This window comes from Coenobita brevimanus, chromosome 33, assembly GCF_032717465.1.
Source record: "Coenobita brevimanus isolate Jiangsu-jjx chromosome 33, ASM3271746v2, whole genome shotgun sequence".
NCBI lineage: Eukaryota > Metazoa > Arthropoda > Malacostraca > Decapoda > Coenobitidae > Coenobita > Coenobita brevimanus.
This window is the reverse complement of record NC_136986.1, coordinates 30,829,827-30,901,915: the sequence shown is the minus strand read 5'-3', so window position 1 is coordinate 30,901,915 and position 72,089 is coordinate 30,829,827.

The window sequence follows — 72,089 nt, the reverse complement described above, 5'->3', positions numbered from 1 at the left end:
TCACTTTTGTTGCCCATTATGCCTTACTAATTGCAATGGAAGTTGTAGATTCTTGTAGAAGATTCTGGCAATGTTTGTGTGCTAAAAATGTACTTAAAGTGACTGTGGAGAAGAGCAGTGTGATTATAACTGGAAGCGGGAGACACAAATCACAGCGAATTAACACGGAATGGTACACAAATAGAGAAAATGCAAATGCTCATATATTTTGATTGTGTCATGAACAAGAATGATATTATGGAGGACGAAACCAAAGAAAAGATGCATTACGGAAAGCAGGTGGCAGGGACTTTAAGACAAGTGAATAGAGATGGGAATATTATCATAACAGCGAAGAAAACATTGCATTTTGGTATAATAATCCCAACTATAAAGTAGTGATGTGTATGAACATTCCTTTAGGGTCATACAGTAAGTTATGAGTGAAAACTGTTGGAGAATGTTCTTAGAGAAGTGACTGCGGAAAATACAGACGGACAAAATTCATGAAAAACAAAGAACACCCAATGAAGACGTGGAAAACAATCACTACAATGGCTCTGCCAAATGAAGGGAATGGACAATTGGAGACTGATTAGGAGACCATATGAGAATTTGGTGTTAGAGGGTGACGAGTCATCCGGGATGGGGCCCCGTACAGGAGGGGTTAAGGGAAGAAATTTCTCCCACACACACAGGGACGGCCAAATATAATGTTTGTCTCTGTCTCTGACTCCCTCCCTCCCTCACTCACTTTCTGAGTTATTGAACTGTCTTGAAAAATGGGGAACGGGCCTAATGGAAGGAGTGTTAGGAAAATGAAGCTTTACCCAGTGGCAGACCTCCCCCTGGGGCAGGTTTCAGGCAAGGTCCGACCACCTAGGGCCGCCCCCACAGAAAGATATCCATCTCAAAACCCTGAGGTATAACCAGTTTTTCACTAAGGAACAACAGTTCTTGCACAGTGGCAGAACTTCATGTCATCTATCTATCTATCTGTCTATAGCCCGACGCCCTAATCCCACAAAGGGTGACCGCAGACAAAACGCCTCCAAGTCGCTCTGTCACCCACCATTTGACTACCCTCCCCCCAACTCATCCCCCCCTCTCTCATATACCTCTCTATTCCATCCCTCCACCCCATCCTCGGTCTACCCCTCCCTCTCCCTCCTTCCACCTAACCTACATACACCCTCTTAGACAGTCTTTCATTCTCCATTCTCTCCACATGTCCAAACCACCTCAGTGTATTTCTCCTAATCTTCTCAACCACATCCACATCCACCCCACAACGTTCCATCACTTCTTCATTCGTCAACCTGTCCCTCCACGTCACTCCACATGCTCCTCTCAAGTAACTCATTTCCACTGCTCTCACTCTTGACTTGTTCCCCCTCTTGCAAGGTCCACGCCTCGCTTCCATACGTCAGGGTAGGGATCACAATACTATCATGCAGTGACTTCTTAACTTCCATACACACCTCCCTATTTCTCATCACTGCTTTCAGTGTACCAACAACCTTCCTTCCCTGCTGTACCCTTTCACGCACTTCATCCCCCAAGGTTCCATCCTTACTCATCACACTACCCAAGTACTTGAATGCACTCACATTCCCCGTATCCTCACCATCCAACCTCACTGCACAATCTGTGACTTCATTCCTCTCAGACACCATAACTTTACTTTTGTTTACATTAATTTTCAGATTCCTCCTCCTACACACTGTCCCCAATTCATTCACCAAACCTTGCAACTCCCATTCATCTTCACTCAACAATACTGTATCATCAGCAAACAGCAACACCGGAATCTTCCAAATCTCACCCTCATTCATCAGAGCCACCCCCACATCCACAGCCCTACCTTGCACCTCCTTTACAACCCCATCCATGTATATATTAAACAGCCATGGAGACATCACACAACCCTGTTTCAGTCCCACATTGAGATCAAAGAACTCACTAAGCTCACCATCCACTCGCACCGTAGCCCTAGCTCCTTCATACATACTCTTCACAGCACTCAACAATTTCCCCTCCACTCCATATATTCTTAATACCTTCCACATACCTTGCCTATCTATTCTGTCATAAGCTTTCTCCAAGTCCATGAAGGCAGCATACACTTTCCTTCCCTTCTCTAGACACTTCTCCACTAAACATCTTAGAACAAATATCTTATCTACACACCCTTTTCCCTTCCTAAATCCCCCTTGTTCTTCTCCAACTAGCTCCTCTGTCATATGCCTAACCCTATCAATGAGTATTCTACCATATATTTTTCCAGTCACACTAAGAAGGCAAATACCCCTATGGTTACCACATACTTCTCTCTCCCCTTTTCCTTTGTATAAAGGAACAATTATACCTGATTTCCCGTCCTCTGGAACCCTTCCCTCTTCCCAAGCCAATCTACACAACTTCCATATCCACTCCACAACAATCTCACCCCCACACCTAAGCATTTCACCACACACTTCATCAATTCCTGGGGCCTTTCCCAGCTTAATCTTCTTCATCGCTTCCACTGCTTCCACCCTACTGATCTCTTCCTCCCTCCTCTCATCTCTTCTTCTCCCGGCCATTCCCCAACCACTTATACTCGCACTGCTCTCACTCTCTACATTCAACAAATCCTCAAAGTGCTCCTTCCATCTCCTCAATTTTTCTCTCTTCTCCACCAACAATCTATTATTCCTATCTTTCACTCCCCTACTATTTCCCCTTTCACACTTCCTTACTTTCTTTACCTCCTTCCAAAACAATTTCTTACTTTCCCTCCATTTCACACTCAGATTCCTCCCAAACTCTTCATCCACTTTCTTCTTACTCTTCTTCACCAGCCTCTTAACCTCCCTTCTCCTGCTCACATATACCTCTCTCTTCTCTCTCTCATCTCCCCTACCTCTACTCGCTAACCATTCACTATATGCCTTCTTCTTTTGTTCCACAGCTCGTTTCACCACATCATTCCACCATGCTGTCCCTTGCACACCCTTGCATCTCCTCCTCACTCCACAAACCGCCTCACACGCTGCGCCTATCTCTTCCGTGAATATCTTACATACGTCTTTCACGACTTCCATCTGCTCTAGCTCATACCTTCCCAATCTTTCTTCTACTATGCTCTTATACTGTGTCATTTTCTCACTATCTTGCAATTTCTCCACTCTTCTCACAGGAGCTGCTTCCTCCTGTCTTCCCCTTCGTCTCCTCAACCACTTTCTTTGCAGTTCTACCTTGGCCATCACTAAGTGATGGTCTGAGACTCCATTCCCCCACCCTCTCCACACTCTTGCATCCAACACTTGTCTTCTCATTCGTTCATCCACACACACGTAGTCTATCATTGCCTTTCGTTCAACAAGTTCACCATCCATAGGAAAATGAAGCTTTACCCAATGGCAGACCTCTCCCTGGGGCAGGTTTCAGGCAAGGTCCGACCACCTAGGGCTGCCCCCACAGAAAGATATCCATCTAAAAACCCTGAGGTATGACCAGTTTTTCACTAAGGAACAACAGTTCTTGCACAGTGGCAGAGCTTCATGTCATGCTATAAACATATGGGATCCCTTATGTCCACCTCCCACAATGGGATGCCCCCAGGTGTCTCGGGCAAAATCATTATACATGGCCATTTAAGTTTTAAATGAAGAATGTAAAATGTTGGTTGCTGGAAGAGGTTTACGTAAGTGATGTTTTGGGACCACCTAGGTTTGCCCTTCATACGGAATGGACAGCCGCAAACGTCTCAACAAAGGAATTAGCCTATGCACAGCTGAAACAAAATTTTCCATTGTGGTAGGCATTTACTTCGGCCACGTTTTAGGCAGAGTAGAGTCTTCGATGGCCACTTCCTCCATCCCCCCCCTCCCAAGGATGAGGGACTGCCCCTTGGATGGGACAATGCCATTGGTTTTACGTAGTTCTTTCCAAGACCTAGTGAGATACACTCGATCGTGGTTCTTTTATGCAGGACATTACGATATTTCAGACACCCCACTTTTCAACATTTTTCAATTCCTCTTTCATACATGACAAAAATTAATAAATTAATGAAGCACTTCTTAGCCCAAGGAGTTTTCTCTGGTACTGGACCAGGTCTGTGTAGTTCTTGGTGGCAGTTTGACTAACGGGTCATAATATGTAATAACTAGAAAACTGTAACTGTCTCTGAGAGTTACAGTCTTCTAGTTATTATTATTGACAATCATCATCATCATCATCATCATTTATATAATTTTTTTTGGTTTTTACCCTTGGAATGACAAGGCAGGTTAAAAGAACCTACCTCTCATCCCACCAACCCCTACCCCGCCCACCCCAGCCTCACCATCAAAATACTGCTGGTGGTCATGCCCTTGAAGCCTGTTCTGATCCGGCGCTCTCCCTATGCCAACCTCGTCCTGGTGATCCAGGCCCAGCCATTCCCCACCCTGCCACACCAGCGATGCCTTGTACACCTCACCCTCACCTTCGTCCGCAGACAGCAACGTTGAGCACCCAAACCTATGGTGGAGATAAACAGACAGACAGAGAGACAGATAATAGATATGGACAGACAGAATAATACAGGTGGATAATTATAGATATAGATAGACAGATAGAAAGATAGATATAGACATAGGTAGATACCGTAGATATATAGATAAATATAGATAGATAGACATTGATAGTTAGATAGATAGACAGATAGACAGATATAGATAAACAGATCGATACATAGATAGATAGACAGATACAATAAATAGACTGATAGAGTTATACAGATACATAACAATAGATAGATAGACAGATCTGACTGATAGATAGATAGACAGAAAGATATACTCATAGATATTATGGTACACACAAAACATTGAAAGAGGGAGAGAGAGAGAGAGAGAGAGAGAGAGAGAGAGAGAGAGAGAGAGAGAGAGAGAGAGAGAGAGAGAGAGAGAGAGAGAGAGAGAAGTGGGAATGGACACACTACTTTGAAAGACTGGAGGTAATATGTAATGGGAACATAGAAGGATGAAGACAGTTCCAGAAGTTGTCAGTTGTATACATAAAGAAAAAATAAATTTGGAAAGTTTTTGCGAGAAACAGTTTAACAAACAAGAAATGAGAGAGTGTTGCAAGATAGTTGCTGCATGCCTACTCTGAAGGAAGAGGTTAGCAAGCAGAAGTCAGAACACTGTCCAGTGAAGTACTCACAGTTGCTGTTGTTGAGTAACCCCGGTTGGACAGAGCTTCGTTGTGATGAAGAGTGTGAAGGTTTGGCTCCAGGATGGACACATTTACGTCTCTCCACCCAGTTAACAGGGACAACATGGCAGGCTCCACATCATTCCGTTTTCTGGTTATAAAAGTTACAGATGTTTTCCTGAGTTACTGTAAATTACTAGGCTTGTAACTCAGTATAGAGCCACCTGGAATGGAGAGAAAGCAATAACAAGTGACATGTAGGATGGGGAAAATAGGAAGAGAGGAGGGCAAACGCAGAAAAGGAATGATAAAGGTGAAGGAAGCAGCATTACATCAAGTGAGTGGATGATGGTCCCCACCACCTACCACCAACATTGACAGTAATCAGGTATTAGCAAGTTTACTTGAATGACACAGTCTGCTAGAAATAATTTGGTTCATTGTGCTTTTATTTTTTTTGGCAAACTTGGGTCAAATGTACGGCTTAGAGTTTGTCCAACTAGTGGTTCACAAACCAGCCACATCATGCTATTAGCTTGTGCCTAAACCCAGACCAAAACTTGATGTGGCATTAAAGAAGTCTGTTTCAAATGTCTTATCCTCAGCAAGGAACATTAGGACACATAATGATCCCCATTTTGTATGAAATACGTCATATTAATCTCTTTTTCCTTCTGCTTGTTATACCCACTCTCTTCTCCCCCCTCCTTCCATGTGCAACACTGTTTCCACTTACCCGTTACCTCATACCGTACCCTCCTCCTACTCCATTATGACTTGCTCTTATATAGGTATATACGGGATGCTCCAGGGGAGGTGGAAGACACATGATTTTTACTGAACACATCCATATATCTATGAAAGTAATCTTAATATCAGTCGCAGAAAAGTACAAAAGTAACAGATAGATGTGGGATTATCAGGGCCTTAATATGGGACGATGCTAAAGTCTACGGGAGAATAGCACCATGCGTCCGATTACCTTTAGGGCGTGACTGACTAAACAGGCCCCTCCAGGAGATGCTACTGAATCTAGAAATAGAGCGTAGGAAGTGTAATACCGTTACAGATGTCTCACCATTGCTAGGACCAAAGGCCATTACCACCGCAGTTGTATGGGCAACCACACCAACATGTAGAAGGTTGAGCATGCAGATGGTCAAATAGGAGAGCAGTAAACAGACTGACCTGGCGGCCATGATGGAATGCCAGCTGCCGTCTGCAAGAGGCCGGTCCAGACAGATAGTGGTGGTGTTGCCTGTGATGTGGGTGTGATGGGTCAGGGTCTTGTGGGCAAGGGAGAGACAGAGTCGACCCTCCAGCAGGCTGAGAAGTAAGTCGTCTCTACCCTTCCTTGACCTCACCCACGCCACCTCACCTGACTTGACTCGGGACCGAAACCTATGGGAGAGTTACACGGATACTCAGGCCAAGTAGACATTGTGGTTTTTCTTTAAAAGTCCGACTTTGACATAAATAGATAGTCCTTACTCATCCATGATCTTTCCTACGCCGCTTCAACTGACCTCACACAGGAGCAGAAGCAGTGGAAGAGAGTTAGATAGATCACACAGATATCACAATTTTTTTTATTTAAGTCCAGCTTAGATATAAAACAGTTTTACAGTCTCACTCATATGAAACCGAAACCTACAAGAGAAAAAATGTTACATGAATACAATAACCACATAACATTCTTTCATGGAGGTCCAGCTTCAACCCTGCTCCAACCCTGGCACGACCTCGCTCATGTCACCACACCCGATTGAAATCTGTTGATGGGAAAATGAATAATACAGATCACAGAGATCTTACGGTTCGCCCACGGGGGCCCAACCTCGACCTCACAAGACCATCGCTACCCTGCCGTGACGTCACCCAAGCCATCTTATCAAAGTCTAAGGGAGAAAGTTACAAAGACCGTACACGTCTTATGGTTCGTATGAGTCTGGCTTCAGCGTTAGCAAACCTTCTCTATTCTGCCTTGCCCTCGCCCATATAACGTCGTCTGATTGCATCCGGGATCGAAAACATTGAAAGTTACATAGGCCACACAGATCTTATAGCTCCTTCTAGAACTCTGGAATAAATATTCACCCTTTCACTACAGTGACATCTTTTCTATGTTAATCAGGTTAACTCCTTGCGGTCGTGCCCAACTTAGGAATCTTGGCTATACAAAACATCTCGAAGTTTGAAAAAGATTACTAAATTCAATGAAATCGTCAGGCATTGTTAAGAAAGAATAAAACATGGGAGAGAGAGAGAGAGAGAGAGGGGGGGGAGGGTCAACATTGTGGAATTGTGTTTACATCTTTACAAAATCATTTTCAATGACAAAAAATTGCAGTACAAAGAATTAATTCTTTCAACACGTTTATCTTTGGCGAAATTTTTATCAAAGGATTGTATTCATATCTGGGAGGCTATCGCAGCTAAATATAATTACTTGGGAATTAACTCTGCAGAGATACAAAAAACAGTTAATATTTTTTAACGTTTCAGTGAGATGTCGCATTTTATTTATACTCTTGCTATCGCTAAAGAGATTCATTTTACTTGATACTTCTTCTGGTCAAAGGGTACGAAACATTACTGATCACCCAAGCTGAATATCACTGCTGTAAAACTACTTAACACAACTTTTTATATGTACTACAGGCTGAAATGATGACGATGTTGGAGATGAGGATCGTGATGATGATGATTGTGATGAGAATGATGGCGACGATGACAACGGGGAGGATGGTGGTGATAATGGAATTCCACCACACACACACACACACACACACACACACACACACACACACACACACACACACCAATACATGAAGGAAAAATGATTGCGGGGTGTTTGCCTAATGAGAAAAGCCGAATGATTTGACTGGATGATTTTGTGTTTGTATGTGAAGTTGTGGTTGTGGAAGGATAAGAATGAGAGAGAGAGAGAGAGAGAGAGAGAGAGAGAGCAGACAGCTCACCATACACTGCTCATCTGACACCCCCCCCCCATCTCTCTAACATAGATAATTACACACATTCTGCAGGCAACTCACCATACACTGCTGATCTGACCCCCCCCCCTTCGCTATCATCCCCGGTGCAGCTCCGCCACCCCCTCCCACCCCGTGGCGCCTAATTCAGCTAAAGATGTCACAGGGGCACAAAGCCACACTGTAATAGATCGCCCCAAGGGAATATCCGGATACCCACCCGCCAAATGGTGTACAGTGTGTGGCTTGACAGCAGTAAAAAACCAAGTAATTAACTGCCTCTCCCCTAACTGCCCCAACGTTTGCCACACACAGTGTCTAGACAACTCCCAGCCTGACTTTGACTGCACCACAGTAGGAGATCTGAGGCAGCACCTGAACATCACTGATCCTGTTGTGCACCTAACCACACCCACCAAGGACACATCACCTAGCAACACTGCTTCCCCGTCCACCTCTGAGGAAGTAGACGAGGTATTCCAGCTAGATGCCACTGCGCTGGTGGACATCATCCTAAACCTAAGAAAGGAAAACAGGAGATATAAGCTCATCCTCAATTACTTTGACAGGATCTCCAAGGACTTGGCTGAGAAACGCGATGCTGTGGTAACAATCCTCAACTTTATAGATAACATCGCCGCCACACAGACCAGCCTCAACAACTTGACTGTCAACAATATCTCCAGCTCTGCCCGTGGCTACAACATTGACAAGGACTGGCAGAAACAAATAACAACTCACAAAATGGGATTGGTGGGCCTCAGGGAAACCACATGCTTTACAAAGAAGCTCCACCAGCAGCGTCACCACAGGTACACAAGTACACCTGCCTGACCCCCTGTCCACCTCAACACAGGTGCACATACCCAACCCAGAGGCTTCTTTACCAAAAGTGCACATACCTAACCCCCTGTCCACCTCAACACAGGTGCATATACCCAACCCACAGGCTTCTTTACCACCAGTGCACATACCTAACCCCCTGTCCACCTCAACACAGGTGAACAAACCCAACCCACAGGCTTCCCTACAACAAGTGCACATACCTGACCCCTGGGCTCCCTCACCCCAACCAAGTAATCCATATCCACTGCCTCCATCTATCAAGACTGGAGGTACACCGGCAACGTCACCCATTACTCAATCCACCAATTCCATCAACTCAACTGAAACAAACATCAGTAATACCAGCAACAACACTAGCAACAACAACATTAGCAGTGACACCAACAACACCAGCAGAATCACCAACACCACCAGCAACAACTCCAATAATACCAGCAGAATCACAAACAACACTAGCAGAAAGACAAATAACAACAGCAGATACACCAACAACAACAGCAGATACACCAACAACAACAGCAGATACACCAACAACAGCGTTGGCAACAGCAACAGCACCAGCAGCAACTCCAATAACACCAGCAGCAGCACCAACAATATCAGTGGCAACACCAACAACACTTTAGAAAATCATCCAACTAAGAGTACCTTCACAATCTGCACCCACAACCCAAAAGGCAAAGCAAGTTGTTGCATCAACGACAACAACAACAGCGAGAGTTGCCCATCACAGCCTTCTTGGACCTCCCAGGATCATACGCACCCAGCTGCACCCCGGACCCGAAAACCAGGAGGACCTGAATCACAACCGGCCAACTCATTGCCCCCTCCCGCAGTCCACAGACGTGACAACCTACCTGGTAAGAAAGCCAGGACTCGCACCTACACATCAATCAACAAGACGGACCGGCCAGACCCACACTACAGCACTACACTTTCACACAACCCTCGTGCAGTGACTCCTCACCAACCAGCTCCACTACTGCCCTTATTAGCTACCCGAGGCTCATCAAAGACTTACTGCTACCACTGCAAAAGAAGTGGACTTTCTGACAAAAATTGTCGCTGGCTTAGCTGGTGTGACCACTGTCACCAAGTAGGTCACACCATTGAAAACTGTCGCACCCTTCAAGCTCAGGAAAGGGAAGAGACGATCTCCTGCCAGCTGTCACTGCTGGTTGACACCCTCAACAGGCACTTCTTGAGGCTTGCACCCATCAGCGGCTCACCAACCCCTCTCTCAAAACCCCATAACACACAATTCCCCCAATCACCCCGGAACTATGCCAGCCGCTAATAATACAGTGAAATTGACAATCATTTCAGCAAATGTCAGGGGCCTCCAAACCAACATAGGAGACCTGAAGCACTCTTTTATTATACCACACAATCCGGATATCATTGCCACTGTTGAGACCTTTCTCAATCCTTCAGTACCTGCTAACTCCGGCCAAATAAAAAGATACTCAGCATGGCACCGAAGGGATCGTGCCCACGGCACCTTTGGGGGCATCGCTGTTTGCTTCCGAGATGGCCTCGCTGTGATGGCCCTTGATGTCGACATGGAGGAGCACCTGGAGACGTCATTCTTCAAGCTGTGGACAAACAGCAATGACACATTCTTACTCTGTGTCTGCTACCAGCCTCAGTGGCAGGGAAGTGTCCCCATCCAATTCATTCATGCCAAGTTAGACTCACTGCTCCTCCAACACTCCTGCAAACACCTTATTATTGTTGGTGACCTGAACCAACACCTTGTGGCAAGACCATTTCAGGAGCTATTAACAGATTATGGACTCACCAATCATGTCACTTTTCCCACCCACATCTCAGGCTCATCCCTGGACCCAGTCATCTCCGACCTTACAGAGAACGCGATCACTTGTGGCCCCATGGGAATGGTGGGATCATCAGACCACTCAGTGATCCTCACCACTATCAGGACCTCAGTTGAGCGGGACGTGTCTGCGCCCCGCACCAACTGGCTGTGGGCTTGAGGAGACTGGGACAGCCTCATAGGGGAGCTGGACTCAATGGAGTGGACGTTATTACTCCATAGTGACATCGACTCACAAGTAGACATCTTCAACAACGTCCTACTATCCTTACAGAGGAAATTTATACCAAGCCAAAAGTACAAAACCAAACCACAGGATCAGCCATGGTTTGGCTTTCAGTGTCAGACTGCTGCTGATGCCAAGAGCAGGGCGTGGACGAGGTACAAGTCTCACTCCTCACAGCAGAGCAAAAATGCCCACAAAGAAGCCTGCAAGAACATGAGACGGGTCCAAAAACAAGCCATACAACGCTGGAGAGAGGATGTAAAAACCAAACTCAGTGGTCGGAATGTAAGCAGGAAAGAGTGGTGGAATGGGGTTCAACAGCATCAGGGCCTGGTTGCTGACAACACCATCCCACCGCTCACCAGGCCTGATGGAAGCATAGCCACCCGTGCCACCAACAAGGCCCAACTATTAGCTGCTCACTTCTCCTCCAAAATGTCTGTACCGGATCCAACACTGCCTCCCCCTGAGATTCCTCCTCTCATCAATGCCTCACTGGAGAATTTTATTATCACCACTGAGTAGGTCACGAAACAGCTGCTCCTGCTGGATCCCAAAAAGGCACTCGGGCCTGACAACATCAGTCCTCACGTCCTCAAGAGATGTGCTGCACAGCTGACCCCACCCCTCACCATCATCTTCGGCAACTGCCTCTCCTCTTGTAAGTGGCCAACGCAGTGGAAAGAAGCTAGGGTGGTGGCAGTACACAAGAAAAATAGCAAAAGTGACCCAAAGATCTACAGACCAATATCCCTTCTATCCATCGTTGGAAAGATAAGGGAGTCACTCATGGCCAGCAAGATCACCAGCTTCCTGGATTCCCACCATCTCCTCAACACCAAGCAGTTTGGCTTCAGGAAGGGGAAGTCGGCTGCGGACCTCCTCCTTCAGTCTGATGCTTGGAATCACTCCTCGACAGAGGATTGGACACCTTCGTTGTGGCTCTAGACATAGCTGAAGCCTTTGACAGGGTGTGGCACCAGGGCATCATCGCCAAACTGGGGAGCCTGGGTGTGCGCGGTGCCCTCCTGAACCTCATCCAGGATTACCTCAGTTGTAGGACCCTCAGAACGGTAGTAAACGGCCACACATCCAACCAATTCCCCATAATGGCTAGTGTTCCCCAAGGCAGTAAACTCGGGCCTCTCCTCTGGAATGTATACTTCAGTGACATCCTCCAACTCATCCCAGAGGCTAAAGCATACGTGGATGATTGCTCTCTGTCATTTTCCTGTGACAGAAGTGAGTGGCAGGACACAGTCTTCCGCATCAACCAAGCACTAGAGAACATTGTGTCTTGGAGCAAGCGATGGCAAGTCACCCTGGCCCCTGACAAGACACAGCTCATGCTTATTTCCCGCAGGCAGGACCTAGCTTACTTGCCCCCACCGGATGTACAGCTAGAGGGAAGAAAGCTTCCCCTACAGGACTCCATCAACATCCTCAGAGTTGGGTATGATGCGGGCCTTTCATTCACCAGCCATGCCAGGAAAGTGGCCAAGAATGCAGCCTGGAGACTGAACTGTGTCTGCCGAATATCTCACCTGCTGGACGCCAAGGGAGTGGAGGTGCTTTACAAGGCACAAGTTCACTCTGTCATGGAGTATTCTCCACTTGCCTGGTCTTCATGCCCTCCTTCTTACCTGGCCACCCTAGACAGTGTCCAGGCCAGAGCTCAACGACTAGTGCAACTCAAAGCAGCCCCACACGAGCCTGCCCCCTTCCAACCCCTCCAGGAGCACAGGGATGTGGCAGGTCTGTGCATGATGCACAAGGCTCACATCCTACATACCCGCCACCTAGTAACCCTTTAACTTCCTATGCCCCCACCGGCCACACACTCCACCAGAGCAGCCCCATTCAGACAGCAACAAGTGGACGTCCCCTACTCCAGGACGGAACACCACTTCCGCTCCTTCCTACCCCGATATGGCCGCCTGTGGAACAAGCTGGTGTGCAACACTGACATCTGCCACAGCGACTCACTACAAGCATTCAAGCGAGAGGTCAACAGATGGTGGCGTTGGCAAGAGACTAAATAATTATTAGCTATATGTAGCACTAGTGTCGATAACAATAATCATAAGCAATATGTATGTCAGTATGCAAATTTTCTACTACCAATTAGCTATAGATAGCACTAGATTCAAACCTAGTTGCTTTAGCTTAGATTTCGAAAGTAACTCTTAAGTCCTTGACAACACCAAATGTAACTCTGCAATAAACCATGTTTAAAAGAGAGAGAGAGAGAGAGAGAGAGAGAGAGAGAGAGAGAGAGAGAGAGAGAGAGAGAGAGAGAGAGAGAGAGAGAGAGAGAGAGAGAGAGAGAGAGTCTTGAAAGTGTCGTTTTTCGTCTATGAACTCTGTTAGATAATAGACAGACAGGCAGGCACAAAGATGCAGATAGATAAAGAACGATACATGCATAGATAGAGAGAAATTAGAAGGTTAGAAGGATGTCTGAATGATGATTTTGACGACAAAAGTTAACACTAACATCCAGGTTCAGACCCTTCCAGTTAAAAATAGGATAAAGGGAACTTGAATGTGCTGAAGAATACACATACCTCGGGCAGACAGTCCAGATAGCTTCAGTTCCTGACAACGAAATAAAGCGAAGAACAGGAATGGGATGGAGGGCTTACGGTAAAGTAGGCAACTACATAAAGGATGAGATATTCCTGTTATGTTAAATGAGACGGTAATATAATAAGTGCATCTTTCCACTTCTATGTTATGGATCAGACAGGAGTCTAACGAAATCCTTGAAATGTAAACTTGGAACTTTAAAGTGCTTAGCTTAGAGAGTTATCAAGTGTTATTTAGGTATCACATGGAGAGATAAAAAGAGCTTCCTGGAAAGGAATCCCTAACTAAAAAAGAGTATGTTGTTGTTATTGTTTAACCCCGGTCTGTCTGGCCAAGCAGACCCATCGACCAAGCGAGCAACTAAATCTGTGGGACCATACCAGTGGCACAGTTCCGTGCATACAAACCGTGCAGGAAACCTGCGTCCTCGTGACAAACAGCGCTTCTCACCAGAGTCGGACCAGAGACCCTCCCCATGGCGAGGTGCAGGGAAACATGAGGAGCTTAGCTTCTGGGTGGACGCTGCAGCTGCTTCACTTAATCCAGGGTACCCAGTGCAGCACATATAGGCTCCACGTCATCACCGGTAAAGAAGGTAATCAGACCAAACAAACAGCTTAAGTTGATGCTGGCAGATCACGTTCATAATGTAACAGATAACAGATGAACAACCAGGGTAAATGAGTGACAGTCAAAGATATGAAATGAGAGGAAGAGGCAGGCAACCAACCAGGTGGAGAGATGATAATTGGAAAATTGCTGGGACTGCATGGAGCAGGGTAACAGCCAATTGGTCAGAGTGCGGATAGATAGGACAGACTTTGGTGCTCACTGAATTGTCCTAGGCTGATGCCAGTGAACCAGAAGGGTACACACATATGCCGCTGTATGAATGGTCATATTTTTCCTAGCCATTTTAAGCAACCACCAAGGCTTGGGTTTCCAATCTCAACACTAGTACACGCAGATCTTGAGGCGATCGCGCTACTACTGAACATGTTCAGTGTTAATAAAAAAAAGTACGAATAAATACAAAATGGAAAAAAATCTAATTATTATGACAATAATGGGTGAAAAGCACTGGCCATATCATAATACTTGAGTTAGTGGTACGAGCAAAAGTGGCTGGGGAATGGCTGGGAGAAGGAGGGAGATGAGAAGGGAGGAAAAAGTCAGTAGGATGGAAGTAGCTGAAGCAATGAAGAAAGTCAAAATTGGGAAAGCCCCAGGAATGGGGGGAGTGTATGGTGAAATGCAGAAGCACAGGGGAGAGACTGTAGTAGAATGGATTGGGAAAATGTGCAGATTGGCCTGGGAGGTAGAATGCCGAATGATTAGAACTCAGGTGTAATTATTCCCCTGTAGAAAGGAAAACAGGAAAAAGAAGTGTGTGGTAATCATAGGGTCATTTGTTTTCTTAGTGTAATAGGAAAAGTAAACGTTATGCGGACATTACGAGTGACGAGCTGTACCTCTTCCTGGGCTTGGTTCTCATGACTGGATTAATCAAGAAAAATCAACTGCCTTCATACTGGACTATCGATCCCCTTATGTCGACGCCCTTCTTCGGAAGAGTTATGGGAAGGAATTGGTTCCAGTACATTCTAAGCTGCCTTCATTTCTTCGACAATGAAGGCCCCAGCAACATAGGCAACTTTGACAGGATGGGGATGATTCGACTTGTGTTTGATCACCTGAGGAAGCAGTTCACTGCCTCTTTCTCTCCCTACAGAGACCTCCTAATAGACGAGTTTTGTGTTATGGAGGGGAAACATCGCCTTCAGGCAGTATATCCCAAGCAAGAGACACCGTTTTGGGTTCAAGATATTCGTCATGTGTGACTGCAAGGCCGGGTATGTGCAGGACATAGTCCTGTACACAGATGCACAGACGAACCTTATGGAAGATAGAACAGTTGAACTGTCAGGGGCAGTAGCGAAGACGATGATGAAGTACCTTCTTCGTGGACGCGTCCTGTATCTGGACAATTGGTACACAAGCCCAATTCTCGCTCGGTACTTGCAACAGCAGGAGACTTGTATCTGCGGGACAGTAAAGAAAACTAGGCGGCACATGGTACAGGTAAGCCGGAAGCTGCAAGGGGAGGAGGTGGTGTTTTATCACGCGAACAATATCTTTGCCACCACCTGGCACCGCAAACGAGAAATGAACCTCTTATCGACTGTCCACCAGCCCCTGATGCACCTCACCAAGACCGTGGACTACCGCAGCGAGAAAGGGATTCACATTTGGAAGCTGGAGGCGGTATTTGATTATAATATCAACATGCGGCAAGTGGACCAGTCTGACGCCACGATTTCACATGTGGACTGTGCCAGGCCCATGATGAAGTGGTACAAAAGACTTTTCTTCCATCTTCTGGATATTACGACACTGAGCTCCCACCTCCTCCACGCCAGCACCACGGGAACCAGCGAGACCTTGGAGGGGTTCATCAGAGAGTTGTGTAGGGAGCTGACTGGCACCCAGGGACGTAATCGTGAGCCTCGCCAACATCCACGCAGCGGTGAAAACTCCCTGTGCCTCACCAAACGTCATGTCCCGAAACCTATCACAGCAAAATGGACAAAAAGGAATCCCCAACGCAGGTGCCATGTCTGCCAGCACAGCACAGCACGGCCACGGACCCAGCAGAAGGACACCAGGCACCATTGTGTGGTGTGTGATGTGGGGTTGTGCCCATTCTCATGCTTTGAGGAATATCACACCCTCCTCCACTTCTAAGTGTTAGAAACCTGTGCTATGTGCAAAAAAAGACGCCTATGAGTGTTACTGTAATGTATATATAAATTGGTGTAAGTTATTTCATAAGTAACTATTATGTATATATAAATTAGTGTGAGTGATTTCATAAGTGAAGTGGAAGTACTTCATATATAACTTGTGTGATGTGTCTTGTGTTTTCGAGAATAGACACACATAGTGAGTACACTGTGCAAGAATAATTCATTGTGCGAAAAAGGCACAAATGTAAAATATATATGTGTGGGAAAGCACTTATGTGAAAAAAAGGAAAATCCAATTACAGTAATCCCTCCACTATCCGACGTAATAGAGCCAAAGGCATGTCCGGAAAGTGGTCCCGTCCGGATGGTGGGCCCCAGCCTCCTGGACTTGTACTTATGGACCTTAACTCAGAAAAACACCTACACAACTCCCTCTGGACATGCATAGCACCTATTTAAGACACAAATCACACCAATAAGGGACATAAAAGACTGAAATAAATGCAAAAGAACCATAAAATGAGGTTTTATAGGTGAGTTTATACAATATTAAACATTCTGGGTACTTACAACAAGTCCCTGGCTCCTGGACTGGTAGTTATGGACCCTAACCTAGCCTAACTCAGAAAAACACCTCCCTACTGCACATGCATAGCACCTAAGACTCTATTCACACCAACAAGGGACATAAAAGAGTGAAATGAGGTGTTAGAAGTAAGTACAGTATGGAAAATACAGTACAATATGAAATATTCTGGGTACTTACAGCAAGTCCCTGGCCATCTCAATGAATAACCCGCCTCCTCTCAGACTCTGACAATAAGAAGGAGTTCCTGAAGCACTTGCAGTACACTGTACATGAAGTATTGCACTGAACTTAGTCATTTGCACTCAGAATTCCATTCTCTTAACACTGCGCACTCTAGTCTTACTTGTGCTCCATTGTACCTTAATGAAATAAGTGTTGCACTCTGCACTTAAAGTCTTTGCACTCATAAATCCATTTTCTAAACATAACACACTCTAGTTAATTTACACTACATTGAAAGTCTATTAAATCTTTGTCTTTTCACTCAGAATTCTAATTTCTTAACACTATTCACTGTTTTTTTTTCACTGCACAACACTAAATGCCCGTGTGGTCTAGTGGAGAAGTTCTAGGCATTTAATCACTGTCAGAGTCTGAGAGTAGCTGTTGCAGGTGACCTAGGGGTGCATCGCTGGGTCGTGGTGATGGAGTACCCACTGCAGATGACTCTGAAGAGAGGCGCAAATTTACGTCAAGTGGTGACTCCACCGTGCCTGATGTGCTGGGCTATGGCTCGGAGGATGAGGGCCTGTCTTGGGAATAATTTTGACGATTAATGATGAGCTGCCTGAAAGTGCGCACTTCCTCCACAAGTCCCAAGGGTCCCATCTCCCTGTTGCAGTCCAGGTGCTCCAGGTAGTTCAGAACGAACTCTATGTGTTCCCGGAGTGCGCTCAGTATGAGGATGGTTGGAGTAGTGTCACGCTGAGAGGAGTCTGCATCATCGTCGGCGTCCTCGTCAGAATCTTCAAGCTGGGTACTGACACCTGCAACTGAAGATGCGATCTCGATATCAGACATGGTCTGATACCCAGGATCGCCCTCGTCGTCATCCAACCACTCACGCACTTTGTACACATCAACATTATCCCCATGCGCATGTAGACGTGAATGGAAGTCATCCACGTCAAAACCTAGGAAATCTTGCTCCACATTCGTTCCGAGAAGCAGACAAGACCAACCATTTTCCAGAGTCTTGACAGGGACTTCCTTCCATGCACTGGTCCAGTTGTAAATGGCAGACTTGATGTTGTAGCGGTGAAGGTTTTCCAAAGTCCGCTGGCCTCGCGTGTTCCTTCCATCCCTGCGCTCGTCCTCGTCCTCGAGAACAACCATCACCTTGTCCAGGAACTTCCGTCAGTACAGCCTCTTTGTTGCCACGATCACTCCTTGGTCGATTGGTTGGATGAAAGCATTAGTATTAGGTGGCAGAAACTTGCACCTAATGTGGCCATTCTCAGCCACCAAATCCTTGTCACACGGGTGAGCAGGTGCATTGTCGAGGAGAAAGAGGGCCTCTACTTGGTCGCGTGGGATTCCCAGTTTCTCCGTCTGGTAATGGATGATCTTCTTGATAAAATGGCGGTGGAACCAGTCTTGAAGATGTGGGCAGTGAACCATGCCTTCAAGGAATGGTACCAGACGACAGGAAGGACATCCATCACCCCACAAAGACACCGAGGCTGCTTTGCACAGCCAACAATAACGGGCTTAAGCCGGTGCATGCCGTTAGCACTGGAACAACACAAAGCAGATATCCGTTGCTTGGAGAGCTTGCGGACAGGTACATGCTTCTCCGTCTCCTCTGGTAGAGTGTTCATAGGCAAAGAGTAATAAAATAAACCAGTTTCGTCAGTGTTGTAGACTTGACCGAGAGTGAGGCCCTCCCTGTCGATCAAGCACTTCACCTTGTGCTGAAACTTCTCTACTTCATCCTCGTTGGCGTCCAAAGCTTCGGCATGAGACTTACAGTTGTTAAGGCCATGTCGTAACTTGAAGAGCCAACCCTAGGATGCCTTGAAGTCTGGGGCATCATGAAGCCTTGCGAACTTAGCAGCAGCCTTCAGCTCCATGCCACGCACCAGCACACCAGCAGCACATTGTTGTCGATACCAAATCAACGTGGAGCGGTCGACTTCAGCATACTTGGGAGTAAACTTCCTCTCCATGTTGCATTTGTTTTTCGATGAGAAGTTAGCCATGTACTGCATGAGTTTGTCTCGGGATCTCTTGATATCAAACAAAGTTGATCAGGCCAGGCTGAATTTAAAAAGGATGCGTGAGGAAGACCATCCCGCATCCACCTTGTCCAATATCTCCCTCTTCTTCTCCAGAGTCAAAACCACTCTCTTCCTCTTCTCAGACGGCGGGGCCATCATCACACACACTAATAAGAGGCACGAGAGCAGTAGGAGAGCCTGCAGCAGGTAAGGCACCACCACAAAAGGGAGCATGTGGGCGGCCATGAAGACGAGCGTGCACACACAATGAGAGATGGGTGGACAGTGCAGGGGCACTCTAGCGGACGGTGGCGGAACGACGCACCAAAACACAGCTGGCCCGTGCCGTGCATGCCAAGTTCAAATTATGGGCAGGAAAAACTCCGATTTTTTTTTCCAATTTTTTGTGGTTTTTGGCCCATTTTGGGAATATTAGATCCTGGGACCAAAATATCCAGTAAGTAGGGATGTCCGGAAAGTGGGCGTCCGGATAGTACAGGGATTACTGTATATGAACATTCTAGGAGAAATGGCACTCACTCACTCGAATGTCGTAATGCGCCCCCGCATATAATTATCGTCGAGGACAGTTCTCTCATCATCTTTATACCATCCGAGAGTGTCCCTAGGTCATTTGGGATACTGACCCATGAATAAACGAAGATCTCCTACTACAACTCCCTTGGTATCGATGGTGGCCGATGAAGTCTATGGGCGTTACTCCGAACATTTCAGCCGCCTGCCGACAGAAAATCCACCTCAAAATCGAAGTTTTAGGCTTCTGTGAGTACTTTTATGGTTGTTCTCCATTTTTACTCATCATTGCTAACCTAACTAGCAAAAAAAAAAAAAAAATCAATGTCGAAAATGGGCCGGCACTGTGGTGCAATGAAAGCCCCAAGGCGGCGGGCACTCGGGGGGAATAAAAAATAAAGTATATATATATATATATATATATATGGATCAGTTGGTAGAGAGGTGGTCTGCAGTCCTACCGGACCCTGGTTCAAATCACTGCTGGGGCAGGGAACACTTTAAGGATTTGAATTTCATAAAAGCAAACTTTACTGATCTACCAAAAGACCCGCCTACATGTAAAAATACCTCCGCTAATACCAATACACAAGTCCTGTTTGAGACAGCCCTACCATGTAGTCAATATGGACGGTGGGTGTTAGCGCCGAAGTGGTGACATGTAGAGGTGTATGGTATGTAGGAGGGCTACTGGGCCCTGAAAGCAGTCTGTGAAGGCTATGCCCAGAGTCGGATACATAAATATATATATATATATATATATATATATATATATATATATATATATATATATATATATATATGTGTGTGTGTGTGTGTGTGTGTGTGTGTGTGTGTGAAAATAACCACAGGAGAAATGAAAGGAGCGACAGTCAGTACTTTCGTATATTACATCTTCAGACAGAGTGAGACAGAAACGTAAAGAGTAGAGGTCTTTTATGCACAACCGCAGCAGGGAGTCGCTCACAGAACAAAGGATGGCATGAATTTTTACCTGCGGCTTAACTTATGGTCACATGCAGCAGGGAGTGGCACACAACAAAGGATGACCTGAATCTAAAAATGGGTGATGCACAGAACAATAGATACCTTTCTTTTTTCTTCCTTAGGGATGCACGTGACAAAGGAGGAGGGAGTAGGAGGGGAGGAAAGGGGAGGGAGAGGGAGGGGGAAGGATGAGGGGAGGGGAAGAGGGAAGGGGAGGGGAAGGAGGAAGGAGGAGGAGGAGGGGATAATTACTGCTGCTTAACTTAAGACCTAGAGGATTAATGCTACTGTAGGTGTTTCCCACACAGGTGTGACTACACTACCCGGAGACGACAGGGAACAATCAGTTGTTAGTCTGGGGGATACTGCTTTAAAATTAATTCAATTAACACATTATCACACTTAAAATGACCATATCTCATGTTTACATTCTTTTCATATGTGCCAGAAATTAGACAAGATTCTATTACATTTCTTTCATCTAAGCTTTTTGATCTTGCTAGAATCTTAGAGCCTGCCCAGTCAATATGGTGATCACTGGATGCTTTGTGCTGAAATAAACCACTACTCTGTTGGGCTGTCCTTACACTGTATTTATGTTGTGAGATTCTAGTTTCCTCTTTTCCAGATTGTCCTATGTAAAATTTGTTACAGCTTTTACACGGGATTTTGTAAACAACGCCTGAATTACTGAAAGGGCTGTTCTTGATTTTTTTTTTTTTTTAATGGTTTTCTCATATTTGAATACTACTTGTACATTTAGTTTCCTCAGCATGTGAACAACATCATGAAAATTTTCATGGATGGGGAGGACAAGGGTTCTTTGAATATTCTGGTGATCTGGCTTACTAGTTTTCCCTTCAAGGAATCGTTTCTTGGCTGTATTGTGGCACTGAGTTAGTATACTTGTGGATATTTTAGCTTCCTTCCAATGCTCTGAATCATTTTTAGTTCATCATCTAAAAATTCTGGGTCTGAAATTCCATATGTTCTTAGGTACATGGATATGAACACAGATCTTTTTACATTATTATGATGGTTTGAATAATAATGCACATATGACATAATATTTGTAGGTTTTCTGTATACCTTAGTCTTCAAAACATTTTGGTCTCTGATAACTTTTACATCCAAAAATACTGCAGCTTAATTTGAGACCTGGAGGATTAATGCTAGGTGTGTCCCACACAGGTGTGACTACACTACTAGGAGATGACAGAGAATAATTAGTTGTTGGTCTGAGGGATACTGCTTTAAAATTAATTCAATTAACACCTTATCACACTTAAAATGACCATAGCTCATGTTTACATTCTTTTTATGTGTGCCAGAAATTAGACAAGATTCTATTACATTTCTTTCATCTAAGCTTTTTGATCTTGCTAGAATCTTAGAGCCTGCCCAGTCAGTATGGTGATCACTGGATGCTTTGTGCTGAAATAAACCACTACCCTGTTGGGCTGTTCTTACACTGTATTTATGGTGTCGCTCTCGTGAGGTCAGTCTGCTCAGACGTGCTAGTGACCTGTGGTAGTGTTGTGCTAGTGTGTTTTAGTGATCTGTGATAGTGGCTGTGTTAGTATGTTTTAGTGACCAGTGATAGTGCTGTGCTAGTGATCCGTGAAAGTGTTGTGCTAGTGTGTTGTAGTGACCCATAGTGACCCGTGATAGTGCTGTGCTACCTTGTGTGAATTAGTGCGTGATAGCTTCCTCGGCAGAGAGTCGTGTCCCCACTGCAGGTATAGAAAAGGAGGAGGTCTCGATGATGGGATAAACACATTTTCTTACAGGTATGGTTGGAGTATTCCATACAGGTGCACCCAGGCAGAGGTACTGCCTGCACAAAGGGATGTCACTATTTCCTACAGTGAATGCTGGACATATTCCCGGGTTGCAGGGATAGAAGATTCTACTTTTTTCTGGGGAGAGGATGAGGCCACAAGTGGACGATGACTGATAGAATGACTGAAGGAAGTGCTGAAGATCTGAAGAGGTGGAGAGAATGCAGATATCATCAGTGTAACAAGTAACAGTGGTTTCGGGAATGCTGGGAAGAAGAGAGGGTAACCGGTGCATAAGGACATTAAAAAGAAATGGGCTTAGAACACCACCTTGCAGCGTGCCAAGTTTTAAGGCCTTGGAGGATTACACACGCCTTTAAAAACATGTTAGTTCTGGAGGTAACCCTTTAACCATTTCAAAAGATTTACTTGGACACCAAATTTCACCAGCTGATCGAGGATATCTTTGTTTGCAACATCAAAGGCACTTTTAAGATCAACGAATGCTACAAGAATGGTGGGGCAGAGGAGGGTGTAGATATACATTAGTCAATATTGTGCACTTCTTTGTGGCAGAAAACCATACAGTCTGGGAGAGAGTTTGTCCTCCATCCGAAACATGAGATGGGTAAGGACGATGTATTTGAGTACCTAGCTGACGCAAGAAGTGAGGCAAATAGGTCTGAATTTGTCGGTACCATGTTTTGGAATGGTCACAATCATGCTGGAGGTCCAGGCATCAGGTCCACAACCTTTACAAAAACAAAGATTGTACAGCTGTTGCAGTTGGCTACCAGGGACTTTCAGGAGTAGGCAAACGACACAGTAAGTGATGCTATCATCCCTGGGGGCTGTTGCCTTACTCCTAACGAGAACATTTTGCAATTCGTCCTAGTCATCAGCACTTCATCGTCTTTATCTGCCTTCAATAATGCAGCCATCAGACGCAGAGTTTGGACATTTTGCTAAGCGGAAAGCGCATCTTGAATATGTGTGGGAAGGTTGCATACTTCTAATTGTTCAGCCTATGTATTAATAAGATCTTGTCTGTATCCAGCTGGACTGTGGTAGAGAACACTGGATGGCTTTTTCCTGACAACCTTTTTTATTAGATGCCACATGGATCCGACGTTCGTCTGATGGTTGATGCTATCTGTGAACTTTCGCCAGGATTCAGTATGGATGCATTGCTGGAGGACAATTAGTTCATCTCTTAATGCCTGACACTGGTGCAGATGGATAGGTGTTAGTTGCCTCTGGAAAGAGAGACCATCATCCACCACCTACCTTTCTGCTTGGAGGATGAGCTGATCAAGTGTCCAAGTGTGAACTTCAGGGCGACTTTTAATGAGTGGTCTTGTAATACAGAGGCTCGGAAAATCATAGGTGAAGTTTACCAGGAAGGAATATCAGTTATCAGGTGATTGCAAACCAAATGTGGGAAGGATGTTTGAAATGTCTGAGATGTACAGTCGCCAAACTTTCCACCTGGGCCACCCAACCGCGAGAGGTGGGTAATGGGTGCTGGCAACAGGGTATCTGTTTGTTCGTGTGTACATGCTCGACAAAAGTTCGGATCATCAACTCTTTTCGTCCGTAGTGAACTTCCGTTGGAGTCAGAGTTCATTCCATAGATGGCTGGGTACGGAGTTGGGTGGGGAAAAAAATGTCTCAGGAGTAAGGCTCAGCCAGTTGCATGAAACTGGTCGCACAGAAAACTGAATGCCACATACATGCTGACCTAGGCCAAATAAATATCTATCTATCTATATATCTATTGCCAGATGCCTCAAGCCCGTTCGGGGTGGCCACAAACAAATCGCCTCCACGTCGCCCTGTCCCCCGCCATTTCACTGCCCTGCTCCTCCCTCATATACCTCTCCACCCCATCCCACTATCTCATCCTCGGCTCCCCTCCACCTCACTCACATACACTCTCTTCGTCAGTCTTTCACCCTCCATCATCTCCACATGGCCAAACCACCTCAGTGTATTCCTCCTAACGCTATCTATCACATCCACATCCACACAACAACCCTCCTTTATAATATGACTACATTAATTTTATAATACGGTAATATATATGATGATATAAATATATACTATTGTATATAATACAACAATATATATTATACTATTCTTATCTGGCCTTGGTCCGTGCAACCAGTGGCACACAACAATTCCATGCGACCGGTTTCCTGCAACTGGTCTAGCCGGTGGGAGAGCTACTTAAGGGGTGAGCCATGATCTAAGTAGGGGAGGTCAGCCAGACAGCACGCTGCGTGAGCCCGCGTGACGTCACATCAGCCCTGTGGCGAGCGGGTTCAGTTTGTCCCATTCCGTGCGTGAATAAATGAATGGGGACACCATGATATAGACACCACAGCATCAAGCCCTGGGAGAGAGAGAGAGAGAGAGAGAGAGAGAGAGAGAGAGAGAGAGAGAGAGAATGAATATTATATACACCAATAATGATGGTTGTATTTTTTCATACAAATAAATGGAAATTACATTGATCTCTTCATTTATCCTTCTAAGAGCCATCATAAACGTTGCTCGCGTTTTATAGATAGATAGATAGATAGACAGATAGATAGACAGATAGATAGATAGATTGATTGATAGATAGATAGATAGATGAGTGAGAATGTGATCGAATGTGTATTTGTGTGTGGAGGTTTTTGTTATTTTGTTATTTTCTTTTTCTTAGTTGTATCGCTAACCCACCTTGGTGGGAAGGTGCAATTAAATAAAAAAAAAATAGATAGATAAATAGGAGACGCATGAATTAAGTCCTGCTGTGGAATGTAACAGGCGGACGATAATGTGATTTATTGACGTATTGAGTATTGTTATGGTAAATGGTTATAAAGACATAAAATATACTATAGGAGAGATGAAGCTATGAATGAAACACTGTGGTCGAATCTCAGATAGCGCGTCCATGCCGTCACCAGCCAGCCAGCCTTGAGAGCAAGGATTGGGAAGGCAGTGGGGTGCGTGTGACGTCATGCAGGCGGGGATTCCCCGCTGTCTGGCTGACCTCCCCTACTTAGATCATGGGGTGAGCTTGGCATAGTGATGGCCAGGGCAGCACCGGACGGGGAGGGGGGGGGGACGGTTACGTTATTCATGCAGTCAGTGATAATAATTGCCGAACTAGTTTTTGATATCCATTAGCATTCTACTAAATATTTGCATTCTTAACAATACTAAACATTTTATTTTCTATGTTGTTTTTACACTGTTACCATAACATGTTAATACACTATCTACTGGAATTGCTTCAAGCCTCTCTCTCTCTCTCACTCTCTCCTTATATCAGTAATTCCATTTCATATGGTGATCGCTTGATACCATTATCAGTATAGGTTGAAGGGGAATGCATTTACCTAACATCTACATCCAGCTACAGGTAAGATTACCTGCCATAATCACATCATGAATGACACTGGCCAATAAACTTTAGAATGATGTTCAGACACTGTTAACGGTTGCATATTTCCTCATTGGTAGTACTTCAGGTATGTGTTTATATGTGTTCTATGGTGGACCACGGAGAGGTAGGAGGTTAAAATACTGTCACCTCAACAGGCAAAAAGTTTATGCATACCGTTGTCGACTGTGGCTATTATATCAGCTATGATAATGACTTACCGTCTCATATTTCATATGACTATAGCCATTACAGCACACCTTTGTAGTCCGATGATCTAACGAATGGCTGAGTAACACATTACAGGGAAAACTGATTGTGAGCGGTGCCGCTTTTGTGTGAGGTCACACATTTACACGCTCATCGATTATTCACTGAACAACATTATCTCACATAACTGCAAGATGAAGACACCACAGCTACATCAAAGTATGCAAAAGCTTCCAGTCATTTTAAGCACAATTGCTATTGGTTCATGAATTGTTGGGAGATATATATCACCACTGTCTGTGATATTACTTATGTGATTAGTAAATGCAACATAACGAATATGAAATTATCATTACACGGTGGAACACTGATTTTTATATTTTTTATCTATTACTATTATTATTATTATTATTATTATTATTTTATTTTTTTAAATCCCAAGAACAGGCGCTTCAGCGCCTGTCACCGAGGCCCGGGATGCGAGAATTTGTTTATGTTGGTTGCTGACTGGCTGCTATTAATACCTAGGTCATAAGATAAGGGCCTGGTGTTTAATAGGAAAAACCCATCTCTTCTGACGGGGTCGAACCACGTCACACGGATCGGCTGGCGGAAGCGTTAACTATCACGTCACCCACAATACTGTTTCACATACTTAATATATATGAACTATCAAAACAATTGCCGTGTTTGCATTGCAAGCACAGTGATCGACGTAATGATTAAGTGATGAGCCATGGGTTTATCATGAAAAAGAATACGTTTATAAATTTGTAATATATGTAAAGATGTGGTCTTTTAGATTATTTTACTTATTGTTTTTAATACTTGCATTATCCAATACTTTCAAGAAGTTCCTTTGAAATTCTGTCGTCTAAAAATTTACTACTGAAAATTGGGATGAACTCTGGCTGAGGTTCACTACGGAAGACGAGAGTTGATGATCCGAACTTTCTTCGAGCATGTACACACGAACAAACATATACACTGTTGCCAGCTCCCGTTACCCACCTCTGGCAGCTGGGTGGCCCAGGTGGAAAGTTTGACGACTGTACATAGGGCATTACTTAGGAGGAAGCGTAATGCGGGTGCGAGTCTGAGAGAGGAAGGTCCAGCAAGGAGGGATAAGTGGAGGCTGAGGGCAGTGTGGTCTGAGAAGAGGGTAGGGATGGAAGAGCACCTTGTGATCAAGAGTGCCTCCATAAATGTGTGTGGCACCACCAGTGTTCCAGCGAGTGATTTGGTAGTCGTGGATGTATTCAAGGAGAGGAAGCCTATTGTGATTTGAGGTAGGAGAGAGGTCATCCACAGCAGGATGTCGGGCATTAAAGTCACCCATGTAGATCATGCCACGAATTGTAGGAGTAGGGAAGGCAGGGAGATTAATCCTTCCAAGAGCAGAATAGACATTAAGTAAGCAGATCCTACCATTGCCCACTGTGACCTGAAAATGCTGAAAAGTTATATCGTCATCTACAGAGCAGCAAGCAACTTTATGTGGTATGAAGGAATGAATGAAACTAATGAGGCCATTCCTGGCGAGGTGAACATACGAAATGTTGTCAGTAAGTGAGAGAGACACCTTCCCAGGTAGAGGACAACCAACAAAAGCTTCTTGATTGAATAAAACACGCGGGTGTTGGCGAGATATATAGCTATTGAGTACAGCAAGTTTTGAATGACATCTGACTCCACAGGCATTCCAAGGGATAACATGAAGCGGCATTCGGTTAGCAAATTTTATGTTTAGGTTTCAGGGAGTCAGGCGAGGATGAGGAGGTGGCATGAACACTGCTTTGTGGTGTAGTATGTGAAGGGTCCTTTGTCCTTAGATCACTGATCCTCTCAAGGTGAGAGGCAGTACCATAGTATCCAGCTTCTTTGTGAGGGTGGTGACAACAGTGATGATTACCAGATGTGGCTCAACAAGAAAAGCGAGTGTCTATTGGTGCTGGTTTGATGACTGACCAGGCCATCGATGCATGCCACAGTGGTATGAAAGTGTGCTGTAAGCACTGTGCACTGAGACATCAGAGAGGCAATGGTTTCATGAAGGGTAGGTACTTGTGCAAAATCGAAAGTGGAAGAAGCGGCAGGTGAGGTGGCAGTGGCCAGCAGTGATGGTGGTGGTGAGTGTGGTAGTATGGCTCTAGGAGCCTCGGCAGGACCTGAGCGTTTGGTACAGCCATGCCAAACACTGACTCCTAGCTAATAACAATGTAGACATCTCCACTGTGAGGTGTCCAGTGCAGGTAAGGGTGGCGGTTCTGAAGCAGAAATGGTAGCAGGAGTGGTGATGGTGAAGGGGTGCGATATGGGCAAGATCAGGAGGCATGATTGGCTGTGCACCATGCACACTTCTCCAAGGCAGAGCAGTATCATTATATATGTCTGATTCCCTAGCATTTGAAACACCACAGCTGTTGGTCCTTCATTCTGCATAGCCACAGGATGGAAGTTGACAACTGACGGAAGAGAGTTTGGGAGACTCCAGGTGACAACAGCTTGGTTGATGGGCATCCCATTTTGATGGAAATGCGAATAGTACAGATGCCAGGGAGTTCTTTGGCCAAGGAAGGGTCAACGCTGACAAGGTAGCGGGTGATGAGGTGCGTAGGAAACTTACTGGGTCTGTCGACTGAGGAACGAACATCCAGGAACAATGACAGAAACTCGCCACTTGTAACCCTGTCTATGATGTCCATATGTCGTCTTGAGATATAGACGAAGTGAGAGGTGACAGCAGACATCTTGACCTCAGCTAGCTCCCAACCGAGACGGAATGCCTTGGTGACCTCAGGTAGCCAACGAAGCTTCATATCAACAATTGGGTACCTTTGAAGGGCAGTTTGATGTACTCAGCCCGGGAAGCAAATGCTGGAGAAACCAATGCAGGCTGGGAAAGTGTTTTCAGAGGAATGAGGTGAGGATGAAAGTGCTCAGGAACATTGCGATGAGAAGTCTCATTGCACTTGGATGTGTTTGCAGCAGTAGACGACGGTCCAATGTAGATATCCGAAGTGTGTTCTATGGGATGTTTGGTGGAGGTGAAGCCCTGGGTGACAAGGTGGGGGGGCTACAGGTTGAGGCAGCCTGGAAGCCACTGCAACTGCAGTAGATGTGGAGCCCTGGCATCTATGAAGGTCAAGTGGGGGCCAAGCTTCCTCAGACGGGACGTTGTCGTTACTGAGTGCTAGGTCGACCTCAAGAATAGCGAGGGTGGCAGGTCCAAAGTATTAAATATTGCCCTAATGGAGTAGCATTCAGAACAATGGCAATACCTTCACCTGAGCGGTGGAGTTGGTGTGTGTGCTTGAGCAGAGTGACTTAGCCATGACGAGAATACACGTCAGGCTCCTTGCACTGCATGAGAACTTCCAACCGGAGGGGACTGGCCAGGTGTATGGATTTTTATATAAAAATTACTGACAAAGTAAAAAAAAAAATCCCAGGTAACACTGTAGTAAAGACTAGGTCTTACTTTAGCTTTCTGTAATGCCTGGAGGGTGGCAGCTTGCTAGATCCTTCAGAATTTGATCAAAATCAGGAGAGCTTTCTCACAGGTGTGTTTACATGCTGCGCACGCCAACTAGAATCAATCTTTATAGTTATATTTACTTACACCTTTCGTACAATACTCAGCATTCCGATGTTTGAAGTAGGCAGGTGGTGGGGGTGCCCTTCAGTGAACTGACGTATGTCATATTTCTGCTCTCTCTCTCTCTCTCTCTCTCTCTCTCTCTCTCTCTCTCTCTCTCTCTCTCTCTCTTTCTCTCTCTCTATGGTGGATATTAATATGGCGAGGTTATGTGCTGGATCAACAAAGGCGAGTATAGCAAGATATGTACTATGTGCCTCACCTTTATACTTTATATATATATATATATATATATATATATATATATATATATATATATATATATATATGAGAGGAAAATGTGCAAAAGAAGTTGAAAGAAGAGTGACACAAGGAAGAAAAGTAGCTGGTGCAATGAAGGCCTTGATAAGAAACAGAGGCTTGAGTGTTGCAACTGCACGAGGCTTACATGAAGGAGTGTTAGTGCCAACTTTAACATATGGATGTGAGACTATGATGTGGCATGAAAATGAAAAGTCAAAAATAAGAGCAGTGGAGATGGGACTGCTGAGGAATGTATATGGAGTACAGAGGGTGGATAGGATATGAAATAATGTGATTCGTGAAAGATGTGGAGTGACGAAGTCGGTGGACACCAGAATTGAAGAAAGTGTACTGAGATGGTATGGGCATGTAGAGAGAATGGATAACAATAGAGTGGTGAAGAAGGTGTATCTGAGCGAATTCGAAGGAAAGAGGAGGCGAGGTAGGCCAAGGAGAAGGTGGAGGAATATGGTGGATGAGTGTGTGAGGAAGAGAAGTATGGAAGTTGGTGAGGCTAGGGAACTGACAGGAGATCGAGCTGGCTGGATGAATTTTGTGAGGAGATATGCATGATCAGGGATTTTTGGCACCCTTTTTTAACGTGGCAGCATCTGAATTGACCCTGTCGGATACGATATGTGAAGCTACAGAACGTGGTGAATGTTTTTGGTGTATCCGATAGAGCCAGGATTCCGGGGGCCTGAATGATGAGTGAATGGAAGCGTGGCCCATTGGATTGGGCAATTTTGGGCTGTCTGGACATTGCTATTCCTCACCCTGCCCTTGGGTGGGAAAGGAGGTTTGGATGATGATGATATATATATATATATACCTTCTACATAGCATCGCCAAATTCATATCCAAGATACAATCTATCTATCTATCTAGATACAATCTACTCCCACTAATGTTGCTGAAATGTTTATAAAAACTGTAAACGTGCAAGAAACTTTCAGAGTTTAGATATTTAAGATTCGATTACTCGAAATACTTACTGCAATCAAATAAAACCAATGTGGTTTGCCTTGGATCTGTTTGTCCGTGCAACAACAAAAAATCAGGTCGACTCTTTTATAACAAGGGATGAAGACGACTTTAAACCGCTGTTCTCTGTACCGTAGTAATCGGCAGGAACAGCAGCCGGTCGATTCTCTGACCGGTCAAATTATTGGTACAATTAGCTTTTTCCTTGTCCCTGTTCACCTGTCAGGGCAACTGCAGACCTGATTGCAGAACGATTACTGGACTGTAATCTTGGGGAAGATTGGGACTTGGCCAAAACTGCCTGCCTGCCTGCCTTAACCTGCGGCGTCCCGGGGACGTACTTCCACGTCCTCACGTTTTGTCACAGCTAATCCCGGGGACGTACTTCAACGTCCTGCAATTGCAAGGTTCATAATTTCCACAATTTTCAAAATTCGCGCGAGATTTTCGTTTCGCCCGGGTACCCAAGCCTCCCCTACCTGCTGCCAGGCGGGCAGCATCCTAGACCCCGCGTGACCCGCGCTCGCCCTTGTCTCGGTCACTCACTTGCTAGCAGTGACCCAGGTCAGGCATGGTGCGGAAAGGTCTCTCAGACGAGGAAATCGCATCCGTCCTGGAAGCCTTCACTGGAGACAGTGATTCTCCACTCAATGATGATGTGGTGGATCGCGATTACGTCCAGCTAGAGGAAGAAATAAGTAGCAGTGATGAGGAGGTCTCTTCGCCCCAAAAAACGCGGTATGTGACATAACGTAAGGCAAGGGAAGGCCAGCCTGCTCCCCAACCACTTGCACAGCTATCTCTCTATCCCGAATCTGATCAGGATGAGGATGAGGACGATAAGGATGACGGAGGCCTAGGACGTGATATCGCCGCGTGGTTGGGAAAAGAGAAAATATCACCACGAGGATCAGAAGGTGGGGCGAGACGACACATAAGGTATGGTCAAAGTACTTTGTCTGGGGAAGTGGCAAGTGGTGTGGTGGGATTGCTGGGAGAAAGGGAAAGTGTTGTGGCGGCAGCGCAAGGTGAAAGTGAGAGTGGTGTGGGGGTAGTGCGGGGTGAAGGGGCAAGTGGTGTGAGGGAGGCAGCACGAGCACGTGGTGCTCGTAAGCCTAGGGGAGAGGAGGTTGAGTCACTCCCCAGCACTTCTTTTGCCCCTGAATATTCCCAAACTTCCTCCCCACAGCCCCAGGATGTGGGGAAAGGAAAGAAAGGGAAGGGAAAGGGTAAAGGAAAAGGGAGAGGGAAGAGAAGTGCGAGTGATGAGAGGCGCCGCTCTCCACCTCCCCAACCTCCCCCACCACCCTCACCTCCCCACCCTGATGAAGGGGACGATGGTGACGTGGCTGGAGACGGTGGTGTCACGTGGAACTGGGAAGATGGGAGTAATTTTACTCCCATCATTCACCCTTTCACTGAGGAGTGGCGGTCAGGTTGCACGGCTCCAGGTGTACATGCAGGTTCGTCACGGTTGGATTTTTTCAACTTGTTCTTTGGTGAGGCGTTTGTTGGGAGCATAGTTGAACAAACTAATATTTTTTCACAATCACAGCGCCGTGAAAGTGAACGTTTGGGAGCCACGAGCAGGCATTCCGAACAGTATGACTATCCCCTGACTATTTCAGAGATGTTCCTATTTTTGGCCCTGGTTATCTTGATGGGTGTGGTGAGGAAAAACCAAATTCCTGCCTACTGGACAACTGACCCAATCATCCTCACACCTTTCTTTGGAAAGGTGATGGGTCGTAACCGATTTCAGTATATTCTCGGCCGCCTCCACTTTTTTGATGCAGATGATCCAGCCAATGCAAATAACACCGATAAAATGAGGAGAATTAGGCTGGTATTTGATCATTTACGGGAAATGTACCGCTCCTCATTTTATCCCTACAGAGACCTCGTCATAGACGAGAGTCTTGTGTTGTGGAGAGGCAATATTTCCTTTAGGCAGTACATACCCAGCAAGAGACACCGTTTCGGGTTCAAGATCTTTGTTATGTGTGACTGTAAGACTGGTTATGTGCAAGACATAGTCTTGTACACGGGCGCACAGACAGATATAATAGAAGATCAGAGTATAGGACTCTCTGGGGCCGTGGTGAAGACAATGATAGAAGAGTACCTTCATCGTGGTCATGTGTTGTACCTGGACAACTGGTACACTAGCCCTCTTCTCGCTAGGTTCCTCCACCAACACGACACCGGAGTCTGTGGTACAGTCAAGAGAAACCGTCGCCATATGGTCAAGATAGGGAGGAAACTTGACAAGAACGAGGTGGTTTTCTTCCAGGCCAATAACATCCTTGCCACCCTGTGGAACCACAACAGGGAAGTTTGCCTCCTATCAACTGTTCACAGCCCCCTGATGCACCGCACAGACTCCATGGATCACCGTAGCGAGAGGAGGCGCAACGTATGGAAACCAGAGTCTGTACTTGCCTATAATCTGAACATGAGGCAAGTTGATCAGTCAGACTCGATGATTTCAAGTGTTGACTGTGCCAGGACCACGATGAAGTGGTACAAAAAACCCTTTTTCCACTTGCTCGACATCACGGTCCTGAACGCCCACTACCTGCACGCAATGACCACCGGAGTATCCGAGACCTTTGAGGGGTTTGTGAGGGAGCTGGCACGTGAAATAATCGCCAAGCATGCCCAGGACAGACCCACACACCGCACCCGCACCCCCCGGGCTGCTCAGACTCCCCTACGTCTTGCAGGACGCCACTACCCCAGCACAATCCCTTCCGAACCAAACCGTCATAAACCCCAGCGTCGCTGCCATGTATGTAGGCACTCGACAGTCAGACCATCCACGCAGAGAAAAGACACAAGATACGAGTGTGTCGAGTGCATTGTTGCGTTGTGCCTTCAGCCTTGTTTAAAGGAGTATCATAATTTCCTACACTACTGAAACTGTGTGGGAAGGCGAAATGACGCTCATGATAATGGTAAGGCCAGTCAGTAGGTGCTAAGTCAAATATAAAGTTGAAACGGGTGTTATTTTTTCAGAAAAGTAATGTATAAGATGAGAATTAGTGTAAGTGGAAAGAATTGTTATCAAAACTACACTATCTATCTATCTATCTATCTATATACCTAGGCTGCTTCCCCCAAGGAAAGGGAGGTAGCCGAGACAGGACGACTCACTCTCCATTTACTCATCCATTCAAACACATTCATTCGCATCTTAGCCCCAAAGGGGAGAACGGACAGATCCTCACCGCATCACACCGCACAAGGGTCAACTGCGCAATGCAAGCAGTGACATCCACAGCAGGGCCCGACAGCAGAACTGGTTTACCCCTGCCACATCATAACAGACCCATCCCCTTACCCGCACCTGACCTGACTAGCTGATCAGACCAAATGCGGGAGAATATCCCCTCAGAGCTGCGTCATCATTAATTCATTCACAATTTCTCTCCATTTATTTCTGTCACGTACAGCCACTCTTCCTTGCTCAACAGACATCCCTCTCGCATCCAGCACTCTCTTCACACTGTCCATCCATCCTATTCGTGGTCTTCCTCTCAGTCTTACACCTCTCACATCAGATCTAGTTATCTTTTTCACCAATCGCTCATTATCCATTCTCTCCATATGCCCAAACCATTGCAACACCCTCTGCTCAACTCTACCAGCCATCTCCCGAACAACTCCAGTTCTCCTTCGCACTTCATCATTTCGCACTCGATCCATACGCGTCACTCCACACATACTCCTCAGACATCTCATCTCCATTACATTCAAACTTTTCCTCTCTGCTACACCCATATTCCATGTTTCAGCCCCATATAACGCAGTCGGTACCACAACACCCTCATACAGCCTTCTCTTTACATCCATTCTAAGCGAACGACATTTAAACACTTTTTTCATTCCTCCCAGCACCTTTCCTACTTCATTTATTCTAAACTTCACTTCTGCATCTATTCTTCCATCCACAGCAACATGTGACCCTAGATATTTAAAACAATCTACCTCCTCAAGCAACTCACCATTCAAAACTATATTCATCCCCCTACCATCTATCAACCTCGTACACTTCATCACTTTACTCTTATTCTCATTTACTTTCAATTTCCTCCTTTCACACACCCTTCCAAACTCCTCTACCAACTGTCTCAATCTCTCCTCTGAATCAGTCACCAGTGCAGTATCATCTGCAAACAGCAACTGCTTCAGATTCCACTCTCCTCCATCAACATTTACCAGACTCAGACCACCTAAAACTCTTGCATTCACCTCCCTTACAACACCATCCATGTAAATATTAAACAACCAAGGCGACATCACACATCCCTGTCGCAGCCCCACTCTCACGGGAAACCAATCACTCACAGCATTTCCCACTCTTACACACGCTCTACTATTTACATAAAAACTTTTCACCCCTTTTAGTAACCTACCATCAAGTCCATACAATCTTAAAACAGTCTACAAAGCCTCCCTATCAATTCTATCATACGCTTTCTCTAAATCCATAAATGCCCAAAACACATCCTTGCCTTTCGCTAAATACTTTTCACACACTTGTCTCACAGCAAACACCTGATCAACGCATCCCCTCCCTCTCCTAAAGCCACACTGCTCATCACTAATCACTCCCTCTGTACCCTCTCTAACTCTCATAATTAACACTCTACCATACACTTTACCTACAACACTCAAGAGACTTATACCCCTAAAGCTAGTACATTCATACTTATCACCCTTGCCTTTATACAACGGGACCACACAAGCACTTGCCCAGTCAATTGGCACCATACCTTTCTCAAAGCACACATTCAATAATCTTACTAACCAGTCAACAATAGTCACTCCACCACCCTTCAGGCATTCCACAGCACACCCATCCATACCTGCAGCTTTCCCTGTTTTCATCTCCTTTACTGCCTTCTCCACTTCCTCCTTCGTGATCAAAGAATCATTCAACTCTCCCAACACATTTATTCCTTGCACCCTTCTATCTGCCACAATCTCAGCCACCCTTTCCTCCTCTACATTTAACAATCTTTCAAAATACTCTGCCCATCTCTTCCTTACTGCATCCATCTCAATTAACATCCTTCCATCCTCTGCTTTTACTCGTTCTTCCTTCCCAGACTCTCCCTTTCGCACCCTTTTCACCTCCTTCCAAAACATTTTCTTATTCTGTTGAAAATTCTCTGTCAGCCGCCTACCCCACCTCTCATCTGCTGCCACTTTAGCATCACGCACAGCCCTTCTCGCTCTATTCCTCTTTTCCTTATACCTTTCATATGACATCTCATCCTTCCTCTGCAGCCACACTTCATATGCACGTCTCTTCTCAGCCACAGCCATACTTACTTCCTCGCACCACCATTCACTTCCTTTTCTTACACCACCACCCACACGTCTCACACCACACACCTCTTCTGCATGCCCCACCACAGCACTCTTAAACAACTGCCATTCCTCCTCCACACTGCCATTTTCACGATCTTTCACTGCGTTCCACTCATCTTTCAATTTCTCCTGATACTCTATCTTTTTCTCTCTTTTATCCAACTCACTCACTTTCAAAACCTCCCTGCCACACCTAACCCTCCTAGCTCTCACCCATCTCTTACCTACTCTTAACTTTCCCTCCACCAGGTAGTGGTCAGACATACCTCCACCCTCCCCTCTCAGAACTCTCACATCCAACAATCTTCCTATTACATTCCTAGACACAACCACATAGTCCATCAAGGCTCTATCAACAACCCTTCCACCCTCCTGTCTCACCCATGTATACTTAAAAATATCTTTCTTCTCAAACAGCGTATTCCCAATCACCATCTCTCGCTCAACACACATTGCTATCATTCGTTCCCCATTTTCATTTCTTCCAGGCACACCATGCATACCAACTACGCCTTCAACTGCTACATTTCCCACTCTAGCATTCAGATCTCCCATCATTACCACATTCACATTTGCTCCAAAATTCTGCAGACACTCATCAACATCATCCCAGAAAGACTCCCTGTCTTGTTCATCCCTTTCACTACCAGGCCCATATGCACTCACAAACACCCACAACTCACGTTCAAATTTCACTTTCACCCACATCAGTCTCGATGACACCTCCTTCCATTCAATCACACACTGCTGTACTTCCGGACTCACTAACAAGGCCACACCTTCTCTTGCCCTTCCTCTATCAACACCTGACAATCTTCCATTCACACTTCCAAACATAGATTCCCCCTTCCCTTTCATCTTCGTTTCACTCAAAGCTAACACATCCAACTTTCTTCTCACAAACATTCTCCCAATCTCCTCCCTTTTAGCCTCAATTGTACTACATCCACGCACATTCATAGACCCAATCTTCAGGGTACGGGGATAACTCCATCCCCCGTCCCTTCCTCTGGCCTGTCTCTTTTTAGAAACTAAAAACAGAGGAGGGGGTCCCTAGTCCCCTCACCCCGCCCCTTTTAGTCGCCTTTTACGACACGCAGGGAATACGGTGGCAGTATTCTTCCTAACACAACCCGGCTGCAGAGTAGTAGCACCACCCCATAATGCGGCCAGGTTGTGTCCCCCCCGCCACAGGGGGGAAATAAAGTGGAAACGGGTGTAATGTTAGCATGAATAAAACGTATAAGTTGAACATTACTGTAAGTTGTCATAATTGATGTCACGAGTACACCCACATTCTGGTCAGTAAGTATGTGATAGGAATTATATACAGTGGAAGATGTTGTAATGTTAGTAGTAAGGTATTTTATAAGTTGATTACTAGTGTAAGATGAAACAAATGATATCGCGATAACACTCCCTGTGTAAGTACGCGCAAATATGACGCTCAGTTCCATCGTAAGTTCAGAAATGATGTGATATCAATTATATCAAGTGTTTACATGTGCAATGTTAGTGGAGAATTATTATATAAGTACAAAAATAGGTTGTAAGTTGAAATAGTTGTCATAGCGACTTCACAGTGTGTGTTATTATGCGCTATTATTACGCTATATATTTACGTAAGGCCTGAAATAATCTCAAAACAGTTCTATAAAGTTGAAAAGTGTATAATAATATTAGAAAAGTATTATGTCAGTAGAAAAAGCCAATACGAGTTGAAACAACAGTCACAGCGAGTTCACTCACTACGTAAATAAGCGCTAACATTACGCTAAATGTTATCAAAAGGCCTGTGAATACGTAAAAACAGTTCAGTAAAATGTAAAATGGTATAATGTTATTGTAGAAGTATTATGCAAGTAAAAAAATTATATGTATCATGATTTTAGAATGTTAGCGATTCAGCGTGACCAAGTTGGCCGATTTTGCTCGTTTTGCACGATGGTACAATGCTTATGTGTGCTCTATTTTTGTATAAAATCCAATATACTCTTTTATCACATGTTTTTATGTTTGTAATAAATTCATTTCTACTTACTTTCATTGGTTTCCCAGACTTATAATACCATAGAAAACGTTAGAGGCTCAGACCGCCTAGGGAGAACACGGGGCCAGGTGGGACCAAGGCATACCTGGTTAAGGTAATTAGGGACCCCGGGGACCAATTTCTTTGCCACCGACCATTGTTTCTGACCAAAAGCGAAAGTTTAAGCAAAAAAAAAAAAGGTCGAAAAATGGTCGGGATTGGGGGGTACCAGTGGTCGAAAAGTGGTCGGGACGGGGCGGGTTAATTATCCTCGTGCAATTGATTGATATAGACCTAAGCCCTCTTATCGTTCGTTGTTCTTATCCTTGCTAGTCTACTTACTGTATTTTGATGCATATCCATTTCTACTACTTTTATTATATCTTTGTCATATTCATGCAACAGCAGTCTCACTTCCATATGACACTGGCCATATTCTTACTGGCTTAGGAGGATTCGTAGCACGTCCTTCAGAGCGATTTAGCCTGCCTGTTAAATTATCCTCCTCTACATCGCTCAAGCAAACTTTGACGATATCTATCTATCTATCTATCTATCTATAGCCCGACGCCCTAATCCCGCAAAGGGTGGCTGCAGACAAAACGCCTCCAAGTCACTCTGTCACCCACCATTTGACTCCCCTCCCCCCAACTCACCCCCCCCTCCCTCATATACCTCTCAACTCCATCCCTCCACCTCATCCTCGGTCTACCCCTCCCTCTCCCTCCCTCCACCTCACCTACATACACCCTCTTAGTCAGTCTTTCATTCTCCATTCTCTCCACATGTCCAAACCACCTCAGTGTATTTCTCCTAATCTTTTCAACCACATCCACATCTACCCCACAACGTTCCTTCACGTCTTCATTCGTTAACCTGTCCCTCCACGTCACTCCACATGCTCCTCTCAAGTAACTCATTTCCACTGCTCTCACTCTTGACTTGTTCCCCTCTTGCAAGGTCCACGCCTCACTTCCATACACCAGGGTAGGGATCACAATACCATCAATTAGTGACTTCTTAACTTCCATACTCACCTCCCTATTTCTCATCACTGCTTTCAGTGTACCAACAACCTTTCTTCCCTGCTGTACCCTTTCACGTACTTCATCCCCCAAAGTTCCATCCTTACTCATCACACTACCCAAGTACTTGAATGCACTCACATTCTCCATATCCTCACCATCCAACCTCACTGTGCACTCTGTGACTTCATTCCTCTCAAACACCATAACTTTACTTTTGTTTACATTAACTTTCAGCTTCCTCCTCCTACACACTGTCCCAAATTCATTCACCAAACCTTGCAACTCCCATTCATCTTCACTCAAGAATACTGTATCAACAGCAAACAGCAACACCGGAAGCTTCCAAATCTCACCCTCATTCATTAGGGCCACCCCCACATCCACTGCCCTACCTTGCACCTCCTTTACAACCCCATCCATATATATATTAAACAGCCATGGAGACATCACACACCCCTGTTTCAGTCCCACATTGAGATCAAAGAACTCACTCAGCTCACCATCCACTCGCACCGTAGCCCTGGCTCCCTCGTACATACTCTTCACAGCACTCAACAATTTCCCCTCCACTCCATATATTCTTAATACCTTCCACATACCTTGCCTATCTATTCTGTCATAAGCTTTCTCCAAGTCCATGAAGGCAGCATACACTTTCCTTCCCTTCTCTAGATACTTCTCCACTAAACATCTTAGAACAAATATCTGATCTACACACCCTTTTCCCTTCCTAAATCCCCCTTGTTCTTCTCCAACTAGCTCCTCTGTCATATGCCTAACCCTATCAATGAGTATTCTACCATATATTTTACCAGTCACACTAAGAAGGCAAATACCCCTATGGTTACCACATACTTCTCTCTTCCCTTTTCCTTTTTACAGAGGAACAATTATACCTGATTTCCAGTCCTCTGGAACCCTTCCCTCTTCCCAAGCCAATCTACACAACTTCCATATCCACTCCACAACAATCTCACCCCCATACCTAAGCATTTCACCACACACTCCATCAATTCCTGGGGCCTTTCCCAGCTTAATCTTCTTCATCACTTCCACTATTTCCGACCTACTGATCTCTTCCTCCCTCCTCTCATCTCTTCGTCTCCCAGCCATTCCCCAACCACTTATACTCACACTGTTTTCACTCTCTACATTTAACACATCCTCAAAGTGCTCCTTCCATCTCCTCAATTTCTCTCTCTTCTCCACCAACAATCTATTATTCCTATCTTTCACTCCCCTACTATTTCCCCTTTCACACTGCCTTACTTTCTTTACCTCCTTCCAAAACAATTTCTTACTCTCCCTCCATTTCACACTCAGATTCCTGCCAAACTCTTCATCCACTTTCTTCTTACTCTCCTTCACCAGTCTCTTAACCTCCCTTCTCCTGCTCACATATACCTCTCTCTTCTCTCTCTCATCTTCTCCCCTACCTCTATTCGCCAACCATTCACCATATGCCTTCTTCTTTTGTTCCACAGCTCGTTTCACCTCATCATTCCACCATGCTGTCCCTTGCACACCCTTGCATCTCCTCCTCACTCCACAAACCGCCTCACACGCTGCGCTTATCTCTTCCGTGAATATCTTACATACGTCTTCCACCCCTTCCATCTGCTCTAGCTCATACCTTCCCAGTCTTTCTTCCACTATGCTCTTATACTCTGTCATTTTCTCACTGTCTTGCAATTTCTCCACTCTTCTCACAGGAGCTGCTTCCTCCTGTCTTCCCCTTCGTCACCTCAACCACTTTCTTTGCAGCTCTACCTTGGCCATCACTAAATGATGGTCCGAGACTCCATTCCCCCACCCTCTCCACACGATATCACAAAAGGCATAAAATAGCATACATCACCACATCAGCCTCTCCACCACAATAAAATATTTCACATTATAATCTTGCTACTGTTAGAAGCCTGTATTCAGTTTAACACAAGCGATTCGACCTGTGGAGATCAATTAATAAACCCTTTCTTAACCTCTTTATTACGACAGGTATTTCCTTTAAATATTATATCGTAAATAAGTATAATGAATCAATAAAAATTATATAAATAGATTCAGGGGGCAAAGGTGGAATATATACCTCTCTCTCTCTCTCTCTCTCTCTCTCTCTCTCTCTCTCTCTCTCTCTCTCTCTCTCTCTTCAGGGGCAGGATTCCACTACTACCCGGCACGCTCTAGGGTTGCAGGAAGGGTAATACCTCGTAAATACGTTTTACACAGCACGGACCATGGACACCCCTCTCTTTAGATACGTAGGGCTTCAACGAATATACTGTACTAGGGGTCAAACAAATTACACCTCACCGGAAACTTTCTGGCTGAGAGGTGAGTTTATTAGCCACAATCCCCCCAGCCATACATTAATTCTACTGGTAATGACTATTCCGGCGTTCCTATTGGATCATCATTTGATAAATGACACTGCACTCTTTACTTACAGGCAGTGTGCGCTACCTAAGGAGAGTTGGTACTGTCCCGGTAAATCATAGACCAGGACATTAAAGAAACTGAAATCCATGAAAATCTACACATATAGTGTAAGAAGCCTCGCAGGAGATTACAAACTTGATATCTTAATGACTGAATTAGAAATCAAATGTTGGGGTATTATCGATCCCAGCGAGATACACAGAAAATAAGACAGTTTAATTAAGCTCTATAGAGCAACCACTTAATTTAATATAGAACAAGGTAAAAGGAAAGTGCTAGTGGTCTAGGATATCTAATTAACATAGATTTTGCAGAGAACATTCCTAAATTCAGCAGTGTGTCTTACAGACTAGCATGGGTTGCAATTAGACTTTGCAAAAGATACACCCTGAAAGTAATAAATGTAAATGCACCGACTTCTCGAAGCAAAATGAAGACATAGAAACATTCTGTGAAGACACCTCTAACGAAATCTACCAGATTATGGAAGAAGAACACACCAGCAATATTATACTCATGCGAGAATTGAATGCCAAATTTGTCAAAATCGAAAAATGGAGAAGCATATATAGGAAAATTCAAAGTAAGAGACAGGAATGACAGGGGTGAAATGGGGATAGGTTTTAATGAAAAATATAACGTGATTTTTTTTTCTTTTTTTACAGATGATGAATGGAGGAAGGAAAAACAAAGGGGAAAAAAAAAGTCCATGTGCCTAAAGGCATCCTCCATTCATAAAATATTTATAAAAACTGGATTTGAATTAAAGTGGATTAAATGTTTGTGGGAAACAACTCCCAGGAAGTGAATTCCAAAGAGTAGTGATAGCCAATACCCTCTTCAGGCATAAAATGATCCACAGGTATACATGGCGAGTGATGAGAAGAGTGGGTGGTGAACTGAATGAAAGGAAGGCAATGATTGATTATGTGTGTGTGGATGAAAGGATGCGAAGATGTGTAAAGGATGCAAGAGTGTATAGAGGTTGGGGGAGTGGACTTTCTGACCACTACTTGGTGGTGGCCAGAATTAGAATGCAAGTAAGATGGAGGAGTAGAAGAGGGGAAAGACGAGAGGAAGGAGTAGTTGCAAGGAGAGTGGAAAGGTTACAAGAGGATGAGAAAAAGGCAGAGTATAAGAGAAAAGTGGAGGAACGATTGGGCAAATATGAATTGGAGCAGATGGGAGACGTGGAAGGTATGTGTAAGATATTTACAGAAGAAATATGTGCAGCATGTGATGTGGTGTGTGGAAGGAAGAGAAGACGGAGGGGGGTGCAAGGAACAGCGTGGTGGACTGAAGAGGTGAAACAGGCTGTGGCACAAAAGAAGAAAGCATACAATGAATGGATGAGAAATAGGATCGTGCAAGAAGTTGAGAGGCGGAAGAGAGAGTTATATGTAGAAAGAAAGAGAGAGGTGAAAAGATTAGTAGGAGAGAGTAAGAAGAGAGTGGATGAGGAATTTGGAAGGAATCTAAGTGTAAAGTGGAGGGACTGTAAGAAAATGTTCTGGAGAGAAATGAAAAGAGTAAGACAGGGTGGAAGTGAAGTAAGCAGGAGAGTGAAAGATAAAAATGGTAGATTACTAGTGGAGAAGGGAGAAAAAAATGAACAGATGGAGAGAACACTTTAAGGAATTGTTGAACGTAGAGGATGGAAGTAAAGCGAGTATAAGTGGCTGGGGAATGGCTGGGAGAAGGAGGGAGGTGAGAAGACAGGAAGAAATCAGTAGGATAGAAGCTGTGGAAGCAATGAAGAAAGTTAAATCGGGGAAAGCCCCAGGAATTGATGGAGTGTGTGGTGAAATGCTGAAGCATGGTGGAGAGATAGTAGTAGAATGGATGTGGAAGATGTGCAGATTGGCCTGGGAGGAAGGTAGAGTCCCGGAGGATTGGAAGTCAGGTATAATTATTCCCTTGTACAAAGGAAAAGGGGAAAAAGAAGTGTGTCGTAATCATAGGGGCATTTGTCTTCTTAGTATAATACGAAAAGTGTATGGTAGGATACTTATAGACAGAGTTAGAGAAAGAACAGAGAAATTAGTTGGAGAAGAACAGGGAGGCTTTAGGAAGGGAAGAGGTTGTGTAGATCAGATATTCATTCTTAGATCTTTAGTGGAAAAGTTTCTAGAGAAGGGAAAGAAGTTGTATGCGGCTTTCATGGATTTGGAGAAAGCATATGACAGGGTGGATAGACCAGGATTGTGGAAAGTGTTAAGAATATATGGAGTAGATGGGAAGTTGCTGAATGCTGTGAAGAGTATGTACGATGGTGCGAAGGCTGCAGTGCGTGTGGATGGTGAACTAAGTGAATTTTTCTCTTTGAAAGTTGGTTTGAAACAGGGATGTGTCATGTCTCCATGGTTGTTCAATCTGTACATGGATGGGGTAATAAAAGAGGTACAAGGTAGGGTAGTGGATGTTGGAGTGGCCCTGGTGAGAGAGGATAGTGTTTGGAAACTCCCTGTACTGTTGTTTGCAGATGATACTGTGTTGTTGAGTGAAGACGAAGGGGAGCTGCAAGGCTTGGTGGATGAGTTTGGGAGAGTGTGTAAGAAACGGAACCAAAAGGTGAATGTAGGGAAGAGTAAAGTGATGGTCTTTGAGAGAGGTGAAGTTAGTGAATGTACAGCGAGGTTGGATGGTGAGGAATTGGAAAATGTGAGTACGTTTAACTACTTGGGTAGTGTGATGAGTAAGGATGGAGGTTTGGAGGGTGAAGTGCTTGAAAGGGTATAGCAGGGAAGAAAGGTTGCTGGTTCTTTGAAAGCAGTGATAAGAAACAGGGAAGTGAGCATGGAAGTGAAAAAGTTACTACATGACAGTATTGTGATACCAACTCTAACGTACGGAAGTGAAGCTTGGACATTGTTGGAAGGACACAAGTCAAGAGTGAGAGCAGTGGAAATGAGTTATTTAAGAGGAGCCTGTGGAGTCACGTGGAGAGACAGGCTGACAAATGAAGATATAAAGGAGCGTTGTGGTGTGGATGTGGATGTGATAGGAAGCGTTATGAGAAACACACTGAGGTGGTTTGGCCATGTGGAGAGGATGGAGGGTGAAAGACTGACGAAGAGAGTGTATGTGAGTGAGGTGGAGTGGGGAAGAGGGAGGGGGAGGCCGAGGATGAGATGGAGGGATGGGGTGGAGAGGTATATGAGAGAGGGGGGTGTGAGTTGGGAGCAGGGCAGTGAAATGGAGGGGGACAGGGCGACTTGGAGGCGATTTGTTTGTGGCCACCCCAAACGGGATTGAGGCGTCTGGGAATAGATAGACAGATAGATAGTAGTTCTGGGGAAAAATGAATTTTGATAAGAAGAGGTTCTGCATTGCGGGGGAGAGAGTGTGAATTCATGGGCGCTCCCAGGTGCCCGAGTATTTCGGGAGAAAATGTGAAGGGGAGGAACAGTAGAAGCCAGTTCGTCTGAACACTTACGGTAAAAATATCTATAAAATAATCCTAAAGAAGCAACATCTCTACGTACTGATAATGGAGGAAGGTCTTGCGTGATGGCAGGATTATTGATTAATCTAATGGCTTTATTTTGAATTTTGTCCATCTGCCTCAGTGCAACCGCTCCACATCCACTCCACAGTGGTGAACAGTATTCGATCTGAGAACGCACATGACTTTTGTATATTGTGGCCATCTGCTCGTCAGTGAAGAACTCACGAACTCTGTACATAAGTCCCAATTTTTTGGAAGCATTATTAGCAAGGGATTTAACATAAGCTGTCCAGCTTAGGTTGGGGTTTAGAGTAACACCTAGGATATAAATTGTAGTGGATATGGGAATACTGACATCATTTAAAATTATATGAGATTCTGAGGGATTCTTTCTGTTGGAGAAATTAATGTATTTACTTGTCTGAGCATTAAATTGTGTAAAGGAGGTACTAAATGTGAAAGAACTATGAAGGGTCGAGTCATCAGCGTAAGAGTGTATTGGGTTGTGAGTGACAGATAGGAGGTCATTTATATGAATAAGGAAGAGGGTTGGCGCCAAAACTGATCCTTGAGGTACGCCAGCATTTATGGAATGAAATGAGAATAAATACCATTTACCATGACCCGTATTTTTTTATTATGAAGGTAAGAGGACATTAGAGGAACCAGTGATGCAAGGCCATAGTGTGACATCTTAGACAATAAGGCCTAGTGCCATACTCTGTCAAATGCTTTTGAAATATCAAGCGCTATTGTGTGTGTTTCACCGTGTTGGTCTATTGTTTTGTTAATCTGATGGGTAAGAAGGCAAAGAATGTCTACAGCTGAACGTTCTTGTCTAAATCCATACTACCGATCATTGATTAATTTATTGATTTCTAGATGCTTGATTATGTGTTTGTTAATTAGCGTCTCAAAAACTTTGCCAAAAATGGATGTTATTGCAATTGGTCTATAGTTTGATGGATCAGAAGTTGCAACAGGATGGATATTTGCTTCTTTCCAAGAGGCTAGAAAACTTGAGGTACGGATGCATAGGAGGAATAATTTTGCCAATACAGGAGCCAACACTGAGGAGCAAATTTAAAGTACTATTGAAGGAATTTCATCTGGACCAGTAGCTTTGTCTGCTGAGAGATTCTGTAATACAGCTTGTACGTATCTGGTGTGAATCATGAAAGGAGGTATTTGAGGGGAATCAAAATCAAGTACAGGAATATTGTAATTTTCTGTACTTAGAGTTGAGTTTGTTGAAAAAATGTCAACAAGAAGTTTTGATTTTCCACGTGGGTCACTTACTAGATTTCCAATGGGGGACTGTAAAGGTGGAATGGAAGAGGAGGTAGTGAAGTTAGTTTTGAATGAATTAAGGGTTGACCAGAATATTTTGTTATCATTTGGGTTGTTTAGTAGTTTGTTAGCCTGTCTATGCAGAAAGGTTCATTTAGAAAGATTGATGATAGTTTTAGCATAATTTCTGATATTTCTATAATAGTTAAGGCTTCTTTGGTTTTGGTGCTTGTATAAGTGTTATAGGCTATTGTTTTATGTTCTGTTACTTTAGCACAATTGTGGTCAAACCATTTAGGAGAATTACATCTTTTTCTGTAACTATGATGGGGAATGAATATTTCCATGCCGACTTTAATGAAATCCTGTATGTGGCCCAATGTGGAATTTGTATCTTGGGAGAAAAAGGAGGTCCAAGGAACATGCATGAAAAAACTATGGAGTCCCTCCCAGTCTGCCCTGTCGTAGTGCCACTTAGTCAACCACGACAGGTTCAGAGCAGGAGGGTGTGGTAGGTGTTAAACTGGTGGCCTGAATTACGAGTAGACAATGGTCAGAGGATCCGAGGGAGGACTTCACTTCAACATTATAATTATCTGGATTGGTTGTTAGAAACAAGTCCAATAGGTAGGGATTTTGATCAGAATTGTCTGGTACACGGGTGGGTTGACTGACTAACTGGGTGAGCTTAAATGAGTCTGCAAATAGTTCACATTCAAGACCAGAGTCATCAGTTCTGGCTGAATGAGTGAGCCATTCAACATTATGGACATTAAAATCACCCAGAATAGTAATTTTTGATGCAGTATTAATGTTGAGGACACTTAGCTGTGAAGACAGAGAGTCAAATAAACTCGGCTCTGGAGGGGCATTAGGGGAACGATAAACACAACAGAAATACTTAACTTTACCAAAAGAATTTAATTTGTATATGAAATAGTCGAAATAAGGACAATTAAATTTAGTAATCTCCTCCAGGGCAATTTCTGATTTAGCAAGGCAACATATGCCTCCTTTGGGTCTGAAATTTTGAATGAAGATATAACCAGGAAAATTAAATCTAGCTAAATCAGAGGTGGAGCTTAATTGTGTCTCTGTCAAAAATAGCAGATCAGGGGATTCAAACTGGAGGATATTTTGAACAGAGATGATGCTGGAGTGAAGTCCCCTAATACTGCAAAAGAAAATTTTACTGCACTGATGATCAGGTTTAGTGCGCCGCAACACTGGAGGTGGTACAGTCGCTTGATGACGACCGGGAGGGCCCTGTGCAAACGACCCAGCCCTGCCGGTGGTGGTCACCCGAGAAACCACCGCACTAATTTCCCACTATAGCAGCAGCCATGGTTCTTTTTATGGGGGGGATGTCTTGTGAAATGTCTATAATATGTAATGACAAGATTGGTGTTTTATGGAGAGAGGATAGCTGGTTTAAGGCAATGTGATATAATGTGGATGTGTGTGTTGTGTAAAGAGGGCAGCCTGATGCTCTCTGATGTTTGAGGCAGAAAGATGTGTAACCAGCTACCAAGGCCTAGGAGAGAAAATGGAATCCAGGCTATTCCCTGAGTCTCCCGTTACCTTGGCGGTAGTAATTCCCCGGGCGGGGCTGCCCAGCTAAATGAAGACATAGAAACATTCTGTGACGACACCTCTGACGAAATCTACCAGATTATGGAAAAAGAAAACACCAGCAATACTATACTCATGGGAGAATTGAATGCCAAATTTGACAAATCGAAAAATGGAGAAGCATATATAGGAAAATTCAAAGTAAGAGAGAAAAATGACAGGGGTGAAATGGGGGTAGGTTTTGATGAAAAATATAACGTAATTTATGAACACATTCTTCCACAAAAGAACATGGAGAAAATGAAACCTGGAGAAACCTAAATGGAGCCCAAATGGAGAAACAAAGAATGAAATCGACTTCATTATAGCAGATAAGAACAACACGATGACAAATGTCACAGTTATCAACTAAGTAAATGTAGGACGTGACATTAGAATGATGGGATGCACAGCCAGATTTGTTTTCAGAAGGGAAAGAAACAAGTTGATTAAAAATGAAAAGATATGACTTATTAGTAAGCGAAAACAAAGCTGTCTTTCAGTTAGGAATAAAGAACAAATTTCAGGATCACGTTATGCTTAATGTGACGCTGATGTGTTGAATGACAGACAAAAGTGTTAAGGGAATCAGCAAAGGTAGTAGAGAAAGCTAATATAACCAAAACCATCAAACATTAAAAAAATGACCCTGAGCTCATGAAAAGATGAAAGGAGATGAAAGTAAAGGAAAAGATTAAATAGAAGGAGAAGCGTTAAATAAGCTTATCAATATGAGACGGAGAAGAAAAAACGAGAAACAAACACTGATCAGATAAAAGAAATAATCAAAATGAGGAAAAAGTCGGAAACAAGTCCAGGCCAAAATGGCACTGAGAAAGACAAAAATGGTGATGCCATCAAGTGCAGACTGAAAATGAAGAGAATTTAAGAATTTTATAAGAACTGTATGCATCAAAGACGGTAGCAACATCTGCTAACTCTTCGGTTGACAAAATTGAAGTACTTTGAGTAACAACAAGAGGTTAACTTTTCTCTTAAAAGTATGAAGAAAGGAAAGGCCCCAGAAGAAGATGGAATAGTATCTGACACTTAGGTGCAGGAGTAGAAGTTCAAAACCGGCTTACACATTTATATACCCAATGTACAAGAAGAAGAAAATTCCCTGGGCACAGTGTAATGCAGTAATTGTTTTGTTTTAAAAGAAGAGCGACTCAAAAGATCTTACTGCAGTAGGGATCGCCCTATTTGTTTATTATCGGTTTCGGTATGTAAAGTCTTTACTAACAGAATAACAACAAATTTGGAAGAAGAACATCCTCCAGAGCAAGAAGGATTCTAAAGCTGGTATTCGACTATTGATCATCTACAGACAATGAATCAACCAAATTAAAAGAAAAAAATACAGCATATAATAAACCATGCTTAGGTGTAGTCGATTACAAAAAAGTTGTTGACTCAATGGAGCACAGAGCAATTGTAATTTTATTGCGGGAACAGTAAACGAAAACACCGTAACAACGCTCTAAAACATATATAAAAAGGTGACTGCTAGAGTTAAATTACATAAAGTTGGAAAACTTAAGACTGAGAAAGGTGAACGTCAGGGAGATACAGTTTCACCATTCGTCTTCTTTTTTTTTTTTTTTTTTTTTTTTACTGCATCCATTGAAATCATTTTCAGAAAGCTGGAATGGAAGAACAAAGGAGTGAACATTGATGGAGAAAACGTAAACCTAAGATTTGCAAATGACATTGCCCTAATCTTAGAAACAGCAAAGATATTGCAAGATATGTTAAATGACCTAAACTGTGGAAGTCTCAAAACATGGCTGAAGGTGAACCAAAGTAAAACTAGTTATGTTTTTTCAGAATACACCAAAGAACATCATCAAAATAAATCAGGATATTCTTGAAGAAGTTGAGGATTACAATAACTTGGGACAAATACTAAAATTAAGAAAAGGCCACGAGACCGAAATAAATGACGCATTACTGTTGGATGGAAAGCTTTCGGTAAACATAGACATCATGAAAAGTAGCTTTCCAAAATCTATGAAAGGAAAAGCATATAGCCTATTCGAAACGAATAAATACTGTAATCCCTGCTCTAAGGTAAGGTTGTGAGATCCGGAAACTGAAAAAATAAACGGAATATAAATAACCCGATATCACAAAGCAATGAAAGGGCCAATGCTGGTAATAGCTTTGAAAGACAGGAAGAAATCAACTTGGGTGAGAGACCAGAGTAAGTCAAAGGCATTATAGAAGTAATAAAAGAACGGAAATGGAGTTGGCTGGGTCATGTAGCAAGAATAGGGATAACCGGTGGAGCGAAAGGCTGACTGACTGGACTCCATAGACTCCAAAGATTGCAAACGTCATTGAAAATGGCCAAACAAGAATGGAAAGGTGACTTGACTTTTCCTAGCAAAACCTAGCAGAGATTGGCTTAATCAAGGAGTTCGTGGACAAGGTTTGGGTAGGCCACAGTTCAGCAGAGGACTTGTGGTGGCCGCATATATATATATATATATATATATATATATATATATATATATATATATAGAGAGAGAGAGAGAGAGAGAGAGAGAGAGAGAGAGAGAGAGAGAGAGAGAGAGGAGGAAGGTAGAGTCCCGGAGGATTGGAAGTCAGGTATAATTATTCCCTTGTACAAGGGAAAAAGGGAAAAAGAAGTGTGTGGTAATCATGGGGGCATTTGTCTTCTTAGTATAATAGGAAAAGTGTATGGTAGGATACTTACTGACAGAGTTAGAGAAAGAACAGAGAAATTAGTCGGAGAAGAACAGGGAGGCTTTAGGAAGGGAAGAGGTTGTGTAGATCAGATATTCATTCTTAGATCTTTAGTGGAAAAGTTTCTAGAGAAGGGAAAGAAGTTGTATGCGGCTTTCATGGATTTGGAGAAAGCATATGACAGGGTGGATAGACAAGGATTGTGGAAAGTGTTAAGAATATATGGAGCAGATGGGAAGTTGTTGAATGCTGTGAAGAGTATGTATGATGGTGCTAAGGCTGCAGTGCGTGTAGATGGTGAACTGAGTGAATTTTTCTCTTTGAAGGTTGGGTTGAAACATGGATGTGTCATGTCTCCATGGTTGTTCAATCTGTACATGGCTGGGGTAATAAAAGAGGTACAAGGTAGGGTAGTGGATGTTGGAGTGGCCCTGGTGAGAGAGGATAGTGTTTGGAAACTCCCTGTACTGTTGTTTGCAGATGATACTGTGTTGTTGAGTGAAGACGAAGGGGAGCTGCAAGGCTTGGTGGATGAGTTTGAGAGAGTGTGTAAGAAACGGAATCTAAAGGTGAATGTAGGGAAGAGTAAAGTGTCTTTGAGAGAGGTGAAGTCAGTGAATGTACAGCGAGGTTGGATGGTGAGGCATTGAAAAATGTGAGTACGTTTAACTACTTGGGTAGTGTGATGAGTAAGGATGGAGGTTTGGAGAGTGAAGTGCTTGAAAGGGTACAGCAGGGAAGAAAGGTTGCTAGTTCTTTGAAAGCAGTGATAAGAAACAGGGAAGTGAGCATGGAAGTGAAAAAGTTCCTACATGACAGTATTGTGATACCAACTCTAACGTATGGAAGTGAAGCTTGGACGTTGTTGGAAGGACACAAGTCAAGAGTGAGAGCAGTGGAAATGAGTTATTTAAGAGGAGCCTGTGGAGTCACATGGAGAGACAGGCTGACGAATGAGGATATAAAGGAGCGTTGTGGTGTGGATGTGGATGTGATAGGAAGCGTTATGAGGAACACACTGAGGTGGTTTGGCCATGTGGAGAGGATGGAGGGTGAAAGACTGACGAAGAGAGTGTATGTGAGTGAGGTGGAGGGGGGAAGAGGGAGGGGGAGGCCGAGGATGAGATGGAGGGATGGGGTGGAGAGGTATATGAGAGAGGGGGGGGGTGAGTTGGGAGCAGGGCAGTGAAATGGAGGGGGACAGGGCGACGTGGAGGCGATTTGTTTGTGGCCATCCCAAACGGGATTGAGGCGTCTGGCAATAGATAGATAGACAGATAGATAGATATGGGGGGGAGATAGTAATAGAATGGATGTGGAAGATGTGCAGATTGGCCTGAGAGGAAAGTAGAGTCCCAGAGGATTGAAAGTCAGGTATACTTATTCCCTTGTACAAAGGATAAGGGGAAAAGGAAGTATGTGGTCATCATAAAGGCATTCATCTTCTTCGTGTAACAGGAAAAGTATATGGTAGGATACTTATTGACAGAGTAAGGGAAATAATATAGGAATTAGTTGGAGAAGAACAGGGAGGTTTTAGGAAGGGAAGAGGTTGTGTAGATCACATATTCATTCTTAGAGCTTTAGTAGAAAAGTTTCTAGAGAAGGGGAAGAAGTTGTATGCGGCCTTCATGGATTTGGAGAAAGCATATGACAGGGTGGATAGACAAGGATTGTGGAAAGTACTAAGAATATGTGAAGTAGATGGGAAATTGTTGGATGCCGTGAAGCGTATGTATGAGGGTGCTAAGGCTGCAGTGCATGTGGATAGTGAACTGAGTGAATTTTTCCATCTGAAGGTTGGATTGCAACAGGGATGTGTCATGTCGCCATGGTTGTTCAGTCTGTATATGGATGGGGTTATAAGACAGATGCAAGGTAGGGCAGTGGATGTTGGGGCAGCATTAATGAGAGAATGCAGTGTTTGTCAACTCCCAGTACTGTTGTTTGCAGATGATACTGTGTTGTTAAGTGAAGACAAAGGGGAGCTGCAAGGCTTGGTGGTTGAGTTTGGAAAAGTGAGTAATAAACAGAATCTAAAGGTGAACGTAGGGAAGAGCAAAGTTACGGTCTTCGAGAGAAGTGAAGTCAGTGAATGTACAGTGGGGTTGGATGAGGAGGAAATGGAAAATGAGAGTGTGTTTAAGTACTTGGGTAGTGTGATGAGTAAGGATGGAAGTTTAGTGGGTAAAGTCTTTGAAAGGGTACAATAAAGAAGAAAGGTTGCTGGATCCTTGAAAGTAGTGATAAGAAACAGGAAAGTGAGCATGGAAGTGAAAAAGGTACTTCAAGACAGTGATACCAACTCTAACATATAGAAGTGATACTTGGACCTTGTTGGAGGGATAGAAGTCAAGAATGAGAGCAGTGGAAATGAGTTTTTTGATAGAAGCATGTAGAGTCACATGGAGAGACAGACTGACAAATGAGGAAGTGAAGGAGTGTTGCAGTGTGGATGTGGATGTGGTGGGAAGCATTCGGAGAAACACATTGGGGTGGTCTGGCCATGTGGAGAGGAAGGAGAGTTGTCAGGACTCCATATTATAATTACAAATCATAATAGATAGATAGACAGATAGATAGACAGACAGATAGAAGCAGTAAGTCAGGGGATGAGATAGGTAGTGTGTCAGCGAGAATCAAGCAATGGTAAACATGCTTACACACTCTGACTCAAGGAATACTTGATAGGCACACGAGCAGCGCCTCGTGACCATACACACACATACACACATACTCACACACAGGCTTCTAGAAACTTCAAGTCAGTATATTCCACGTGACACGAGCCCTGCTAAAATAGGAATTTAGGAAGCAGAGCTCAGAAGGAGGTTAGCCTTAGAATCGACAGGTAGTGGAGAGAGTGAATAAGAAGAGGGGTCCAACTGGACTTAGTATATTAAGTCTCTGTAATACATACGCTGCTCGACTTAGACTTTCTCTGAAGATAATAAATCAAGATCAACTCCCTGTATTCATCTTTAACTCCTCCTGCTCTTCAATTAACTCAAGACTCACCTATTACAAGAATTAAGAGTTACATATATAAAAATGTTGGCTTTGTTACAAAGCTTTAACATTAAATGGTGGCAGCCTACGAGTCTACGAGTCTACGAGCATACAGTAGCAACGACGAGTTACGAGTGAGGATCAACAAGCTCTACGATTAATTACAAATAACAAGTCTACAAGACACCTCTATAATCTTCACGCAACTGCAAGCAGCAGCAAGAAGAATAAAAAACAAAGCAAGCAAAGGAAGAGAAAGACCAGAACAACAAGCACAAAAAACCCCAACACTCTCTCCCGCCTACCTCCATCGCTGACACAAAGGTCAAGACACACAGCAAAACGCCAGAGCCACATTTATAACCCATCTTACTCACCTTTCCTCACCCAGGTTACTCATCGCTACTCAGTTACTCACCACAGCTACCAGTGTGGGAAGCCGATGTCACCATGTGTATCTGCTGAGACGACATCATCATGCGAGTTTGCTGAGACAACGCCACGCCAATCAACGTATGACTGACACCAGGCACTTTTCACCCACTACTCATTACTCATTATTCACATAGCTCCTACTCATACTCATTTATTTCCACAGTATTGAGTTGGAAATTCGACGTTCTACGATGAGGTACGCCTATGACTACAGCTGTTAACCACTACATGCACCAGGCCATGGAATTTCCTGAGTAATATCGTCCATCAACACAGCCCTAGTATTATCGAGAGGAGATCTTCATTCAACCCTGCATATCTTCCGAAATCGACAGTTGCGTCGACACTTCTCTCCGATCTGCATCAAGTGGGTGTAATTATACTCACTCATTTCTTCTCAGTGCTAAAATTAGGTATATTCAACTCCTTTACTTATTTCTATATAAACACTTATACACTCACTATCTGTCATTTATTACAACTCATTTACTCCATACACACACATACGCACATACTCACACACAGGCTTCTAGAAACTTCACATCAGTGTATTTCACGTGACACGACCCCTGCTAAAATAGGAATTTAGGAAGCAGAGTTCAGAAGGAGGTTAGCCTTAGAATCGACAGGTAGTGGAGAGAGTGAATAAGAAGAGGGGTCCAACTAGACTTACTTAGTATATTAAGTCTGTAATACATACGCTGCTCGACTTAGACTTTCTCTGAAGATAATAAATCAAGATCAACTCCCTGTAATCATCTTTAACTCCTCCTGCTCTTCAATTAACTCAAGACTCACCTATTACAAGAATTAAGAGTTACATATATAAAAATGTTGGCTACAAAGCTTTAACAGAGTGAGTGACTGACAAGGAGAGTGTATGTGAGTGAGGTGGAGGGGGGGAGAGGGAGGGGGAGGCCAAGAATGAGGTGGAAAGATGGAGTGGAGAGGTATATGGGAGAGGGGGTGATTGAGCTCCGAGCAGGGCAATGAAATGACAGGGGACAGGACGACATGGAGGCGATTTGTTTTTGGCCACTCCATACGGAATTAAGGCATCTGGCACTATTATACATACATACACACACACACACACACACACACACACACACACACACATATATATATATATATATATATATATATATATATATATATATATATATATATATATATATATATATATATATATATATATATATATATATATACACCGTATATATCATCATCATCACCAGCCGTTGAGGTCCACTGAAGGACCAGTCTATCCCTACCGAAGCAGGGACGATACAGCCAACGAATCTCTACCTAGTGACTTGGGCTGTCTGGTAGAGACTTTATGTTAAGTGAGAAGTGCTTGTGAGTGTGACTGTAGTGTTGTAGTGGCTTTGGATGTGTGTGTAGTCTGTGAACCAAGTGTAATCGGCCCACCTTAAGCCGGATGGGTGCAAGCATACTAGTGTGCGACACTGGTTCAACCACAGCACCCCTTATGTCCGCCAATGTAGTAAGTGGCTCGGTGAATGCTTCCGAAAGATTTTACAACTCTGGCGGGCGGGGAACCCACGTCCACCAGCATGCGAAACGCACACTCTACCACTGTACTACAGAGGCTCCACTATATATATATATATATATATATATATATATATATATATATATATATATATGTGTGTGTGTGTGTGTGTGTGTGTGTGTGTTAGCTTTGAGTGAAACGAAGATGAAAGGGATGGGTGAGTCTATGTTTGGAAGTGTGAATGGATGATTGTCAGGTGTTGATAGAGGAAGGGCAAGAGAAGGTGTGGCCTTGTTAGTGAGTCCGGAAGTACAGCAGTGTGTGACTGAATGGAAGGAGGTGCCATCGAGACTGATGTGGGTGAAAGCGAAATTTGAACGTGAGTTGTGGGTGTTTGTGAGTGCATATGGGCCTGGTAGTGAAAAGGATGAAGAAGAGAGGGAGTCTTTCTGGAATGATGTTGATGAGTGTCTGCAGAGTTTTGGAGCGAATGTGAATGTGGTAATGATGGGAGATCTGAATGCTAGAGTGGGAAATGTAGCAGTTGAAGGTGTAGTTGGTATGCATGGTGTGCCTGGAAGAAATGAAAATGGGGAACGAATCATAGCGATGTGTGTTGAGCGAGAGATGGTGATTGGAAATACGCTGTTTGAGAAGAAAGATATTTATAAGTATACATGGGTGAGACAGGAGGGTGGAAGGGTTGTTGATAGACCTTTGATGGACTATGTGGTTGTGTCTAGGAATGTGATAGGAAGATTGTTGGATGTGAGAGTTCTGAGAGGGGAGGGTGGAGGTATGTCTGACCACTACCTGGTGGAGGGAAAGTTAAGAGTAGGTAAGAGATGGGTGAGAGCTAGGAGGGTTAGGTGTGGCAGGGAGGTTTTGAAAGTGAGTGAGTTGGATAAAAGAGAGAAAAAGATAGAGTATCACGAGAAATTGAAAGATGAGTGGAATGCAGTGAAAGATCGGGAAAATGGCAGTGTGGAGGAGGAATGGCAGTTGTTTAAGAGTGCTGTGGTGGGGCATGCAGAAGAGGTGTGTGGTGTGAGACGTGTGGGTGGTGGTGTAGGAAAAGGAAGTGAATGGTGGTGCGAGGAAGTAAGCATGGCTGTGGCTGAGAAGAGACGTGCATATGAAGTGTGGCTGCAGAGGAAGGATGAGATGTCATATGAAAGGTATAAGGAAAATAGGAATAGGGCAAGAAGGGCTGTGCGTGATGCTAAAGTGGCAGCAGATGAGAGGTGCGGTAGGCAGCTGACAGAGAATTTTCAACAGAATAAGAAAATGTTTTGGAAGGAGGTGAAAAGGGTGCGAAAGGGAGAGTCTGGGAAGGAAGAACGAGTAAAAGCAGAGGATGGAAGGATGTTAATTGAGATGGATGCAGTAAGGAAGAGATGGGCAGAGTATTTTGAAAGATTGTTAAACGTAGAGGAGGAAAGGGTGGCTGAGATTGTGGCGGATGGAAGGGTGCAAGGATTAAATGTGTTGGGAGAGTTGAATGATTCTTTGATCACGAAGGAGGAAGTGGAGAAGGCAGTAAAGGAGATAAAAACAGGGAAAGCTGCAGGTATGGATGGGTGTGCTGGGGAATGCCTGAAGGGTGGTGGAGTGACTATTGTTGACTGGTTAATAAGATTGTTGAATGTGTACTTTGTGAAAGGTTTGGTGCCAATTGACTGGGCAAGTGCTTGTGTGGTCCCGTTGTATAAAAGCAAGGGTGATAAGTATGAATGTACTAGCTTTAAGGGTATAAGTCTGTTGAGTGTTATAGGTAAGGTGAATGGTAGAGTGTTAATTATAAGAGTTAGAGAGGGTACAGAGGGAGTGATTGGTGATGAGCAATGTGGCTTTAGGAGAGGGAGGGGATGCGTGGATCAGGTGTTTGCTGTGAGACAAGTGTGTGAAAAGTATTTAGTGAAAGGCAAGGATGTGTTTTGGGCATTTATGGATTTAGAGGAAGCATATGATAGAATTGATAGAGAGGCTTTGTGGACTGTTTTAAGATTGTATGGACTTGATGGTAGGTTACTAAAAGGGGTGAAAAGTTTTTATGTAAATAGTAAAGCGTGTGTAAGAGTGGGAAATGCAGTGAGTGATTGGTTTCCCGTGAGAGTAGGGCTGCGACAGGGATGTGTGATGTCGCCTTGGTTGTTTAATATTTACATGGATGGTGTTGTAAGGGAGGTGAATGCAAGAGTTTTAGGTGGAGGTCTGAGTCTGGTGAATGTTGATGGTGGAGAGTGGAATCTGAAGCAGCTGCTGTTTGCAGATTATACTGGACTGGTGGCTGATTCAGAGGAAAGATTGAGACAGTCGGTAGAGGAGTTTGGAAGGGTGTGTGAAAGAAGGAAATTGAAAGTAAATGAGAATAAGAGTAAAGTGATGAAGTGTGAGGTTGGTAGATGGTAGGGGAATGAATATAGTTTTGAATGGCGAGTTGCTTGAGGAGGTAAAGTGTTTTAAATGTCTAGGGTCACATGTTGCTGTGGATGGAAGAATAGATGCAGAAGTGAAGTTTAGAATAAATGAAGTAGGAAAGGTGCTGGGAGGAATGATAAAAGTGTTTAGATGTCGTTCGCTTAGAATGGATGTAAAGAGAAGGCTGTATGAGGGTGTTGTGGTACCGACTGCGTTATATGGGGCAGAAACATGGAATATGGGTGTAGCAGAGAGGAAAAGTTTGAGTACAATAGAGATGAGGTGTCTGAGGAGTATGTGTGGAGTGACGCATATGGATCGAGTGCGAAATGATGAAGTGCAAGGAGAACTGGAGTTGTTCGGGAGATGGCTGGTAGAGTTGAGCAGAGGGTGTTGCGATGGTTTGGGCATATGGAGAGAATGGATAATGAGCGATTGGTGAAAAAGATAACTAGATCTGATGTGAGAGGTGTAAGGCTGAGAGGAAGACCACGAATAGGATGGATGGACAGTGTGAAGAGAGCGCTGGATGCGAGAGGGATGTCTGTTGAGCAAGGAAGAGTGGCTGTGCGTGACAGAAATAAATGGAGAGAAATTGTGAATGAATAAGTGATGACGTAGCCATGAGGGGATACTCTCCCACATTTGGTCTGATCAGCTAGTCAGGTCAGGTGCGGGTAAGGGGATGGGTCTGTTATGATCTGGCAGGGGTAAACCAGCTCTGCTGTCGGGCCCTGCTGCGGATGTCACTGACTGCATTGCGCAGTTGACACTTGTGCGGTGTGGTGCGGTGAGGATCTGTCCGTTCTCCCCTTTGGGGCTAAGATGAGAATGAATGTGTTTGAATGGATGAGTAAATGGGGAGTGTGTTGTCCTGTCTCGGCTACCTCCCTTTCTTTGGGGGAAGCAGCCTAGGTATATAGATAGATAGATATATATATGTTATGGATGACATAGCATAAAGTCTCATGCCAGCGGAAGTGGGGCTCTTTGTCTACAAGAATACTTCCTGACGCAGTTCTTCCATCGTTTTTGTACTGAACTCAGTTTCCTATTCTAAATTAAGCACCAGCTATGTATCAGCCTAAAGAGTTTAACTTCCCTGACACATTTCATTCTGTCAATTATTGAGTTAAGGTATCTGAAATTACTTACTGTTTCGCCTGCGTCCTTCTGCTTTAACATTCTCTCTCTCTCTCTCTCTCTCTCTCTCTCTCTCTCTCTCTCTCTCTCTCTCTCTCTCTCTCTCTCTCTCTCTCTCTACCTGCTTACCTGAGCTGCAGCGTCGTGGAGTACGGTAATGGTGTGAATGCCAGAGCCAACCTGATGTAGCCCCGAGGTAGTATAGTGGATGGGATGGTAGGGGTGTCACAGTATCTACCTGTCCACCCCATCTCACACTCACACCTCATGCCTGTACTTGACTCCTTACATCTGCAACAGAGAAGGGGGAAAAGTATTTTATGTGAAAATTTATATTGCTGTAAAAACGTCATGTGGTTATGCTCTCATCTGTGCTGGCGTCCAACCCACACCAATGATGGTGTGGATGCGGAAGTAATTATCGTGTGTCATAAATAAGCGGCTGCAAAGTATGTTTTAGACCTGCAGTTGCTCGGTTGGCTCGATTCCACACAATTGAGGGTGTTCTAAAGACTCGATGTTCTTGCATTTTTTTTTTTTTTACAGAAGATGGACACAGTAAGGAAAAACAAATTTTTAAAAATCCATACACCAGACTGCAGGTGTCCTCTCTACTTAAATAATCTGTTAAAGTTGGACTTGAACTTTGAAGTTCGGGGGAAACTATTTTCGCGAAGCGGGTTCCAAAGAGGAGCAGCTCTAGAAGTAAATGAATTCTGATAGGCAGATATTCTGCAATATGGCAGTATGACAATCAAGAGCGCTATCAGATGCCCTTGTGCACGGGGAAACTCGTGGAGAGGTGGCACAATGGATGCAACTACGTCTGAAAGTTTGCCATAAAATTATCTGTATAATAATGCATGGGAAGCAACATTCCGTTTTACTTGTATAGAAGGCAGTTCATTCATAAATGATGGATTATAAATTATTCTTGTATCTGTGTTCTGAATTTTGTCCAGTTATTTTAGTGCAACCTCTCCACATCCACTCCACAGGTGTGAGTAATATTCGAGCTGAGAACGCATATAACTCGTAAATTATAGCTACTTGCTCATCAGTGATGAAGTTACGGTTTCTGTACAATAATCCAAGTTTCTTTGAGGCAGTTTTAGCAAGTGAACTAACATTAGAGGTCCAGCTGAGTTTTTTTTTTTTTTTTTTAGAGAGAGAAACATCGAGAATGTCAATACTTTTATAGGTAAGAATATTGATTGCATTAAAGGTAGTATAGTAATATATGAATCAAGCAATACCTGTCTATTATTATTATTAAACTGGATATACAGTATTGCTTTTTCTAGCAGTAAATGAAAAAAAATGTTACTTCGTCCTCATTCAGTGATTTTGAATAAGTCTTTATTTAAGGAGATTGATGTGCTGAGTTGAAAGTTAGAGATATCGAACTTTGTGAATGGGTGTTTATGTGTGATGGAGCTGTGAAGCGTTGAGTCATCTGCATATGAGTGAATTGGATTCTGGGTGCAGATTTAATATTAATGAGAAACAGGGTTGAAGCAAGGACTGATCCTTGTGGCACGCCAGCATTAACTGACTGGAAACTAGAATAAACATCACCTAATTTTATTCTTATCTTTCTGTTGCTAAGATATGAGGAAATCAGTGAGACAAAAGATGATAGCGCGCAGCAAGGGAGCTTGGATAACAGGGAGCGGTGCCATTTTGTCAAATGCTTCAGAAATATCAAGGGCTACTGCATGGGTTTCTTCATGTTGGTCAGTTGACTGGTGGATGGTATGAGTTGAGACTGAGTATATCAACAGTGGAACTTTCATAGCGAAAACAATACTGTTTGTCACTAATTAAGTTGTTGGATTCTAGATGTTTAATATATATGCTTCTTAATGACAATTTCAAATACTTTTCCAAGTGAAGATATGATATCTATTGGTCTCTGATCAGAGCTATCAGACGAACTTCCTTTCTTTAGAATTGGGTAGATGATGGTTTCTTTCCAAGAATTAGGGTATGAAAGAGGACAGATGCACAGTCTGAATAACTTAGTTTGAATTAAATTCCGGGGAACGCTATTTCAAAGCGACTGAGGGAATGCCACCTGGACTTGGAGCTTTTTTAGTTGGAAGACAGTCTAGGTTAAATCTTAAGTATCTAGTCTGTATCTTTAATGGAGCAATTTCAGGTAGGTCAGTTTTTAGTACAGGAGTGTTCTGACTGACTTCCTCTAAGGTAGAACTTCTGGCAAACGTATTGACAAGAATGTTATCCTTTCCATGTGGGTCGTTTATAGTGTTTCCGTCTGAAAATCTTAGATGAGGAATGGGTGATTACTTGTTAAGTTACTGCTGAAAGTACCGAAAGTTGACCAGAACATTTTGTTGCCATTAGGATAAGTCATTAGTTTGGATGCTTGGATGTGAAAAAAATTTGATCTGGAGAGAATTTATTGTTCCTTTTGCCCGGACTCTATTAATATTAAAGTGATTAAGGGACTCCGTAGTTTTCGAGTTTAAGTAGGCATTGACTTTTGAGTCATTGCTCTATCACAGCTGTTGTCAAGCCATTTAGGGGAGTCCGATCTTTTAGTAAATTGTTGACAGGTTATGAGCAATTCCATACCAACTTGTATTAAGTCATTAATGTGGGACTGGGTAGAATTTGTCAATGGAGAAGAACGACTACCATGGAATATCAGCAAGATGATTTCTAAATCCATCACAGTCTTCCCCGTCAAACTGCCATCTTGTCACCCTGACTGGTTTAGAACTGGGAGGTTTGGGACAATTGACAAATGTGGCTTTGATGAGATTGTGGTCAGAGAATCCAAAGATGATTTTCTCTAATGTAAGGAAAAAGGAACCGAAGACTAGAAGCCAGAAAGATTGTTCCCCCCAAGAAAAAATAAAAACGAAATAATCTACGGCCAAATTCAAGTGCAATTCATTCGAGATGCCTGGACACACTGCGTCTGAAAAACTGGAGGTCATAGGCAGTAGGAAACACAGACAGAGGGAGACAGTTCCTGAGCTGACCTGTTGTAGACATGAAGGACTGGGATTAACGGTTAACCCTTGCATATGATTAAAGACTTAGAAAAAGGGAGGAGAATTTGTTGCTCGACAAGGGCTACATGCCCGCCATAGTGGTAAAGGGATGCAAGCAGACAGTTCAGAGGAGCAGGGATCATTGAAACAGCGATAGAAAAAGAGACAAATATGCAACAATGCGGCAAAGAGACAAAGGTAGAAGGGAGCCAGTAAGAGGAGGAGACTTGATGAGACGAAAAACCTTTGACTCCACCTTGTTAAGAAGAGCTGTATGTGCAGAGCCTCCCATACATGAGAGCTGTACTCTACACAGGAGCAAATAAATCCCCTGTACAATAATAACAGTTGTGCAAGTGTAAAAAAGGTACAAAGTTGGCTTAGCACACATAATCTCATGGAAGCATATTTTACAATAGAGGTAATATGATCTTTCCAAGAATACTCCTGAGAGAATGAAGCCCCAAGTATGTTCGTGAATGATGCAGGATTGCGTTGGATATTGTCAGAAATTAGAGGATATTCGCGCAGAAGATTTTGACAGGTTGAAAGACGTGAGAAATGAGTTTTTGATGCATTAAAAATCAATAAGATTACTTTTGCCCCAATCATAGATAGGAGCCAGGTCGACCTAAGAGTGTCATGGCCTCATCCCTTGTTTGTTGAAGTAACTGCTGAGATTGATGCTGTGAGAAGCAGATGGAAAGGTGAAGGGTACAGTCATCATAGTATGAGTCGATAGGGTTAGAAGGCCATTGATGAAGAGATGGAAGAGAGCTGGTGATAGAAAAGAGTGCTGAAGAACACCACTATTGACAGCTCTAAGAGAAGCATGGTGCCCATCTACAACAGCAGCTACAGAATGACCAATAAGAAAGCTAGAGACGAAGGCACAGATAGATGATAGAAAGCGTCAGAGAGCAGTTTGGAAGTTAAAGATTTATGACAGACTCAGTCGAAACCCTTTGAGATGTCAAGTGCAATGGCAAAGCTCTCGCCAAAATCCTGATAGGAGGATGACCAGGAGTCTAAAAGGAAGGTAAGGAGATCACCAGTGGACTATTCCCGGTGAAACACAATTACAGTCATCTAAAACATGGGTGTGATAGGAGAGGTGCTTTATTTATTTATTTATTACTGTTAAGGATAGAAATCAAAACTTCAGAAATTCAGGATGTTAAAGCAATCGGACGATACTTAGATGACTGGAAATCGTCACTCTTCCTTGGGACTGAAAGGATAAGACAAATTTCCAGCAAGAAGGGAAGGTCCAGGATGACGGACAGAGGCAAAAGAGTTTACCTTGGCAGGAAGTACACCCAGAGACACAGTTCATGAGGAGAATACGAGGGACCCCATCAAGCACATATGTCTTTAGTACTGAGGCCAGCGATGATAGAAAACACAACAGTTGAAGAATTTTAATGTCAACCATGAGGAAGTCAGAGGTAGGAAGTGAAGGAAGAACAGCACCATTATCGTCTAAGGTGGAGCTGGGGAGAAAGTCCGAGCAAAAAGTTCTGCTTTATCAGTGCAAGAAACAGCTACAAAGCCATCATAGTGGAAATGAAAAGGTAAGGATAACGTAGTAGAGTTGTTAGAAAGGTTTTGACAAGGTGCTAGAAAGAGCAGTTCGAGAGTTCAGAGCATTTAGTACAGAAGAAATGATTTCTAGCAGAAGAACAGACTTAACATGATACTGTACAGAATCATAAAAGAGATGAGATCCAGTGATGGGTTGCCATTGGTACCTTTTGTAGGCCTTCCCCTTGTTGTGAACAGCATTAGAACAAGCATGATTAAACCATTTTTTCGCTAGTAACAGGATAAGAGAAAGGAATGTAAGCTTCCACGCTTGAAAGAATATCCTCTGTAATACGCAAGGCACATTCAGGTGACTCTCGACCATAGAAGCAATGATCATTCCTGTGTGGAAAAAAAGAAAAAGTACTGCCAGAAGGCCTCCCAATCAGCAGCTCCAAAGTGTCACAACCACCGGATCTTGGAAGGGTCCACAGGCCTTACCAGGTGGTAGGAAAGATCAAGGTGATAAGGTTGTAATTGGAAGAGTCCAACGGAAAGAAAAGATTAACAGCTTACATGCTAGGATTAGTTATATGGAAAAGTTTAAGTACATCGGAACTCCCACCAAAGTAGTCAGGGATACGGGTAGCACGATGTATCGACGAAGAGAGAGGTTGACGCACAGTGGACATTACTGGAACCACGGGCTTGCTGTGACGTCACGTTGTACAGTAAACATCCGAGGTTGCGTTGGTGTGGCACCTGTGATCGACCTGTGTTTTCGCTTTAAAAATGTTATTAATTTGAATTATCAGTTGTCTTTCTTGTGCGTGCGTGAATAACCTGGAGACTGTAATAGGCTATGGGAAAACCTAGATTTTGTGCCGTGTGTGGTTGTACGCCTGCCAAGAACAGTGACTTGAAGTACCACGAATTTCCCAGAAATAAATTAGCTAAGGTGTGGCTGCATAAGTTCCGTAGACTGGACAAAGTTAATGTTAAAACAGCAGTCATTTGCCAGAAACATTTCAGTTCAACACAGACATTAAGACATTTGAAATATGAGCCGTTGGGGTATAACATTCCACGGAATTTAAGAAATTTAAAAGAAGACGCAGTGCCGGATCAACATCTGCCAGTACCAAGACACCAGGATGGGGTTGGCCTTCATGCAGCTTACAAAGGTAAGAGAACTTATATACACGATTTTTCTTCTATATTCCCATTCAACCTTACCCTAGGGAGGCTACATGGCCTTAGATGAGGGTTGCCGGAGTGGGAACCATACTGGAAATACATTATAAGGAAATCATCGAACCTTGCTAACTTGTTTGTATGATGACGCTGTTTTGGGGCAGAGAATGAGAAGGACCAAAAAGAGTGGTGAGTGAATCTGACTAAGTGTGTAGTAAAAGGAATTTAAAAGTAAATGTACATAAAAACAAAATGATAGTATTTGAAAGGAAAGAGTATGGTACCCCCCCTGGGGGTAGGGGGGTTTGTAAAGAATACTCCCCCAGTATCCCTGCTTGCCGTAAAAGGCGACTAAAAGGGTTGGCGGAGGGTTAGTGCCCCTCCCTGGAAAACAACTAACTAAAAAAACAAACAATAAGCCTCGGACAAGGACTGACCAAACGTTGACGACCAAGGACCGGACAAAGGACATTGCAATTGGAACGTGGAATGTAAGGGGAGCAAATGATGAGGTGAAAGAGAGAGAGATTGTCCAGGTGCTTGAGGATGCGAAAGTGGATGTATGTGGAATAACTGAAACAAAATGAAGAGGAGAAAGTGTGAGAGAATGGGAGTATGGATGGGGTATATGTGCAGGAGTAGATGAGAATGAGAGGGCAAAAGAAAGAGTATGTATAGTTGTGAGTAAAAGATGGAAGAGGAGCATAAGACAGTATGGATCAGTTGGATCAAGGATTGTGTGGGTAAAGTTGAAAGTTGGAATACAAATGTGGGCGATTGTGTGTGTGTATGCACCAACGCAAGATCGTGCTAGAAGAGTGAGAGAAGAGTTCTGGACAAATGTAGAAGTGTGCATGGAAAAGTTTGGAAGGAATGATAGAGTGTTTTTGATTGGTGATATGAATGGTAAAGTTGGGAATGTGAAGGTGGATGTAATAGTTGGTGAGTGGGGTGTGCCTGCTGAGATAGATGAGAATGGGAGTGCGTTAGTGGACATTTGTGCTGGGAGGGGGTTGGTGATAGCCAATACCCTCTTCAGGCATAAAATGATCCACAGGTATACATGGCGAGTGATGAGAAGTGTGGGTGGTGAATTGAGTGAAAGGAAGGCAATGACTGATTATGTGTGTGTGGATGAAAGGATGCGAAGATGTATATTGGATGCAAGAGTTTATAGAGGTTGGGGGAGTGGACTTTCTGACCACTACTTGGTGGTGGCCAGAGTTAAAGTTCAAGTAAGATGGAGGAATAGAAGAAGGGAAAGACGAGAGGAAGGAGTAGTTGCAAGGAGAGTGGAAAGGTTACAAGAGGATGAGAAAAAGGCAGAGTATAAGAGAGAAGTGGAGGAACGATTGGGCAAATATGAGTTGGAGCAGATGGGGGACGTGGAAGGTGTGTGTAGAATATTTACAGAAGAAATATGTGCAGCATGTGATGTGGTGTGTGGAAGGAAGAGAAGACGGAGGGGGGTGCAAGGAACAGCGTGGTGGACTGAAGAGGTGAAACGGGCTGTGGCACAAAAGAAGAAAGCATACAATGAATGGATGAGAAATAGGGTCGTGGAAGAAGTTGAGAGGCGGAAGAGAGAGTTATATGTAGAAAGAAAGAGAGAGGTGAAAAGATTAGTAAGAGAGAGTAAGAAGAGAGTGGATGAGGAATTTGGAAGGAATTTGAGTGTAAAGTGGGACTGCAAGAAAATGTTCTAGAAAGAGGTGAAAAGAGTAAGACAGGGTGGAAGTGGAGTTAGCAGGGGAGTGAAAGATAAAAATGGTAGATTACTAGTGGAGAAGGGAGAAAAAGTGAGCAGATGGAGAGAACACTTTAAGGAATTGTTGAACGTGGAGGATGGAAGTAATGCGAGTATAAGTGGCTGGGGAATGGCTGGAAGAAGGAGGGAGGTGAGAAGACAGGAAGAAATCAGTAGGATAGAAGTTGTGGAAGCAATGAAGAAAGTTAAATCAGGGAAAGCCCCAGGAATTGATGGAGTGTGTGGTGAAATGCTGAAGCATGGGGGAGAGATAGTAGTAGAATGGATGTGGAAGATGTGCAGATTGGCCTGGGAGGAAGGTAGAGTCCCGGAGGATTGGAAGTCAGGTGTAATTATTCCCTTGTACAAAGGAAAAGGGGAAAAAGAAGTGTGTGGTAATCATAGGGGCATTTGTCTTCTTAGTATAATAGGAAAAGTATATGGTAGGATACTTATTGACAGAGTTAGAGAAAGAACGGAGAAATTAGTTGGAGAAGAACAGGGAGGCTTTAGGAAGGGAAGAGGTTGTGTAGATCAGATATTCATTCTCAGATCTTTAGTGGAAAAGTTTCTAGAGAAGGGAGAGAAGTTGTATGCGGCTTTCATGGATTTCGAGAAAGCATATGACAGGGTGGATAGACTAGGATTGTGGAAAGTGTTAAGAACATATGGAGTAGATGGGAAGTTGTTGAATGCTGTGAAGAGTATGTACGATGGTGCGAAGGCTGCAGTGCGTGTGGATGGTGAACTAAGTGAATTTTTCTCTTTGAAAGTTGGGTTGAAACAGGGATGTGTCACGTCTCCATGGTTGATCAATCTGTACATGGATGGGGTAATAAAAGAGGTACAAGGTAGGGTAGTGGATGTTGGAGTGGCCCTGGTGAGAGAGGATAGTGTTTGGAAACTCCCTGTACTGTTGTTTGCAGATGATACCGTGTTGTTGAGTGAAGACGAAGGGGAGCTGCAAGGCTTGGTGGATGAGTTTGAGAGAGTGTGTAAGAAACGGAATCTAAAGGTGAATGTAGGGAAGAGTAAAGTGATGGTCTTTGAGAGAGGTGAAGTCAGTGAATGTACAGCGAGGTTGGATGGTGAGGAATTGGAAAATGTGAGTACGTTTAAGTACTTGGGTAGTGTGATGAGTAAGGATGGAGGTTTGGAGGGTGAAGTGCTTGAAAGGGTACAGCAGGGAAGAAAGGTTGCTGGTTCTTTGAAAGCAGTGATAAGAAACAGGGAAGTGAGCATGGAAGTGAAAAAGTTACTACATGACAGTATTGTGATACCAACTCTAACGTACGGAAGTGAAGCTTGGACGTTGTTGGAAGGACACAAGTCAAGAGTGAGAGCCGTGGAAATGAGTTATTTAAGAGGAGCCTGTGGAGTCACATGGAGAGACAGGCTGACGAATGAAGATATAAAGGAGCGTTGTGGTGTTGATGTGGATGTGATAGGAAGCGTTATGAGAAACACACTGAGGTGGTTTGGCCATGTGGAGAGGATGGAGGGTCAAAGACTGACGAAGAGAGTGTATGTGAGTGAGGTGGAGGGGGAAAGAGGGAGGGGGAGGCCGAGGATGAGATGGAGAGATGGGGTGGAGAGGTATATGAGAGAGGGGGATGTGAGTTGGGAGCAGGGGAGTGAAATGGCGGGGGACAGGGCGACTTGGAGGCGATTTGTTTGTGGCCACCCCAAACGGGATTGAGGTGTCTGGCAATAGATAGATAGATAGATTAGAGAAAAAAAAATGAAATGTAGTATTAGGTGGAGAAAGGCTAGAGGATTTGAATTAAAAGGAATACTTATAGGTGATATGGGCACTTGCGGAGGATGGAAGATGCTAGAGTAGCCTACCTGGAAGTGTCAGAGTGAGGTAGAAGTTAGGTAGGGAGATCATTAATTTCAGATTTTGGAGTGACATTTTAGAAGAGGAAGTAATCTGTATGGACCCAAAAGTTGTGAGATGTAGCCTAGTAATGATGACATGAACAGAATAATAATGGGAAAAAATGGAATAGACTGAATTATGAACCTTTGCCCTGAGTTTCTCATGCTGTTAAACTAACTTGGGTAAACTTCTCTCCAGCCCAGTCCAGTAGAACCCCTGGTTGATAGCAAAACAATAACATTAACGATTGTTCTAGCTAGCCTATCAGGTTGACATAAAGCCACTACCACGATTGTTCTAGTTAGCCTATCAAGTTGACGTAAAGCCACTACCACGATTGTTCTAGCTAGCCTATCAGGTTGACATAAAGCCATTTTCACGCTTGTTCTAGTTAGCCAATCAGGTTGACATGGACCCACCACCACGATTGTTCTAGCTAGGCTGTCTGTCAGCTGGCACTGTCATTTAATATTTCCATAGGAATCCAATATGTGTCGGTATGAAATATCGAAATAACGTAATTACTTTGATATCATTATATTTCTTTAACTGCTACCTACCTACTAACTTATCATGAGAAGGACGTGTTATTTTTATTTTTATTTACTTTTTTTTGTTTTAAGGGTCTGCGACTACAGAGCACCGAGGTGGTAACTTATAACGTGACGTCACAACGCGTCAATGTTTTGAGTGTTTCAGAAGACTTTCCGCTTGGGTGATGATTTTAAGGCTCTTGTGCGTTTACCTCTCTCTTCGTCTAGATATCGTGACGGGTAGAGTGCTGTACAATCGAAAGCAGCAGTCGGTACCTAGTTGCTGAAGCTATGGCAAGTGAAGAGCAGATAAGCAAAACAATCCCCCCCCCCTCCTACACCACCGCACCCCACCCCACCACAGTCTCGTTTACAAGTTGCCAGGTAGGTCTGTGAGATTCGTGGCTGGCGATGTAACGTTGTGTCCATATCGACGTGATGTAACATTCTCGTGAGTTACCATTACTGGTACCGTAAAAAAACAGCCTAACAGGAAGTAATCTGCAATAATGTGTTAGTTGCTACCAGATGAACATGGATATAAGGTATATAAATGACAACCGATGAAAGAAATTTCTATCAATATTATAATATTATCAATGTCACGTAAATAATTTAAATATGTCAAGTGTATGAACTTATTTAAACAGTTTATGATATTTTACCGTCTGTAACCACCACTCCACCGTCACCCTTTGCTGACACGTTTTCACTGAAGAGCAAACCAACAAATCCACGAACACAAAAGAATCAACCAACACGTTTTGAGAACTGTATATTGAAAATCAAAAGGTGGACAACAGGATACCCCACGTTACAGTACGGGGGCGAGTTGTCTAAACATCATCTGTGGACACACCCACTCACCAGGCCACCTGTTCACTGGGTCATCATACGCGTAGTGTTGTGGTAAACTAAAAATCATATTTATCTACAGTGGTGCATGAGTATGAAGTCACATGCGTTTATGTATATGTAATATTTTTGTTAAACTTATAAAAGGATCTTATAGACAGGCATGGGTTACTGAGCAACATTATCTGTAGTGTTACTGTCCTGCCAACACACTTCTCCTTGCAATATGTTTCTCCGTGTAAGTGAAGTGGAACGCTGGTTCATGGTTCGTCAGACTCCCTTCACCTCACGTCTCCGCCACCTCTCCATAAACAGCCCTTACTTAAGGAAACTATCGTAACAATTGTGCTAGCCCAGCTGGGGTGTCGGAGTGCCCTGCACATCTCATCCGTACACCTCTCCACGGAAGAACAAATTTACCCTCTTACCAGTGGTGATTTGTATACCCTGCTGCTTGACTCATCACCAGGGGTAAGACAAGCCAATTAGAGTGAAGCCGGCAAGTGTTCATGGTTGTCAAAGACATCATCATCGTTGCCTGCAGTTTTTACCATAGGTAACACAGATAACATTATGGTGTGAATCATGCTAATACGTTTATGGTTCTTATTTTAAGTAATTCCTGCATGACTGCTTTACAGCCCCATAATAAACGTCACCGCATTCCTGCCTCCTCACCCCACCGCCCACCTGTCACCAGGATCATGTCGGTTGTTGCGTGCCGGTATGTTTATAAAAATGGTATTTTTGCACTGTTCTTTTGACATCGCCAGTCACGAAGCTCACAGACTCACATGTGGCGTTTATATGGGGATTTAAACAGGCAGTCATGCAGGAATCACCTAGAATATGAATAATAAACGTATTAGCATGATTCACATCATAATGTTATTTCTGTTACCAATGGTAAAAACTGCAGGCAATGATGATCATTGCCTTTGACAACCATGAACACCTGCCGGCTACACTCTAATTGGCTGGTCTTACCCCTTCTGATGAGTCAAGCAGCAGGGTATACAAATCACCACTGGTAATAGGGTAAATTGGTTCTACCCCTGGGGACAGGGGGGTTTTGTTCAAGAATACTCCCCAAGTATCCCTGCTTGTCGTAAAAGGCGACTAAAAGGGTTGGCAGAGGGTTAGTGCCCCTCCCCGGAAAACAACTAACTAAAAAGACAAACAGTAAGCTTCGGACAAGGAATGACCAAAAGATGACGAACAAGGACCGGACAAAGGACATGGTAATCGGAACGTGGAATGTAAGGGGAGCGAATGATGAGGTGAAAGAGAGAGAGATTGTCCAGGTGCTTGAGGGTGCGAAAGTTGATGTATGCGGAATAACTGAAATGAAATGGAGAGGTGAGAGTGTGAGAATGGGAGTATGGATGGGGTATATGTGCAGGAGTAGGTGAGAATGAGAGGGCAAAAGAAAGAGTATGTATAGTTGTGAGTAAAAGATGGAAGACGAGCATAAGAGAGTATGGATCAGTTGGGTCAAGGATTGTGTGGGTAAGATTGAAAGTTGGAATACAAACGTGGGCGATTGTGTGTGTGTATGCACCAATGCAAGATCGTGCAAGCAGAGTGAGAGAAGTGTTCTGGACAAATGTGGAAGTGTGCATGGAAAAGTTTGGAAGGAATGACAGAGTGTTTTTGATCGGTGATATGAATGGTAAAGTAGGGAATGTGAAGGTAGATGGAATAGTTGGTGAGTGGGGTGTGCGTGCTGAGATAGATGAGAATGGCAGTGCATTAGTGGACATTTGTGCTGGGAGGGGGATTGGTGATAGCCAATACCCTCTTCAAGCACAAAATGATCCACAGGT